Source organism: Homalodisca vitripennis, chromosome 6 (genome assembly GCF_021130785.1).
Source record: "Homalodisca vitripennis isolate AUS2020 chromosome 6, UT_GWSS_2.1, whole genome shotgun sequence".
NCBI classification, from domain to species: domain Eukaryota; kingdom Metazoa; phylum Arthropoda; class Insecta; order Hemiptera; family Cicadellidae; genus Homalodisca; species Homalodisca vitripennis.
In genome coordinates this window covers 118,792,289-118,864,377 of record NC_060212.1, presented here as the reverse complement: position 1 = coordinate 118,864,377, position 72,089 = coordinate 118,792,289, and the positions used below count along the sequence as shown (strand labels likewise).

The following is a 72,089-nucleotide window of genomic DNA, read 5'->3' as shown; positions in this document are numbered from 1 at the left end:
TAGGAAATGAGAGTTCTGACATTTCAACATATTGGACCAGCAGCACTATTAAGGAACATTTATTATTAGTTACAATTATAGTTACAGTATTATTGTATGTCTAAATCAATAATTATATTTTCTAATCTAATAAAGGTATTTTTGTTTAATAGGATAGGATAGCAAGGGTTGATTTTAATAAAAACAATTGTTTACTCTAACGGCTTTTCATTAAATAAATCATAACTATTTTGGGTATGAATTTTGATTTTTTTAAATACCAATTTTTAAATTAGTATGAGAATTAAATTCTATTTGGGAATAACTCAGTTTATTATATAGAATAAATAACTTTTTTTGTCATCAATTTAATAAAAACACTTTCAAGAGTTATAATTCACAATATTGCATTGAATGTAACTTGCAACAAATTTTAATGTATTTTGTATTTATGACTTTTTTATATTTAAATATTATGTAATAGAAATGTTAATCATTCCAAATTGAGAAAAACATTTTTTCGTGTAGTTGAAAAACACTGTTGTGTAATTCGAGGAAATTCTTCTCATTAATAAACTAATAAGTGTTCCTGGAAAATTGTTAATGATGCTAAATATCGTTAAAAAGTATTTTTATGTAACAGTACAATTAATAATTAATTGTTACCTCATTAGGAATCCCAAAATTTATGAAATAACGTGAACTTATATCTTATAAGAACTAAAAGATTTTTACTGTTCTGCAGTATGACTCCCAATGACAAATAGAAACATATTGGCCTGAATATGAAGAAATCAGTTGCAGGATGGAACATTGTTATTTATGTTATTGCACAGTAATATTTTGTGTGTAATTCCATATTAAAAAAAAAAACAATTAATTAACACCACTATACATGTATTTAAAATAAGGAAAACTGTCACGGCATCATAATTAAAAGTAGTTAATATGTATGACTCACCAATAGGTTCAACACTAGTGATATGATCCACAAAATCTCGTTTTCCGAGATACAGAGTGAGCTTCCCATTCGGAGAGACTTTCTTGAACACTTTGAAGTTGACCACCATGTTGTCAGCCACTGGCGAGGGGGAGGGGCCACCCTCCTATATAAGCTAGCAGTTCACCTGGCTTCCTAAGCAAGTTACCATAATAAGATCCGACTGCGTGGGCAGGTGGCAGTCACGTTGATAATCCCGTTCTGTGCCATATGCAATATTCGCCACTCTGTCGTCATTTCCGGCGACCTTCACAATTTGCGTCAAAGAATGTGGAAGTTAATTTTAGAAGTCCTTAACTATTTTGACTATGGAGAATTTTCTAAAGAAAGATATCAGAGAAATGCAATGTATTGAAGATAAAACTTACTGGGCTATAATCTTTTTGAAAGTCCAGGTGATCTTTTGATTATTTTAAAACACCTTTCTAAAGTTTTACTTTTACTTTTTTTATTAAAAGTAAAAGTTAGTTTAAATAATTTTAGAAGTCCTGAACTATTCTTTCAATTAGAAATTTCTAAAGAAAATTACCAGGGAAATACAATGTATTTGAGATAAAACTTACCAAGCTGTAATTTTTTGAAAGTCTTAGTCATCTTTTTATTTTGATTATTTCAAAACACTTTTATAACATTTTACAGTAAACGTTAGTTAAAATGATTTAGTATAGACAAATTAAGATAATAAATAAATATTTTTGAGTGATTGATTATATGGTACTCATTTTAGCCCATATAATAAAGTTCTTTAATGTCATTATAGTCCATATAATAAAGTTCTTTTAGTGTGCAGTTAAGCAATAATAATAAACTAATATTAAAAAATACAATATAAATATAATGCAATATGGGAGATGTCACATAAATGTTTATACATTAATTGAAGTTTATGGATATTGATAATCTATCTTTATTTGGACACTGACTAACTTTTGGATTTATTTCTCATAGAAAATATTCAATTTAGTCCAGGTTTTTAAATTATTAATTAATGTTTAAAACATCAAGTTTTTATGTATATGAAATCAGCTTGCACTGCCTAATTTTCACTAACAAATTTATATTTTCTCATGATTTCATATCAGTTTAATTGAAAGTTCTAAAATTTAACAACTTGCAATATATATTTAATTTATAATATCTATTTTGTGTTTATGTTTTCCTAGAGTTATACCAAAACAAAACTTAAAATTTCAAGTGTCTGTTTAATAACATATTATATATTATGTAATAAAACAACATACATTGGTAGTTCAGTCAATGTTATTCATGCAATTAAAGAATACTTTGTTATTAAAAATAAATGGGTTATGTAAACAAATGTGCTAGATTCCATAAATTTTAAATTGACTAGCCCTCTACCTATTAACCAGACTATCTGGATACCTGCATATTTTATTCAATTGATAACACAAATACCAACTTTCAATCAATTATCTAAGTAATTTTAATACTATTAACTTATTTTCCAATGTAAAATATTGCTCAGCCGGAAGAAGGTGGACTTTACTTATGGCCGTCATCTCTAAATATCAAACTGAACTTACATCATTAGTTTAGATGTTTAATTTGCACAACTCAATTCAATTCACAAAACAGCTTTATTCATTTAGCATACAGACAGATATACAGGAATAGTGACAGGATTCATGTCCATATTACATAGAAAAACAAGAATTCATACAGAAAAAACAAGATATATTACAGGAAATAGAGAATAGTACAGTTAAAACTCAACCAAGTTATGTGTACAAGCTATTTCTGTACCATGTTTAGTCAGAATCTATTAGGAACCATGGTAGTTATCGTGTTCACAATCATTCCCAAAATGTTGTATGGTGCTTAATACTTTGTACGTCAGCTATCTGGAAATCTTATGAGATATCACAAAATACGTAATAAGAAACATTATTGTAAATGATCTGAGAATTCTGAAATACTATTTTGTTTTGTGCTATAATATATATTAACAGATATAAAACCATTCCATTTCCAAACTTTGAATGACTGCCATCTAGATATCTTGGGAGATAGAAACAAGTGAAAGAATAAAAGTAGTTTATAATTATGTAATATATTGAAAAAAAATATTGTTTTAGATCTACGTTGGGAATTATTTGAGTTAAAACTTGTACTCAAATGTGAATGGAAGCCATTTTGATACTCTTCATTGGTTAAGACTTAAAAATGAACTCATCCAAGCTATGTGCAAATAGTACTTGTGTACTAAATTAAGTCTGGGTATTTTAAAAATTACTGTTCACAGGCTGCCTTTATGGCATAAACACACACACACACACACACACACACACATATATATATATATATATATATATATATATATATATATATATATATATATATGAAACATATCGTAGGTCACAATCAGAAAAAAATCTGAAAATTCCACCATAAGGGCAATTGCAATAGGCAATTTCTATGAATTCTACCTAAAATACAAGCTGTTATTAACAATAAATTAGAAAGTAGGTATTTTAATAAATGTCTAGTCGACAAGAAGATATCAAAGAAAATCTTATGTTTGAAGTTTATACTTGCATTGGCTGAGTTCAAGCTAATTTAAAAAAACATACAAGATGGCAGGTGTGTTAATTTCGGGCCAGTTTGATCTCAGCTGTTACACAACACTGTGAAAAATGTTATGTATATCTAAGAACTAAACAGTTTCTAACAACTTTTTAAAATGTTACATTATTTTATATCTCTAAGGTTTTATAAATGGCAGCCATTCAAATTATTTCCAAGAGGAAATAGTTTTACTTTAAATATTTTGCGTTGTAGAGCAACATCAAGTTTATATGAATTAATTAGACTGAGAAACCTGTGCAAAAAAAAAACCATTAAGGTTATTCATTTTTCATATATTCACTCAATGATATCAATGGAATCTTGCTTTACGGTCCTAGTGCTGTTAATAATCTAAATTCTATTCTAAAAATGCAGAAAAAAGCCATTAGAATTGTTTTTAATCTTCATAATAGAACATCTGTCAAGGAATACTTTAATTTAAATAGGAAAATATAATGGTTTATGGGATGTATAATTTTGAAACTATTTTGTCAGTTAAAAATAAACTTGGTAGAAGATAATCACAACCATTTCACAAGAAATCATAATAATGTAGCTATAAGCCCTCAGACCTTACACATTTTTAAAAAGAAACCTAAGTATACTGGATCAAAACTTTACAACAATCTTTCTATTGAAATAAAATTAGAGGCTATATTCAATAAATGTAAAATAAAACTAAAAACGTTTCTCATCAACAAGGCTACATATTCCTTTAATGAATTCCTGTGATTCTGGAGGTAGAGTACTCCATAATTAATAGTTTTATGCCAAAAGCTGTTTTTACTTGTAACTATTTTAATTTTAACTGGTTTAATTGTAACCTTTTAACAACTGTAATAATTGTATTTAACCATTTTTCCAGTTCCTATGATATATCTCTTATTTTCTGTTATGTACTCTTGTTTTGTTTTTGTTTTTAATCTAGTAAGAACATGAATTAAATCCTGACACTATTCTTGTATATATGCATACATGCCAAATGAATAAAGCTGTTTTTAATTTTGAATTGGAAAAGGTTCTTGAATTTTTAGGACATTTACAACTTTGGTTCTTTTAAGTTGTTGATATTTTGTAAAATTAATTACCTGTTGGCAACAGTACAAAGTTTTGAAAGAATGTGATATTAGTACAGAGATACAAGAGAATATGTCTGGAGGTTGATCATTTATAACATATTTCAATCAAACCTTAGATTCTTTGTTTAAAGTTTTGTATTAATGATGAATAATCTGAAATCGTTGTATGATTTCAGACATTTGCCATTTAACACACTTTTGTAACATATAACAATGGCAAATACCCAAAATCATATAGTAATCCTTTCAATCCTAGCAAGATTGTATTTAATGAACTTTGAAGGCTAACCATTCAATTAGTATGGAGGCTAGATGTATTAATTTGTGAAATATTTTCTTTGTTATTTCATTATATCATCTTATATACAGTTAATTTTAAATAATCTACAATGTTGAACATTTCAATTCACATATTTGTTGCAGCTTATGACCCATGTAAAAAAAATATTGTTTTAATAAACTCTACTTGTTTAGAAACCTCTTTAAATGCATTGAAACAAGTAAAGTTATTCCAATATTTAAAAAGTATTAAACTATAAACAACTTACCAATCCACTTAATGGTACTTGCTTTCAAAACAATACTTTTTATTAAATTTACTTTATTAAAGTAAAAACGTGAGGTCAGCATTAACCATTAACCTTTGAAACTATTAATGCAACTTTCAGTAGATAATTTTAAAGATGACCACTCACAACAATTCATTTCTTCTGACTGGCACTAGTACGGTATCTTTAACATGAAGGTAAAATAAAATAAGTTTTTAGAGAATGAGTTAACAGACTTACTACAGTGGCTCATGGCTATATTTAACCAAAATTAGGTTTAAGTGGACATTAGTTGAGTAAAATCTCTAAAACCCTAAGCACCCTAAATTAATTTTTTACACTAAATTTTTAGAAAATTAAAAATTAAATCTTTTATCAGTTTAGAAAAAGTATTTTAGAGAAAGGGTCATGTTTAGTTCTATTGGCTATAAATACACAATGAAGATGTAGTAAAATAAGTGTTATGAACCAAAACCATGGTTGCTAGCAAACACTAAAAACGTGGAATTCATAACCGTATTACTCTGATGCAAAGAGGGTCAAACAATATCAATATTTTTTATAAAACCCCAAAGCTCAACACAAGAAACTAAACCACATTGATTTGCTAAACCCACTTTTTTTCTCAGGGGCCCCAAAAAACATGTCAGTCAAATACTAAAATGTTGATGCTTTTTTACCTTAACAAAGTAATTTTCTTCTTTCATACTATGTATGATGGGAATCTGACATGGTCTACTGCAAAACTAGCCCTATTTTATTTTGAAGCAACACCTCAGATATGGCCGAGTGGAACCTCGGCAGGAAATTCATTTAGAGAATAGATATTGCAAAAAAACAGAATAAGGCCAAAGACCTATAGCTGAGTTAGGAATCAGAAAGTTGTAGAGAAGCTTTTCAGACCCTGAAGGAATTATCCAATAGCAAACATCTACGTAAAAGGAAGTAATCTGTATACTGATGGACAACCACTGCTGCAGAATAGACACTTCCATGACCACAATACTAGACATCACAGCACACTTACAACCTACTGGCTCATCATCTCTCCCAATACGACATGAACTCTTCCTACATGTGCATGACTGCACAACCTTCTGTCTGAAATTAGACACTTTCGTGACCACAATACAAACACAGCACACGTTACTTCACCTACTCTGGCTCAGCATCCTCTCCCAATACGAGAAGATACTCTCTTACATGGCATGAAGCGCAACAACCTTCTGTCAGACTATGACAACTTCCGTGACCACAATACTAACACAGCACTACGTTTCAAAACCTACTGGCTCATCATCGACGCCCAATACACATGATACTCCTCCTACATGGCATGAAGCTGCACAACCTTCTGTCAGAATAACACTTCCGGGACAACAATAACTAGACACAGACAGCACACGTTACAACAACCTACTGGCTCAATCTACTTCTCCCAAATAAACGGAAAAGATTAAACCCTCCTACAATGCAATGAAGCTGCACACCAACCTTCTGTCAGAATAGAACACTTCCGTGAGACCACAATACTAGAACACAAGGCACAAGACGTTACATCCTACGTAACTTCTAACTAGGCTCATCATCTCTCTATCTCTCCCAATAACAACATAAGATATAAAAAAAAATAAAACCTCCTACATGGCGTGATAGCGCACAACCTTTCTGGTCCAGAATAGACACTTTCCATACCACAATACTAGACACAGGGGTGCAAAAAGGGGGGGGGGGGGGGGGGGTGGGGGGGGGGGGGGGGGGGGGGGGGGGGGGGGGGGGTTGGGGGGTGTGAGGAGAGGGGGAGTTAGGGGGATAGGTTGGGTGGGCACTATGCCTGACAGAAGTTTGGGCAGCTGCATGCCATGTAGGAAATGACTACTTTTGTCTTTTATGTCTTGTGTCGTATATATTGATTGGGAGAGGAGCAGCAGCCATAGGTTGTAACGTGTGCTGTGTCTAGTATATGTGGCATGGAAGTGCCTATCTGACTAGAAGGTTGTGCAGCTTCCCACGCCATGTAGCGGGTATCTTATCGTATTGGGCAGCGATGTGGAGGGGGATGGGGGGTGGGGTGGCTGGGAGGACTTGTGGGGGAGGGTGGCTGGGCGTGACACGGCTTGACCCTCTCGCGCGCTCGTCGGTCTGCCGACGATTGTCATCTTCCACGACGGGGGGGTTGTGAGTGGGGGGGGTTAGAGGGTGGTGGGTGGGGGGGTGGGTGGGGGGACGTTATACGCACCTACTGTGACCTCATCATGGCTCTCCCAATACGGACAAGTAATCATCGCTACGCTCGAGGGCATGAAGGCTTGGCACACGCTTCTTGTCAGACATAGACACTTCCGTGGGACCACAATAGCGTGCGGACGACCTGGGTGCAGGGGGGCGGTTTGGCTGGTCGTTGATACTGTGTGGGTGAGGCGGAGTCGGGGGCTTTGTGGGTTAAATGGCTTGGTGCGGGTCATTGCGCGTGTCTAATGGCATGCGAGGGGACTTACGGGGGGGGGATACGGGTCTGGTAATAGTTGGAGGATGCTGTCAATGGGGGGGGGCAAGCTTTCTCTTGCGATTACAAGGACCCAAATGTAAGATAAACTCCAGTCTATGTCTGCGCACTATAGGCATTGTTAGAGTGCGTGCGTTACTGTATGCCAAATGATCCGTACTGCAGAATAGACCACTGTGTCTCGTGAACCGTGTAGACCTGTTAGCGTCTAATGTAGCTATTGGAGTATAGGTACGTCACAACGTTAGCGTACGGTGTTGCTAGCGTAGTATCTATACTCTCCTAGCTACCTGGATAGACCCCAGGTCCCCGTAGAAATCACACTACAGTCTCTCCTAAGCGAGGCGATGCATTCAAACGTTTAATGAGCTTAGGCCGTCGTCATGTTAGTTGTTTTCAGCTATAGATAAGGCTGTATCTGATAGTACCGTGTCAGCAACCTTGCTGTCAGATAGGGAGACATTGTAAGGTGATCGTCACATACGTTCCCAGCACGCATGGGAATCGGACGCGTTCGTAAACAGCCTACGCAGCTGTCTTAACGATGGGGACCTAGGCGGAGTACGACGCTACGGGGTCTTCAGGCGCATGCTGCGAACGTCCCCAATACGGAAAGATACCCTCCTACATGGCATGAAGCTGTCACAACCTTCTTTCAGAATAGACAACTTCCGTGACCACAATACGAACACAGCACCGTGTACATCTACTGGCTCATCATATCTCCCAATACGAAAAGATACCCGCCTCATGTCATGAAGCAGACAACCTTTCTGTTCAGAAGAGACCTTCCGTGACCACAATACTAGACACAGCACACGTTACAACCTACTGCTCATCACTATCCCAATAACGAAAAAGAACCCTCCTACATGGCATGAAAGCACACAACCTTCTGTCAGAAGACTTGAAGATTGAAGACTGCTGGTCAACCACGTGCTGCAGAATTGACACTTCCATGACCACAATACTAAACACTGCAACACATTACAACCGGCTGGCTCATTCATCTCTCCCTATAAGAAAAGATACCCTCCTACATGCATGAAGCTGTACAACCTTCTGTCAGAAGACTTGAGATTGAAGACTGCTGGTCAACAATCCTTTTTACACAATGAACAAGTTAATTGAAAGAAGACTTATAACTTGACAAACTTAAATATTTTGTACAATAATAAACACTTTTTGATATATTTTATTAGCTTATATTTTATTTATTGATATATACCAAAGCATAGAAGACATCATCAAATTCAAAATATGCAGACCATTTAAATAACATTGGCTATTCATGCACAAATATCGAAATAAATCTTGGAATTTTACACACATGCATAAAAATCACCTATTGTCAACTTTAAAACATTTTGAAATTTACAAAAGTGCCAAAACTAATCCTAATGTAGTATTAAATGATAGATTTACTAAAAAAAATTATTATTTGATAAAATTTTAAATGATATACATTGATCAAATATAAAATTAAACACAAAAATTTAGCCACCAAGGTAGTAAAAACATATTACAATTTAGTTTCAATTATTTATTTTCATTATTTACCTTAACCTACAAGTAAATGAAGTGATGATGAAATCCTTGAATTTAAATGTGCATTGTACAAAATAAAATATCGTATATCAAAAAGTGTTTTAAATTTTTATTATTTGTATCAAACACTTTTCAATTCTACATCTCTAATTAAATATTTTTATTTAATCCATATATCATCTTATCTAACTCTATTGCAGTACTTGATGTATTTGAAAATAAAGAATATTTGTAATTGTGTAACTGAAATAGCAAACGTATTAAAATCTTTTGAATTACATTATCTTATAAGATCAGATAATTTTAGAATTCGGCAAGATACACAGTGCTGAGTCTGTAATTGTTATTGATCACATATGTCTGACCTCACCCAGTTTAGTCTGGCTTCTCTGGGGTAATCCCATACTTCCGTGTACCATGGCCAAGCTGAACATGAGAAAAATCTCTTCATGTAAAAATTGCATTATTGAATTTAAACTCTAGTACTTCTATGATTGTTTAATTGTTTTCCTTATTAATTCTGTAGAATAAAAAATACTGCAGACTGAGTTGAAGCAGACATAAATTAAAAAAATAAATAAAAATTTGCTTCCATTAGGTACGTGTAAGGTAAGCAAAGCATATTTTTAATAGAGTGCTAATGTAATAGAATTAGACTTATCACTGTGATCCAATTATAGTCACCAGTACAGCAATGGCCATGGAGAAGCCATGTTCATGCGATGATTCATGAACTAAGATGGTAATCAATACGATTCCTGTTAGGCGTGTTGTATGCCAGCCAAATCAATGATTATAAGACTAAGACATCTAATATGAAGGTTGACATGCCTGTGACTTAATTAGAACAGCTTCTAAATATTATTGGAGTCACTGATATGGTGAAAATCGATTGTGCTTGTTCATTTTCAATTGCCATAGAGCAAAGGATTTTAAAATAAATTCTATGATATTTTACAACAGAAAAAATTGTCAATGTTCATAAATCAGTTGCAAGGAAAGAAAATAACTTTAAGAACTTAACACCTCAGTTGGGCTTACAACCATTTCTTAATAGCTATGTTGATAACTTGTTATCTCAGATTGGTGGCGGCAGGTTTATCTGATGCTGTCTGGATTGTTACAAAAGAATATTTATTTAATACTGATATGGTGTACCAAAGAAGTGATGACTTGTGTGTTACTCATGATAGTGAACCTGTACTGAGTGGTTTGTATACAATGCATGTGGCTAAGTATTGAGATCAGTGGTGTAACACAAAGGGGTGATGAGGGGGATATAATTCTCCCCCCCCCAAAAAAAATACATGTATAACAGCAATCAAACACTTTTGTAATACAGAAGTTGAATATTTAAACAATAGGCCTAATTTATTTAAATTTTGATTTATGCATTTTTATTCTATCCCCCTCCCAAAGTCCTCGTTACACCACTGATTGGGATGATCAGTTTTTAGGCTGGCTGCTTCAAGATTGTAATTTTGATGTTAAGAACGTGGTATTTTCATTTTTCAGGAACTTTGCCCAAGATATAAATGTTTATTGACTCCGAAAATTGGATATTTTTATTTCCTCAGTATCTAATGGATTATTTTTGCACTTTAAGATATTGCCAGAATTATGTTGTGCATAATAATACATGTTAGCACTCCACCACTATAGGAAAGGCATCTAGCAAATCACATAAAAGCAAAAATATTTACTAATCGCAAAATATCTGTTCTGATTCAGATGTATTCTAATTGTCATCTAGTAATCAATCCCAGATAATTTGTAGTATCTTAATTTATGAATCTTCTACTAAAATCACAGTAATTTTTTTATTACCTTGTTTTAAAATAATATCTGACAACACGAGTTTGGCAATAATGTTTCAGATTAAATTAAAACAGCTTATAAAGTTTCTTGGTTCACATCATGTTGAAATCTCTCATAATACAATGAAATTCATGGAATATTTCAGTCTTGCTGTGGGAAACTGTCTTCAGTCAACAGATATTCAACTGTATGTTTGATTGTCTTGTTAGTTGATGGAGTATGGAAAACGTAAATGTATGTTTTAGTTGTCATTGTTTGGGTTAAAAAATCTTTTAAGTTTTTAAACATAAAAAGGGTCAGAACAACGCTTCAATTAAAGTGCAATGAAACATGTAGAACTTTAAAACAACCCCCTAACTTTTAGAATGACTTTTATAAAATTTAATCCATGAAAGATATGCAATTATAAAAAAATAATATGTTTGTACAAAGTTACATAAAAGTTTTATTGAATAAAGGAAATATTTACTTCTATTATTACACTCGCATATTGCATTACTATTATTAGTACTTTGGTTTTGAAAAAGGAAATGATTCAAATCAATAAACGATAAGCCACTGTGAGCAGCTATAGCCACTTCGAGCAGCACTTATGCAATGTAATCTATATATATAAAAATGAATGTTTGTCCTTTATGGAATCGTGAACTATTGGACCGATCATGATGAAAATTTGTACGTATATGTATTTTTCCACGGAGAAGGTTTATAAGCTATGCCCATCCCTTTCCCAATTCAGGATTCCGCCCCACTGGTTACAGAAATACCCATAAGAAATGCATTGCAGCAAACATATGTTAACGTCTTTTCAAATTTTTAATCAGCTGTTCTTTGTAAACATATATTACACTTATAGTTTTAAAGCATAGAGTAAGCTTAAGAGAAACGACAAATTTTGTTTAAACTGTTTTTGCAATCACTGTTAAACATAGACTTTACTATCCAGATAATACAATTCAAATTTGACGTAAAAATTCACCTTTAACTGCAATATTTATTTAATATAAACCATGCTCATGCTTGATCAGAAGAGTAATGCAGATATCATAATTACTATCTTACGTTGGCTACAAATATAAAGAATGTTATAAAATCAACCTTAGTTGTTTTTTTTGACAGAAGTATGGTTCTCAAAACTCCGTGTGTACATATTCTCTCGATCGAGACAACAAAGCAAGCTCAATCGTGGCATCGGAGATATAACTAATTTAATCTAAAATTTATTATAGTAAAAAAAAAATTTACTAAGTAATATAAGGACTTCGGTTTCTTAAGATTTGCGTGCGAAGCCGTGGGTAACAGCTAGATAGAGGCAGGAATATGGTACATACCTTCATAATACGCCCAAGAGGCTCACGATGGAACGACTATCAATTATCTCAGCAATGTTTAGAATGTGATAGAAAAAGAATAAGTGAATATAGTGTACTGTTTTCAACGGGAAATTGCGTGCGAAGCCGCGGGCAACTTTTGCAAAAAATTATTGAAATGCGCAGCAAAGCGCGCCGGGCCCGCTAGTGCCTTATATTGAGCAACCAACTGCCTATCCCATGTCAATATATGTTGTCACTGAGTGGCCTTCTTGACACTGCACGTGGCCTGCTATATCGTAGGCTCATTTTTTTGGGAAATGCAAGCATTTTTTTCAAAAATTAGTAAAAAACATTTCTCATTTATATATTCACATACATAAGTTATAAATAAAAAAATGCCAATGTCTTGTTACTTTTAAATTTTACGAATATATTAAAAATATATATGAATAGCACAATTTTTAACAAGTTGCTATTCAAGTTTTACTTTTATATACATACATGTTTGGTATACGCCACACCATGGTTGCGTAACAGGCTTCACTGAGGTTGCATGCAAAATTTCAAGTCTATTGCTAATTTCATTAAGCTACGTGTGTTACTATGCCACATGGTAACATGTCTTAAGGTTTTATTCAATTTGTTTGCTAAATGTATTTATCCTACGATTTTCTCGTTCCCATCATGGTTACTCATAAGAGCAATGAAATTTACTGTTTAATAATTCAGAAATGATTTTTTATCACGAAAAATGACAAAACATACATTTATGTTTTCCATACCTCGTCAACTAACAAGACAATTCAATGTAGGGTCAAATACCCATTGTCTGAAGACAGATTTCCACAGCAAGACTGAAATATTCCATGAATTTCATTGTATTAAGAGAGATTTTAACATGATGTGAATCCAGAAACCTTTGTTTGTTTGATTAGAGCTACAAGGCTTCATTTCAAATTAATGTCAATAAACTGCTGTTTGTTTTAATTTGGATCTGAAACATTATTGCCAAACTCGTGTTGACAGATATTATTTTTTCGACCCATCAAGTGATATGCTTCGCTTACACTCAGCCAGTCAGGCCTTCCTGACCTGATTGCATTTAACAGCTCACGTATCCATAAGAAAAACGCAATGACCAAACTTCACTATAGAAAGTAGTTTTTCTCTAAAAAATACTAAAGCTTTAAATTCTATAAATCAATTACAATGTGAGGGATACACAAATTTAAACAAAATTTTAAATAACATTTATATTTACAACAGTATAAAAATACATATATTAACAACAAAACAGCATTGTATGAATAGTATCAATACACGAGTTTTATTAAATCAAGATTGATGAACAAAAAGTACTTAGTGAACTGTATTTGGTTTGTACATCCAAATAAATTTAAATTGAATGCAAGAGATCCAGGTTCAAGTCTCAGTGAAGTGAGTGCAATTTGCTTATCAATCTTCATTTAGAGAAAAACCAACATAATAGTACATATGTTATCTTCTTCTTTTCATCCCAGAAAAAAACTTCGATCGAGCCAGTCCCTTTGGAGGAGGCCTCATAAGCTGCTTACGCTCCTCGTGATGTTTGGCAATCGCTTCTGCATTCCTCACCCCCTTCTGGAAATAAGAAAACGTGGTTTAATTTATAGATAGCTTAATTTTAACACAACGCTTTGAACTGGATCTGATACAGCAATAATGGAAATTACTGACTTTTGATTTTTATCAAACTTAACTATCTCCCGGTTGAAGTATCATAACTTTGGAGGTACTGGGGAGGTAGCGGGCCAGTACTTTGTGGTTTTATTATTTTAACAACTCTAGTCAAACAAGTTTGTTACATACTATACATTGTTGTAAATATTATTTAATCCTCTGAAATATGGTGCTATTTGAAAAATTATTGAACTTATTCTAGTGAATACAAAGTGCCGTCTTGGAACCCGTAATCTTAGTAGTAAAGACTGAACAAGCTAATGGGAAAACAAGGTAACAATAATGATGTCAGTAAAACAGTTACATTACCTTTTTGACTGTGAAAGTCATTTCTCTGTTGCCTGTTGTAAGGACTCTGATGTTATTCTGATATTCCTGTTTCAGCCTTTCTTCAAGAGTTGCCCTGATAACAAAAAATTTAATTAATTTACAATCAGATTTATTTTATTTCCTTTTCATTTTATAAAATTTATTTACAAAGTCACTGTGAGCTATTAAACTCAGTCAACATTAAAAGTTGTTGTTGTATTTAAAAATAAATATTAAGTAAAATAATGCTACGTAATAATGGAGCTACTTACATTAACCAAACAACAACTAACAGTAACTCATGTTTATTGATCTATTTTGTCAGTGGCATATATAACTCTATTATTGGTTTTACTTAATGGACTTCTTTCATGCCACTTAATATAGTGTAGTAAGACCATACAAAATTAGAAGATTCTACACCAAATAATCTAAACAGTTGAATGCTTTACTTAGACTGAGAAAACGTAATTTGAAATGTTGTAGTTGAGGTTAACTAGAATTTTGATAAAAACTATGTTTTACCCAATTTTAAAACCGATATATCAAGATATGAGCCTGAAATTGAGGAACTGTTTTCCTCTTTTGTTTATGGAGCAAATAAACTTTGGGTGCTTTCTAGTTTTGTTAGCAAAAATCCCCTACATAAAGACTTACTGATCACTTGTGAGAGGTCCAGTCACTTCAGTGACGCAAAATTTGAGCAGCTCTAAACTCACATCAATTCAACATGAAGATGTTGATTTTAGCGAGGTTACAGTGTAAAAACCTTTCTTGTAAGATAAGACGATAGAACAATAGACCTAGAAAGGTGGCATTGTCAAAAATAATTGTTTTCAACAGGTTCTTTTAGAGTGGTTTGTCTAGCTATACACGGTGATTCACGAATATATGCAGACACTATGGGAATTCATCCTACATGTAAAAATAATGAAAAAAAGTTTATATAAACATGGGGCCGGAAATACTTTACTAGCGAGTTAAGGCTAGCAAAAGATTTCGCCCATATTTCAGCTTACCATGTAAAACAAGGTCTTCCTGAAATTCTGATAAGGTATATTAAAGGGCGAATCCAATAATTTCTTATAGGGTTTCCCCTGATAAATTGAATAAAACAGGTTCCAGAACTGTAAGTTAAGTAGTTTTTGAGAAAACCAATGTCAAATGCAAAAAATGGAATGAAAAAACCCATTTTTTTCATCTTTGAGCAACAATAACTTTGTTACTTCACCAAGAAACATATCAAAACTTTTAATGCAACTTGTAGAATATTTTATTCTGAACAGAACTGTGTAAATGAAGTACACAGAAAGCGAATAAAGAAGATATTGAAGACTTCACACTGTCTATCTGGGTCTTCTTCTATCTCTTCTGCAATATTCATCAACCACACAGTTAATATAATAACTTAAACTACTACATTGCAGAATATTCCACAATTTTGATCACCTAATTCTACTATGTTTAGAAGATCTATGACATTACACCTAATTTTCGGATACTACTTTTATTCTTTATATTGTGAAATAGACATTACCCAAATTCGAAAAATGATACATTACTTTTTCGTCTGTGTTTATAAGAATTTCTTTTTATACTTTAATCCAAAGCAGTGGGGGTTACTAGGGCTTCAGAGGAGATTAACTTGATTTAAGATCACTTCACACCGGAAGTTATTGAATAAAAATGAATAAGACAAAATTTAAATAAATTAGATATGCCTAATTCAAAGTAAAACATACAACTGCTGTATTTCACATAAGTTAAATTGCCATTAAACATATATTTTTTTAATTTTGGAGGAAGTGCTATCTCCCTTGCCCCCCTCCCCCCTAGTTACACCAATGATTCAAAGAACAAATCTAAAGTTTTGGAACATTCTCTGGAAACACTGTGTACATATAAGAAATTAAGATAACATGTTTTTAAGAATTTCTAATAACAATAACGTACCTTCATCAAACAGTTCAAAACTATAGTCATATTACTCGGCAATAATAAGGAAAATTAAAAACAGGACAAGTAGTTCATTTGCGTTGAGTATAGCCCAGCATTGCACTAAGACAGACCTTAAATCCCATGGCTTAGACCTAGTATTTAAGACAACAAACCACACGAGGAACATTTTGAGATGTAAAGAACTTGAACAAAAACGTTCAGACCGGCATTTATAAACTGACTTGATCCGATTGCCATAGTTTTTACATCAGACAGACAGGCAGGTCGTTTATCCAAAGATTTAAAGAGAATTGCCCGAAACCTAAATTACATAAACAGATTTCATCATTTGCTCAACACTTGATGGATGAGAACCACACAATAAACGGAATTCATAAAAATATGCTACTGTTACATCAGTGTCGCAAAGACAACAAATCAAACACGCTTGAAGATTATAAAATTTATAGATATTCTAAAAGGAATTTATTAGGTGAACTCATGTTAAATGAGAAGCTAAAATTCAGCTCACATTATTTGTGCAACACATTACTCCATCGCAACAGCGTCTCGCCAACCGATTGATCAGTTGATAACGTCGATGCACCGAGAACTGGAATCAACTAGTGTCAGTTGTCCTGTCTTCTGCTGGCCGCAATGTTCTATCATGTTTAATATTCGTGTGTTAAAGGCCTATCAAATGTTGAGTTTCTCGTACTATTTGTGGAGACAATAGTTTGTTGTGCTTGTACTAGGTTCGTGAATTTTAAACTTTGACAACTCCAGATGGATGATTCTCGCTTTTAATATTTATTGACACTAGACGATGACTTATTAAAAGCCGAAACTATAGTGGTGTATGACAACAGTTTGAACTCTTTGACGAAGGTACGTAGTTAATGTTATTAGTAAATCCACAGTTCAGGACTGTATAATATGGAAGTTAAAAAGAATTTCTTTTCACTAACTTGTTAATTTGATGCCTCTTAGGCGCACTAACTCCTCCAAATTCCTCTCCAGCTTTAAGTTCGTAAAATTTGGGTTGCCGATGTTTTCCCTCTTCTTGCCCTTCTTCCTCCACTTTTTTCCGCTCCTCCCATTCCTTCTGCCGCCTCTCCCTGGTGATCTGTCGGTGAGTTCTTCTAAGTTCTTTGGACAGCTCCTGGTCATCCTCTGAACTCGAGTCTTCCATACTCTCACCCTCTGAACTTGCCTTTCCTTCCTCTTCATCCTAAAATAGTCATCCACTTGTAGTAAATTTATGTTAGAAAAAAAAATCATGAAGTGGATAATAATAATTATAGAAAACAAATCGTGTAAAGATGTTATATAAGGTGACTCATAGGGTGCAACTTACCTCGACTGGTTCAAACTGCTCTGCTAGCTTCTTCTTCATCTCTTTAACTTTGGCTTTGTCCAAACGTGACAATACAGGATTTAGCAATCTGTGGACATAATATTGAGTTAATCCCTATAGAATAAAACTTCCACATGAAAAATGATGCACGTATGTTATCATATAAGTATAAATATGTATTCAATATAAAAATTATGAGAATAAAAAAATCATCTTAAATTAAGATGCTTGATTTTTGTATAAAGAAAGTATAAATTGTCCATATCATCAACATTCTAAGGTAGGCTTTGGGTAGAATCTGTAAAAATCTTATTGGCATTTTCATCATTGACATTGACAATAGAGAGATTTTCACAAAGAAAAACCCCTAAAAAAAGACTAAAACCCCTAACTTTCTAAACAATGCAAACAAATTAAAATTTTGGATTTACCTGTACTCCTCAGCATTTTTGTCAACTTGGAAGTCTGGATTTTCAAAAAGATCTTTAAATCTGTCGTCTGCTAAGAGATCTCCTGTATTTTTCTTCTTTTTCTTCTCATTTGACGCATCATTCATCAACTTCAGAGCAAGATCCTTGTTAACTTTAGGTAGTTTCTGAAATAAAATAATATTAATTACAAAAGTAATTAAAAATCTTAAGTAAGAATGTAGGGTTTGTCATATGTACCAAATGTTTACAAATTTTAACATATACATTCTTTAATCAGAAATTTAGTCCAATAAGTTTAAAAGTGTATGATACAATGGTACTAAATGCAAAACTAACCATGGATGGATATAATAAATAAATTTGCTGCATGAATTAATTAAATGCTCACTCAGAAAATATTAATTGGATGTAAAAATTGTAAAATTATTAACCTCTTCGTGTTGTAATAAACGGGGTTATTTTTATTTGAAAATGGCGGCTTAGCACGCAATTTCGTAGACTTTGCACCTAAATAAGCACTTCTGGTTCGATTGAATTATATTTCCAACGCCAATGTTGAGTTTGATTTCTTACCACAATCAAGGAAATATGTTAAAAAGTGTATATTTATGCCCATTGTAATTTACTCCGGTCTTAGTATTTTTGTTACATAGTTGGTTTTGCCTTGTTTCCGTATCAAGAAAAAAAAAAAAATATATATATATATATATATATATATATATATATATATATATATATATCACACATATATAGTGAACTAAGATGGGTTTTAACAGTCATTACATTTCTAGTAAAAGTTAGATTGTAACTTTTATATCTAATACTTAATATTTCTTAAAAATGTATAGTTAAAAGTACATTAACAATGACACTATTTATATGTTTGTTTCTTTATAATCTGAAACATATTTTAAATATTTTAGAACATTTTTAGATATGGAATTGGTACTTTAGTTCAAAAGAACAGTGCAGCAAACATTAATCGAGCATAGTTCTTGCCCACTGCTTAAGAGGGAGTCTTTAGAATCAAATTCTGACCATGTTTTAGGACATTTTCTAATGTAGATGAGTACTTATCTAATCACTGAAATCTAAAATGGCGTGAAAACTTATGGTTACTCCTTAGAGAACTTTACACTATAAATGTAAACAAATTGAAGATAGAGGTTATATTAAATAATCATGTGCTTATGCTGGCAGAACACAATGTTTACTCAGAACAGTTGATTATATTTAAAAGGCTTTTTTAAATAATGTTTTGCAACTTTAGAGACAAAGATAAGATTTTTCACTGCTTTAGAGACCACTGGGGCGTAACCCAGAGGGATTTTCAAAATAGGAATAGACCTTACGAATGTTCATGTAAAATGTCAGTACAATCGGTTGAATAGTTTTAGCGTGAAAGTTAAACAAACAAACCAAGGCACTTTCACATTTTTAGTTGACAAAAGCAATTAAAAGGTTAACCAACAATACAGATAAATAAGCACTAACCTGAATTTGAACTCTATTTTTACGCTCCTCTTCAATTTTCTCTCTGATCTTCCGTCGGCGATATTCTTCAAAAGCGAAAGGCTCTGCTACAGATTTAGCCTTACGATAGAGTCGGATGTCAATGAAGTAGCCATGCATGTAGCCTCTCAGCAAGTTCGTTCCTAACAAAAGTCAATTAAAATATTAAACAGTTAGTTCCAAACTTACTAAAGTGTTTAACCTACCCTGGAATGTTATATAAATTTCGTTAAATCCGTATTTATGCTTTCTTTTACTTTGTAAGGATCTATAAATAATTTAATGTAACAGTTTTGATAGGATAGGTATGTTTGGATTCACTGGGATTGGGTAGAGAAATTGTGGCATGAAATATTTCACTTCTAGGTGTGTTTTTAATATCTATGTATTGATAAGGAGAGGAACTACGTTACAATTTGATAAAGACTTCCTATCAAAACTCTTGGTTAGGTTAGTTGACAGAATTAGGGAGCAAGTCTGTTTGTCCAATCCAGGGAGAAAAGTACTGCCAAAATTAGTCATGCTACGCCTTTTTAACCTACTTTCAAATTCATGATCTCCCCCCCCAAAAAAAGTATATAAACATGGAATTTATAGAAATGAGAAATTGGTTATGCTTTTGCACTTGATTTGAAAAATTAAATCAATTAACCCTTTCCGAGCCAATGACGTTACTAGACGTCATGCCTAAACTAGCGCTAAAAGCCAATGACGTCCACTGACGCAAAATCAATTTAAAAAAAATTTTATTATTTAAAAGCATTTCTGGGTAACAAAATTAGTAAAAACTGTTAAACAAGGGAAAACGTTTGTGTCTATTTTTAAGGTCACGGCTCTTGTTCGAGCGACAAAATGGCAGGCGGCCGGATGTTCCTAGTCTCCCGCAGAGCCAACGACGTCTACTGACGCGCGCTCAGTCTGCCTGTAGACTTCCGTGAGGTAGATGTTTATTCGCCCTTCCATTTTCGATCCGTGTATTTATGTTTTCAATTTTGATGTTAATCAATATCTTTAATCAATGTACAGTGTAGTTTATGTATTACTATCGTGATGTAGGGCTTTATTGTGCGCAAGACGTGCGCGTCTAAGCCTGCCTTGTATCCTGACCTGTGTTTTGAGCTGTACCACACACAACAAACCTATGCATAAGGATCACATATATGTAGCTCATTTTCAATAATTATCATTTATAAGTTTTCTCATGTTATAATATTGTAAAATGTAGTGTGTTCTTAATTTTATACTTGGAAAATTAAAATTTTTTTAGTTTCATTGCTTTTATTTGTATATATAAATTTTTACTATATTCTTTATATTTTTTCTAAATAAAAATTACTATATGCTTGTTTTTTGTAAGATATTAAAATAATTGTGTTCAACTATTGTTAATTCTTTATATGAACACATAGAATGTCAAAATTAATTTTTTTCTGTGAAATTATGATTTTACCATTTTTTGGCTGTAAATTAACAATAAGGAGTAAACAAAAATATTTTGTCGTTTTTCTTACCTCTTATGTTATAAGAAATATTTAAAAAAAATTGGTTTTGGTATATCAGAATTTTTTTATTTTTAAGTTGTATGGCTCTTAGGAGTAGTTTTGGTTATTTATTTGTGGCTCGCTAAGGGTTAAATATAGAAGAAAGGCGGCTGTAGAAATTGCACAAATATTTTAAATAGCACTAAATCTCACATCCAATTAGCTTAGATAAGACTAGTAGTACAAGCAGCTGATTTTAAACTAGAAAATAAATATAGGATTTAATAGACCAGCAATTATAAATTCTTCTGCTAAAAGTAAAAACCATTAATTACACATCAAAATTACACAAGGATTGTACAAAAATGTATGAGAAGTAAAAGACAAATACAAGTGCAGAACTAAACAGGGTATTACCAATAAGATGTGAAAGACCAAGATCTTCCAGCTCGTTTTTGGTGACGAACTTGTAGTCATCGTATACTGTCTCCATCACGGTTTCCTCCAACTCCTCTGTCAGGTTGTCGAGGAAACCACACCACTTGGGTGCTGGGCCTAGACTCTGAACATAAAATATCTAAACTTAGAAAAAGAAGTGAACCTGATTGTGTTTTATAACTAATTTTGAAATAAGGAATCATCAATTATTTAGAGTTTAATTTCAGAATCACCTGCTTCTCAGCCCAAGGTGATCTTACAATATGTCAATTGAGTTTTGGTTCTATATAATCAATTCCATTACACAATGTAACCCTCCAAATGATGACCGACGGCACAGACGTTCATCAATACCGCTTGTGAACTAATAAAGACGGCACAGCCGTTGGTCAACTTTCCGCTATTATTGTGCAAAATCCATTTAAGTTATAAAGAGATAACTTGCACTAGTCGAATCCTCTACTCATAAATACCAATTAATTTTATATAGAAATATTTATATTTGTAATATTCCTCATTGTCAGCTGATATCAATCCAAATGCTGTAAAGCATACACCTGACGGACTATGCAGCTGGTGATGCGCTGCACAGCCTTGACATTCTTTGTTGCTAGGTTATTATGTAGGCTAGTTGTTTATAATTAAATGTTGTGTTGTGAAATGGGTGATCCTCGTTGTTTAAATTATATACGTGAACTATTGGATGATGAAAATATTAGTTCTGATGATGAACTATCAGCAAATAAAGTGCAAGGTCATATTTCTTTGTCAGATTTATTGTCCGGTAGTCTGGATGATTATAACCCTGTGGAATGTGAGTTGGGATGTGAACATTGATAGTGACAGTGAAAACAATTCATCATTATCTGATATTCCTCTTGCCCAAAGAATTCATCAAACACCAACATGGATGCATGCTGCCAAAAAAAGTAGTACATACTTTACACTTTTATCAAAAATCTTTTTTGTGTTGTAAATAAGTATATATGTTTTAATCTGTTTGTTCACTACAAAACTGTGTACATTTTTACATTTCCAGTATCTTCCTATGTCAAGTAATGTGAAAGTTACATGGAGTGAAACTTTGAAAACAAAAAATTTACAATATACATTTTTAAATTTATGTACAAATAAAAAACAATACTCTAGTAAGTGCATATTTGTATTATTTTACATTTGTCTCTGGTTTCTAACAAACAAATTGATATTTAACACCTATTACTTACCATTTAGCACATATTTTTTTTTAACCCTTTTAATGCTGACGTGCACCGCGAGCGCTCGTCACTGTTTATTCGAAAAATGCCGACGTGCGCTGGGGGCGCTCGTCCGGTTTTTGTTATATTGTAGTTTTAATTATTGACCAAATGCCACTAAACTTTGCATACTGTATCTAGACACTACTACTATTGATACAATAAAATCTTTTTTACTCTATGCTCAACATGTGATGACGTATATCAGCTGTTTTCAACCTCATTTACGTCCACTCATTCAGTGAGCGTCTTTGGTTGCTGTGGTAATACGTTGTTGCTAGGTTATGTTTTAATGGGAATTATTCGTGCTTTTCTTTTGTTTATTTCAGTTTGCTTATATTATTATTAGTTTTGTGATTATTGTTAATAGATTTGACCATGAGTAAAAGAGGGGGATTCATACTTTGTGCTTCTGCAAACACAAGTGTTAAAAAATTTTAAATTATGTACCCTATATTGTAAATAATTAATTTTAATTTTATGTAACCTACTTTCTTTATGATTTCAACAAACAGTTTTATACATTGGGCTAAACAACACGTGTAAATAAACTGATTTTGAATGAAACTGACCAAAATATATCTTATTGAATTTTACTGTAAAATGTGGACTTTACAAGGTTTTCGATAAAATGCTGTAGCTTCTCTATTTTTCAAGATAAGTTCTTCAAATTTGGTGTGTGTGTTAACAATTAAATATAGTACAATTGTCAGTAACTACTTTCTAGTTAAGGCTAATAATAAAGGCACTTTTATATGTTCAAACTCATTTTTTTTAAGTTTTTATTTTTGTTTTTTACAAATATAAATTTGTAAAAATTTTAATACTCATTTGTTTTAAACACTCCACATATTACATAAAAAACAACACCTCAATGGATAAATTCCTTCAATAAATAAAAAAGTTATACATTTTTAAAAAATAGTTGTCAAATTATGGAAAAAGGGCATTCTTCGCATGTACTTTTTGAAAACAGGCTGGCATTTTTCGCATGGTCACTGAAAAAATGTCTGGCATTAAAAGGGTTAATATCGGAAAATTATGTTGCACAAAGACAAAAACCAGTGTATCATTCTGGTAGTTTTTTCACCATCAATCAGAGGGTTTAATTAATTCCTGAGGTAAATACCAACCTTACAGATCGCCATCCTAACACAATTATTGTGTGGTTTAATATCTGCTAATTTATCAATCAACACTTCTCACTTTATAGTGATATTGTTGTGAATTCGCAAGTGTTTGAAAGAGGATTGAGAATTTAGTAAAGTACTAAAAGTATTGCTCTTTTGTCCAAACAGAATAAACCCAATTGAAAAGCCATAACAACTAAAAAAATGTTACACAAATGAGATGGTTTAGTACTCACAGGAATATAGTAGGTGAGCAGTTTGGGGGCTTCGTTGGCTATGAACATGAGACCAGAGTTGGGTACCGAACACAAGTTGTTGAACTGAGTAATGTTTCCCGCCTCTATAGATGTGAACAGAGTTCCCTGTAGCAGATAACAATTGTTTAATACTGATATTGCACTATTCTTCACTTATACATAGTGTAATCCTAACCTTGAAAATAGTATTAATCTTATAGAAATTCATCTTCAGCTTGTGTTATGACAGAAGTTGAAATGTTTTAGAATCAGTAATCTAGCAATTACAAGCATAGACATACCCAGTAAGGGCAGCTGCTCCCCCCCCCCTTAGGAGCAAAACAAATAAGTAAATGGTTATAATAAAATGATGATACAATATTATACAGAGTGATGATGAATAATGAGTTGTTTACAATACTGAAATGGCGTAAAAATCTAAAATTATCTAGAGCCATATTTTCTCGGTATTTTGAAGCAGACCTCGGTTTCTGGCTAAATTTCAATAAATCATCACACAACGCTAAGAAATCGGAATAATTTTAAAATATTTCATTATAAGACATTATACAGCTGGAATTCCATTTCATATGGAATCTAATTGTTACAAGACATGTTCAAAATTTTGGGCAATAATATTTAACTTGCATCCTTTACAAATTTTCAAATTATTATTTCTTATTGTTGATTCATTTGGATGGTTTTAAATCATAAGAGAAAACTAGATATTTGATTTACAATCCAGAAACATCTTGTAATTTGGTTGCAAGCACAATAAACCAATATATCTTGTATGATAAGTTAAATAATTATTTCACACTACATGTTGGTTGTTACCAAATATGCATGAATGGTATTCTTCAAGTTCAATGCTGGTTTTCAGACTGAGCATGGTGATTTTCAACTTTGTGTATTAGGAAGAAAACTTTGATGAGGATGCTTGTGTCTTCAAGGGAGGATCAACGTTATGCTTGTCTTATGGAAAACCACAACATTTTCTGGCTTTCAGAAATGCTGCTGAGAAAATAATTAGAGTAAAAACACATGTGCTACTGAACTTATTTATTACACTGAGTTTAAGGATACGTACAGAATCCTTGTTCCATATCTTGATGACAGAAGAATCCATGCTGAGAACATGATCCTGACAATAAGCAATGTCTCGGATGGGCAAACCGTACATATGATCCTTGACACGTAAAGGCTTGTCTGAACGCACATCGTACAGCAGGACCTGACCTGACGCTGTGCCCACACTCAGGTTCAATGCTCCGTGAAATTCCAGGGCAGTTACCGATGGAAACCCAGACATACTGTCAACAGCACGGTTACCAATCAAGAAATTTCCAAAATCAATAATTTGAAAACAGATCATACATATGTTAGTTTTAAATAACAAAATTTTATTTTAATGTTTTATAATTCAATAGTGAAGTATTAATTAACATAAATATTTCTATTTAAGAATTTACTAATACTAGCATAAATAGTTCTTTTTCTCAAGAAAACTGAAAAAATGTTTTTACAAATTTTATTTGGATAAAATCTTTATTTGTTTTATCGCTCCCAAAAACAAGGAACTTACATATTAAGTACAAAATTTCAAAAGTATCAGCAAAAGTGGTGTGGCAAAAATGAGCAAAATTGAGGCAATGATAGTTGTATTATCTAAGATTAAATAGTATAACTTGGTGTATTGAGGTTTGTGGAGATGGTGAGGGTAGAAGTATGAAAGTTTTATATCTAAAACTGTCATTGTTTTGTTTGCTAAATCAGGCTTATTACTACTGTACAAAATTATTTATATAAAGTTTATTACATATTTTACGTACAACAAGACATAAGATTTCCATGGGGTATTGAAATTAACTTTTATTATTTAAAAACATATGAAGGAAATTTGGGCATTAGGAAAGTAGTACTTTCAAAAAATTAATGAATATGGCATAAATTCCTATTAAAAAGAGAATAATATGTGAAATTTGGTATTTAAATTTAACAGAATTATATTCTATGATGCCATATTTTGAACAATGTCTCCAGAAATGTTAACAACATACTGAAAGAGAATTATAGTATTATTTTGCGGACCATTGAAAAAAATGTTTTTTCAACAAATTTTTCTCTTTTTACTTCTCATGTAAAATATAATAAATTATTATAATATATTTTTGTATAAATATACACATTATAAATATAAACTTATATAAAAAAATGTTTTTCAATAATATTACATGTTTTGACTTTATCTTCTAAAAAGATATATAGAAAAATAGCACTCATCAGATCACTTTATATGTACAGCTAAAAATGAGTAACCAAACCAACTTGATTTAATTTATCATACTAAAGAAATAAAATATACGATTTTTTACAATTTCATATTTTTTTCGGAAATTGCATGTTTACTCAGTGTTACTTGTGAAATCAAATTATATAGGCTTATCGTTAAATAGAAGAGTAGTGATATAAAAGGAAATATAAACATATAAGGAATAATACAAAAAATAACTAACAAGTAATAAAGTCAAACAACGTACCACACACTTAACAATAATAGCGACATACATAGAAGCATATCAAGTTATAATGCAACAAATTATACTTTCAATACTGTAAGTAAAATACTGTCAATAATACAGTTCACTATTGTATTAAAATTAATTTTTTCTTGATGATCATTTTGGTATAGCATAAATAAAAGTTTTGCTCTATTTTATACTTGAAATCAATCAATTTGTGAATGTCCATATAATCGAACACTGAGAGTTTATGTCGATACCATAGACACTCATACAATTGGATGCTGGGATTTTACACTGATTGTCTAATGATAAAGGTGTTGGGAGCAAAAGGGTTAACAGAAAATGTTTCAAAAACTGTATCCAAACAAATAGAAGATCGTACAGTCAAGTTCTCAAGTACTACTCACTCAGGGTTAGTGTCGGGGGTGATGGCACTAAGGGCACAGTCCAGGAGCCCTACTCTACCCCTACTGCGAGGATCCCAGGCCTCCACCTTGCCCTCCCTAGTCCCTACAGCCACTAGCCTGTGGACAGGGTTGATGGCCACTTTGTTGATCTCGGAAGCTTCACTCATGAATGGATTGAGAAACTGTCCCAACTCCAGGTTCAGTCGGTAGATGTCACTTCTGCACAAAGTTTAGCAAGATAATTAAACAATTATAACAGATAGATCCCAGACCATCACTCTTAAAGTGGTTTGACAAAGAACAAGAAAAACTACTTATAATGATCACTTGTGATTTACAAATTTTTGATTTCCTTTTAGAGTACTAATTTAGTGGTTGGTTCCAAATAGTTCTTACAGTTCAGATGGAAGAAGTAATAGATTATATGACAACTGAAATATTATTAATTTATTCTCATAGGATTTTAATGTACTCAATATTTAAAAAAACTGTTAGAGATACAAACACGTTTTTTTAGACAAGTTTAGAAAAAGTTATAAGCATTTCAGAACAGTTTTTGATTTTTTTCTCTATGTTCAGAAATAATGGAGTTCTGAATTGTTTAAAGTTTGAATGTCTACTATTAATTGAACAAAATGGTGTACCAAGCTAGCCAACAAACTTATTTAAGATATTTATAAAATCAATATTTTTAAGTAAGTTTCAACTAGTTTGGAATATTTATTGTTTCTACAAGCTATGTTTTATAGCATATAAAATAATATGGGAATGGGATAATGAACTTTTACTTTGCAGACTGGCAATACTGCAGCTGGGAAAGGTAATAACAGACGATTAGCTCAGTGACAGAAGACTTAAGTTTAAACAGAGTTATGTGCAAAATGGTATTAATACTGTGTACATAATGTTTTGAGCAGAAGATATTTTAGACACTCCTTTGAGAGTAAAAGGGTATTTTAATATGGTAATGGCAAACATGTAAAAATACCGATTCTCAACGGTAAAAAGAGCATTTTACTTAAAGATTAATCCTTAAGGTGTTAAAAAACAGTGCAACATACTATAAGCATTAAATGTTAAAAATACAAAATATGATAATTTTTTTTGTCTTTGTTAGACAATGAGTAAAGAAGTGTAAAATCTAAAACATACTCAATTTTTACCTTAATTTTCAACAACTCCAATACAATTAATAAATATCACATTATGCCATAAATTCTCTTTGTTCATATAAATCTTTTTCTGTTGCAAAAAATAATTTTCTTTGAATAAAACTTAAGCTGTAATAACTTATTTTGCTAAAATTCAATATTAATACTTGAGACGGATTCTTGTACTTTTCAACTCATTACTTAACATCACCATGATGTGGACCTCATCGGGTACACAACTGGCTTTTAAAAAGCATGTAGTGCACCTGATGGGGTACACGTTGCCATGAATTTCCTTATTGCGTTTTTATTGTTAGCCTGTCTTGGTGGTTTGTTGAATGTGATCCTGTGCTTAAACTCCTCAGACTCTTGTGTACCCAGTCGGAGCCCGAATGCTAAATTTTTAAGGTATCCCTTGGGGTACACAGACAAAAATTTAAAAAACATATTAAAATATTTTTTTTTGCAAAATTTCGAAGTCTACATGCATTTCTCGTTACACTTAGATAAAAAAACCATCTAGGATTTTTACCATTATTATTGAAAAATTTGACGGCAAATAAAAAAGTCCGGAAATAAGCCTTTTCGAGAACATGTTAAACTAATATTATAACATTATTATATTTGTTGAGGTATTACAACTAAATTTGTACTATTTTAAAACTATAAAAACCTAATTTTTGTAAAACAGTGTTTATATTTTTACACTCGACTTACTCACCCTGAGCCCACCAGGTAAAGATCACAGGTTGATAGGTGATATCGCATGTCTCTGCCAAACTTGGGGATTCGCAGACGGAAGTAACGGCCACCAGCACTGTGGAACTCTACATATCTATCGCATTGCAGAAATACCAACTGCAAACATCCAATACAAAAAATTTACCCAAAATTCAAAACTAAAGATTTAAACAATTTGGAATTCATTAAATACATACTGACCAAAACTAAACTTTTTAATTCAGCATACGAAAACTACAATTTACTACCAAGAAAATACACTTCATTGCCACTTATTACAACCGGTACTCATTTGATTTGTTTGTTTGCTTTTGCAGATTAAAAATGTATTATTTATACATTTCTGAGATTTATTAAATAAAACACTAATTTGAAACTCATAATAATACTGTACAGTACAACCTCAATTGTCCAGATCTCTGGTTTATCCAGATCACTTTTACATAGTAGAGAGAGTTCAATTTTTATAAGAATAAACAATTATTTTTGAAGTCACAACATACTTTGTTTTAACGTTAACATAGGTTCAGAGTTCAGAATAATGCGTAACAACACACGTACATCAGACAGAAGGATTCGGAGTCCTGACATTGAACTCTGCGAAGGGTCGATCCCAGTTAGGCCGTGTGCTGGTAAGGGCATGATCACAATCTTCTTGTGGTTTTTGCCAAAGACCATGAGTGACGGCATGGCCTCGTATACAGTAGAACCCCTCATATCCGGCCTCGGTTTTACCGCAACTCGGTTTATCCGGCCACTTCCCGGAAGGCAATATCGAAATTTATTTACCACGGCTTGCAGACGCGCAGCTGCACGCACTAGTCTCCCACGACTCTTGCGTTATTTTGGTGGATCTATTTGTTTACATTTTCCTGTGTTGTCCTCAGTTGAGCTAATAGGTTTAACCTGTAAACAGTTCGTTGATTATTTCCAGTGCGGTTAGTACAGTACAGCACAATTGTTTTGTTTCGTCAAGTGCTGTGTACTGTAGGTTGGTTTATCCGGCCGAATCGTTATCCGGCCAGGGGCTCGGTCCCGTGGTGGCCGGATATGAGGGGTTCTACTGTACTCATTTTTGTTTTTGAGTCTTTGCTCACAAGACATAAAATAGATGTTGGCACGCACTTGGGACATTCACCTTAAAGGCAGTTAGGATAATCTCACAGATAGTAGCTTCTCACCACTGGTCACATTACCAAGTAAGTGCATGAACCAAATGTAAGAGCCTGCAATTCTTCTCACAATAAGAGATATATAGAAGAGCTTTTGTGCTAGCCTTACCAAATCTTAGGTGTGTTCATACTAATTCTCTCTTCATATTGAAGAATAGCTAGAAGTCGCACATAGCTAGATCAGGTGAGTAAGAAGGGTGCTCTATCATTTTGATACATTTTTAACAGAATACTCCAGTTTTTATTGGAGTGTGAGAAGAGGCATTATCGTGGTGCAAAATTCTAAATGCTGAAGAACTTCTGGCAAGTATTGTTCAGTGTACCAACTTGCTCTGATAGTCCATTGTGCCTCTAGCTTAATAGCCTTCAACAGGCCCTTACTCCTGGAGAAAACAGAGTACATTACTTTTATTCACCGATTTTTGTTTCTTGACAGTTACGGGTGATGACTCGTCTTCAAACTGTATACGTGATTCTCTCCTCGAGTTGGAACGTCATAAAATGGTATGTGCGTCTCATCACCAGCGATAATTTAGAAAATAATCCAATGACCACCATTATTAAGCAGTTAGAGGGTTAACTGGCTTATTCTCACACACTCAGCTTTTTGTGTATCTCTCAAATCATGAGGTACTCGTTTCCTGATTTTTAAAAACTTATGCAATATTATTCGCACTGCTGTGGATTTAAGCCCAAGAAAAGCTTCAATCATTAAATAAGTGGCGTGTCTGTCCTGTTGGATCATAGTGTGCACTCAATCAACAATTTTCTTACGTGACAGTGGAAAGTGGTCTTCCTGAACGTTCAAAGTCTTGGAGGAAACTAGGACACCTTCAAAATTCCAAATACCACTTAAAAACAGTAGCAAGAGACGGTGCTTCAGAACCAAAGCCAGTTTTTAGACGTTCAACGCGCTCCTCTTGAGACTCACAAGTGACAGTCCGAAAATTTTCTCTCGATAACACCATGACTTCACAAACATTTACCTTTCTGAACAAACAACACAAGTATAATGATGAACCCAACATAATATCAGGCATTGATAGGCATTAGGAAAATCAGATAAGAATGACAATTTTATTGCTGTATGGACTGTCAGTCGGTAACTCGTATTTGAGTAATTTTTGTATTACTATTGCAAAACTCATCATCAGAAAGGTAAAACTAACCTGCCTCATGACAGTCTAAATTAAGCCCATTCAGACCGCATTACGCAACCAACCACCACTTTGTTACATTATTAACAATGTTGTACTGTGGTAGGCCTTCAAATAGTTGATAACTGTAAATTTGGGGAATGTAAATGGTTGAATTCACATCAACAATAAGATTGGTGCGATGATGACCTACATAGAAATTATATCACTTCTTGTCCCTCAGCGATCAGTAAAAATTCCTCTGATGCCTTGAAAGATCTTCAATATTGCTACCAAATGTAATCAAAATTCAAGCAAATGTAAACAGTTTCAAAAGTTATTTAAAGGCTTACTGATCGGAAAGGCTTTCAACAGTCTCCACGAGTCTGTCGTGATACCCATGTCTTGATTAGACCGATTTTTTTTGTAGTGGAATAACTTAAAATTGTTAAAAGAATTTATTGTGTTTTACTTTTAAATTGTATGCTCTATTGTAAATAGTTGTTCTGTTGCTTTTTTATAATTACTTTTGACAATGATGTTTTGACTTACACAGAAAACCTTAGAGTTCTATTGAGTGAATAAATAATTCTTAATCTTATTAATTCTACGTTACTACCTCACCTTAGAGTAGTCATCTGACAGAACCTGGAAGGTGACCACTTCAGAGTCAAAACACCGCTCAAACTTCATGGACAAATTGTTGACGTCGTAACATCGTACTCTGGGCTTGTAGATACCAGTTGTGAGAATGTAATTGTTGTCTGGAGACAGTTTCACTGACGTACTGAGACCAGGCATGCTGAAGTCCTGTATCAGCTCTATCCTGCGTCTAACATCTGTGCCAAGCCATCAAACTGTTACTTAGATTCAAAAACTTATTCATTAATAAATTAATAAACCAGTATATAATGTAAAACATAATAGTAACTATACACAAGGACATTAACTCTTTGGCTGTTTTTCAACGATATATTGTTGTGTGTCTTTTTCCAGAAAACTGTTCCACAACGATATATCGTTATGTGTCTTTTTTCTGAAAACAGTTTTCCAATGATATTTCATTTTTGTTAACATTATTTTTTTCATTAAATTAGCGTATCTACAGGGTGTTCAGTAAAAGTTTTCCAATACTTTAGGATTTTGTTCTACACATAAAAACGAGCAATAAAGTTAATATGAAGTTATGTTTTTTTATGACAACACTACAATATGTTTAATTAATTTAACCACTATTTTAATTTTGTTTACATTTTAGTATGAAAATATAGAGTAAGCTTGATAGTAACAACACTTCTTATTTCAACCTTTTCTGTGACCACTGTTAAGCACAGAATAAGAAAATTAAAAGTATTTGAAAAAGTATACTTTTAACTGTACATTTTAGCAAATATTAAGTGAGCAGTGCTTGATGAGTACTGTAATGCAGATATAAAAGGCAAAGTAACTATCTAACTTTTACTATAAATTTAAACCCATCTTAGTTGTCTTTGGACAGAAGTAGGCTTCTCAGACTGTATATGTATACATATTTTCTTGATCGGGAAACAAGGCAAAATCAACTATGGAAGAAAAATACAAAGACCGGAGTAAACTATAATGACCATAAATATACACTTTTCGAAAGATTTTCTTGATCGTGGCAATCAGGCAAACTCAACATTGGCGTTGTAAATATAATTTAATTGAACCAAAAGTACTCAAGAAATTGTGTGCTAAGCCATGGGTAACTGCTAGTATTATAATAAAGCTGAATGGTTTGACTGATTTACTGAAGAATTGGACACTTCATAATTAAATAGGGCTATGAAACAAAACCAATCTTCTATCTTTTGTATTTTACAAACATTTTTGAAGAGCAGTCACAATGTAACTAAAAGAATGGGAAAGTATTTTTTAACCAACCTCAGTCTCAGTACTTCAAAAAGCCTTAAACTTTAAGAAATTGGGCTCCTTTGTCAGCATTATAATAAACAAGCAATATGTAATTTGTTTTCCACATTCCTAATTAGAAACCCGCATACTATGGTAACAAATTTTGAAAAAATTTAAACTGTTTATTCAAGTTGTTAACAGGGTTCAAAAGTGCAATTATATAACTCAATAATTCTTTAAGAATTTAAAGTTTTTGAAGCACTCTTGGGATATAAGAGAGCCAACTAACTTTTAGATTTAAACCTGTGACTGCTAGGAATATCAATACTGTATTAAGCTTATTGAAAAATAATTATTCAAGTGGAATTGATGAAATATCAGTTATACTTTTGAAATCTGCTAGAGAACATTTGTGTGAAATACTGGCACATTTAGTAAATTCATCATTTATATCTGGCATCTTCCCTGATAAATTAAAAATAGCCAACATTTTTCCGATACATAGAAAGGATGACAAAAAAGAAATGTCAAATTACTGTCCTGTATATCTACTTCCCTCAACATGAAAAGTTTATGAAAGAATCGTTCACTCTCAGCTAATGGCGTTTTTAGAGGTACATAATCTATTAGACGATAACCGCATGAATTCCGTACTGGTAGATCGACAATAAGTGCTGCAGTACAATATTTAGAGTCGATAATAGATTCTGTTGGTAAAGGGGAACATGCGCTAGGTATTTTTATGGACCTTTCAAAGGCTTTCGATAGCGCAGACCACTCAATTTTAATTAAGAAATTAAATTGTTTAGGAATAAATTCAACAAATTTAAAATGGTTTCAATCTTACCTTACTAATAGATTTCAATATGTAGAAATTCCTTCGATATCCTTACCAAATAAAATCTCGAAAGTATCCTCCAAACTCAAAAAAATAGTTTTTGGAGTTCTGCAAGGTTCAATTTTAGGACCATTGCTATTCTTGTGTTACTTGAAAGATGTGCGCCTTAGTTTAAAACACATTCCCCAGGAAAACCTTTGTTTATATGAAGATGATGCAAATCTCAAACTATCATCTAATTCAGTAAATGAGATAGAGAGGCTTTCATATTTGGAATTGAATAACATTAATTCTTTTTAAATGAAAATAATTTAAAATTAAATATAAATTAAACAAATTATATATTTGTTAAAACCCAACAAAAAAAGGAAATAATTGAGCCAATGATCATAATAAATAACCAACCAGTAACAAAAAATCAGAGTACCAAATTCTTAGGTCTGACTAGTGAAGAAAATCTCAATTGGGATCAACACATACAGTTGTTGATTACAAAATCAAACTCAGGAATTTATGCTTTGACGAAGCTGTCTTTTATCTGTAGCACTGATACATTGAGGACAATCTATTTCTTTATATGTGACCAAATCTTGATGAAAAGCTCCGGACACAGAAAAAATTTCTAAGAATTATGTTAGGACTAAAAATAAATGATTCTGTGAAAGAGTATTTTAAGGAATTGAAATTTTAACTGTCTATGGTCAATATATAATGGGTACAATTATGTGTTCTAAAATTAAAAACTTAAATACTGATATGACCAACGTAATTCATTTGTATAATACACGTAATAAAAATGATATTTTAATACCTCACCATAGACTAAATTTTTTCACAAAAAACCAACATACACAGGATACAAATTTCTTAAATCCATTCCACTTGCTATCAAACAAGAAACAGAACATAAAATATTTAAAAGAAAGCTTAAAGCATACTTGATGGACTAGGCTTTATATTCATTAGATGAATATTTTGATTTACAAATCAGGTAGTTTTACTATAGGCTTATTTTATATTAGTTTTTAGCTAGTTTAAACTGGCACTATTCAAATGTTACATCATTGTAACTAAAACTAATAAAGATTTTTTTTACTTTGACTTATCAAATTAAAGACTTTTTTCTAGGTAAAAAAAGCATTCATAAATGTTCACACCACCCAAGATGTGCAGATAACAGACCTATAATGAAAAATTTACCCAGTATTTTGTAAAGGAAAATGTTTAAAAAAATACTTGAAAGAATTACTATAAATTTTTATGTATTTCACAGGGTATCAAATCCCGTGACCGTGGAGCCCAGGTGAGACATGCTAAGTTGCCAGCTCCTTGACGAAAAATCCCAGTTCAGTAGAGATTCATTCAGATAATCACATACTTGGTGACACCAGTGTAGGGGTGCCCTGTCAATAAAGTTGTCTTCGTGCAGCCTCGGAAAACAACTAGTTTTGTAACATACCAAGATACTGCTGACCATTAACCGAGTTTCTATCAAAGAAGAATGTGCCGTCAACAGATAATCAGAATACCACATAAAACACATTGACTTTGGGTAAATGTGGTACATGTCGAATCACTGCATGTGGGTTCTATAGGCCCCAAATTTGAACATTGTGTTGTTCACCTGACTACCAACATGGAAATTCGCTTCATCACTAAACACAACGTGTTGTGTGAAGTGTCATCATTGTCAGTAGCATCAAGAATCTCGTTACAAAGTGCCACATGTTTGCGTTTGTCATCAGGACACAGAGCTTGTAACAGCTGTAACTTGTACAGTTTCATAACTAAACACGATGCAATTGTGCAAGTGTTATCATTGTCAGTAGCATCAAGAATCTAGTTGTGCCACATGTTTGCATCAGGACACAGAGCTTGTAACAGCTGTAACTTTTACAGTCATAACTAAACACATGCATTGTGCGAAGTGTAATCATTGTCAGTAACATCAAGAATCTCGTTACAAGTGCCACATGTTTGCAGTTTGTTACATCAGGACACAGAGCTTGTAACAGCTGTAACTTGTACAGCTTTCATAACTAAACACAACGTGCTTTGTGTGAAGTGTTATCATTGTCCGTAACATCAAGAAATCTCGTTACAAAGTGCCACATGTTTGCGTTTGTCATCAGGAACACAGAGCTTGTAACAGCTGTAACTTGTACAGTTTCATAACTAACTGATGTCTCAAAATATGCCAAATTGTTGTAACTCCCAACTGACAACACAAGTTGATTTTGAAGGACAATCTTGGAAAGCAGTTTGTATTTGTGCAATGTACAAACTGGAACACGAGGGTGGCCAGGACTCTTTCCTTTACATACGCAAACTGTCGATACAATCTGCGAATGTTCCAGCCAATTGGAGGAACAATTTGGTTCTTCAACCTTAAATGTCTTTGTACTGTAATCTCAGAATTGCACTTTGCAAACTTGAGAACATAAAATTATATTTAATGCGGAGTAGCCACTTTAAATATAACAGTTACCAAGCAAAACAGAAGACATCTGACATCCAGTGGCTTTTAATATACACTAGACTAAGTATTCGTTTCTCCAATAGTAAAACCGAGGCACAGCGATCGATAGTTTGGACAAAATAGTACTCTGTAATTCGTATATTCTTTTTGAAACACCCTGTATTTCCCTGTGATTACCAAGGCTTTATATTGTAATTGTTTCACTTGATTCTTTTTTAAATAGTGAAATTCAAGCCAATGAAGGAATTTATTATTTAGTACCATTTATCTTTACTGTCACAATTATGAAGACTTACAAATAGTGCCTCTTCGAAGCACATTTATGAACTTAGTTCTGAAACTTGTACCAGCAGAGTTTGTTAAACTACATACTTATTTCAAATCTTCAATCGTTACTTATAAATTTTAATACAGGCAGTGTGGGTGATGTCTTTAGTCATTATGTTGACCTGATGAGTCATGTTTGCAGCTGCAGCTGTTTGGTTGCAAAGAGCAACGTTTGGTGCTTTCGTTATCTACCAATTCCTGTCATAGCTTACTGTCAATTAATCAGATACACTGTTTTTGTTATAAAAAATGAAAAGAAAACCCATTACAAATTTTAATATACAAGATAAATATTTTGAAACATATTATTTTTTTTTGCATTTGGGTGGTTTTTATTGATTATTGATTAGCAGTGAACGTGTTATACAACAAAGTTAAATTACACTTATTTAAAAAAATGTTAAGTTGAATTAAAAACTTACCAATATCTTTATTTTGAAGAGCCCTCCTTTTGCGATCTGATAGCCACTGGAAAAACAAGATAATTTATCACTTAAATTATGTAAATGACAAATTACAAACTTTTAAACATTTTTTAAAGCTAACAGTTTCTATTTCTCATTTGATTTAGGAATGATGTGCAGACTAGTTTGTTCATGTAAGGGAGTTATACACTGTCCTGAGACAACAACCATTTCAGAACTTTTTGCTCTAAAGATTTGACAAGTCATGAATGTTTGTGTAAGATAAGGAGTTATACTCTTTCCTGAGAGAACAATCATTTCATATCTTTTTACTCTGAAGATATGTGCTTTTGAAAGGGATTAGACCCTTCTACTCAGGAGATACTAGAAGCTGCAACAACAACATCCGAGCAATATACATCTAAAGATTTTAGAGAAGCAGGTAGCAATACTGGACATATAGTGCCGCAAGAACATGACGAGTTACATATGACGGACTCAGTGGACGGTACCTTCCCATCTTTATTAAACTAGGCCTATGTCTAAAACTGTTTTTAATAATCATAGTAACTTATTTTCTAATTCTTGTATAGCTTCAGGATATCTCATGTTCCAAACTGATGAAAATGTAATCCCCTTAAACCAAGATAATGATGTAACACCGGATGCCCTGCCTTTAAACTCCCCACAGGATCTGGTTCTACACCCCACATAAAATAACCAATAAAAAACATAAAAGCTTAAACATTTTTCATCAAAATATTAGAGGCTTAGACTCCTGTAAAGAATCATTACAAATAACTTTGTCTGAATTAGATGCTCAAAAAGTTGTTCTAACAGAACACAATATGTCATCAACTATAACTTAATTTCACAATATTCCCGTACTACAACTTCTGGAGGGGGTGTAGTGATTCTGTCAAAGGAGGGTTTGAAGGGGAGGCAGCTGGTGCTCCCTGCCGTTGTAGAATTGTGCCAAGATAAATTATTTGAATGTTGTGTCGCTAAATTTAAAACAGAACAGTTTAGTTTTATATTGGCAGGAGTATATAGAAACACCCCAATTTAAAAATAACGAATTTTTTAGAGAGATTAAACTTTCTTATAGAATTTTCTTGTAGGGAAGGACAAATATATCTAACCATTACAGGAGATTTTACCATTAACATGTTAGATGAATCTAAGGAGGACAAGAGATCTTAAGAACATTCTAAATCGACATGGAATGAATTTTTTTAGTTGACTTTCCAACCAGAGTGACACAAACATCTGAATCTTGTATTGGACAATTTTCTGACAAATTTTAATAATAAAAATGAAATTAAAGTCTCTGGAATTATAAAAGCCTTGTCTGATCACGATGCGCAAATGCTCGAAAACTTTTACAAATTCAAGTAAAATCTGAACCAAATTTAACCTTTGTAGGAAGAAAATTTTCAATTGACAATATGACATTATTCAAATCTCTATTAGAAAAAGAAGATTGGCTTCCAATCTTTTGTTTCTCGATAGATGAAAAGTATGATTGTTTTGATAGTATCTTTAGGTACTATTTTGATCTCTGCTTTCCTCTTGTGCAAATTAAAAAAAGGAAATAAAAAACAGACATGGATTACGGACGAACTGAAAAGATGAAAAAAATGAAATTATACACCTCAATAAGTTGTCAAGGTTGAAAAAAATCAGAAAAGAAAACCTTAAAAAATGAAGTTAAGAATAAAACTAGGCAATACAACTCAAAATTAATAAAATGTAAACAAAATTATTTCGACACTAAAATAAAAAATTCAGAAAATATTAGCAAGGACAACATGGCAAATTATAAATAATGAAACAAAAAAGAATGGATATAAATGTGAAGGCAATCTTGTAATTAAATCAAAAGATTCATCTATTACTGAACCATCTCTAATTGCAAAGTCCTTTAATGATATTTTATAAATGTAACAGATGCACTGTTAAAAATTTCAATGCCCGCCCTTGAGTGTAGAAGAACTGAATCAAAATTATTGACTCACTCAAAAATAAATCTTGTAGCGGGTATGATGGAGTGCCTATGAAATTGATAAAATTTGCAAAAAATTTCTTTAATTAAACCATTAATGCATTTGGTAAATTCTTCTCTCATTACTGGCATATTTCCTAGTAAGTTAAAATTGTCTAAGGTTGTACCTATCTACAAAAAAGGTATTGTAACAGACATTCAAAAATTATCGTCCGATTTCAATTTTACATCAATTTCAAAATTTTTTGAAAGAACCATGTACAAATAGATTGGTCAAACATTTAGAAATAAATAATCTTTATGACAAGGAACAACACGGTTTTAGAAAAAATTAAATCTACTATAAACTGCATTGGTGACAGATGTAATCCGGATAACTATAGAGGTATATCACTCCTCGATTGTACTTATAAGATTTTTTCAAAGATTCTCTACAACAGGATTAAGGACCAACTAGATCAAGAACTTGGAGAATACCAAGGAGGATTCAGGCCTTGGAGAAGTTGTGTACAAAGCAAATAATTACACTAAAGTTAATTATGGCATATTATAGAAAACAAAATAAACAACTCTCGATAACATTTGTTGATTTCAAGAAAGCCTATGATTCCATTCATAGAATATCACTATTAAAAATACTGAGACATTTTGGACTTCACCCCAAATTAACTAAATTAATAGAACTAACATTAAACTAATTACAAAGTCTAAAATAAAGTTTAGAGGAGAACTTTCAGAACCATTTCAGATTAAAGACTGGCTTAAGACAAGGTGATGGATTATCACCGCTTCTTTTTAACTGTGCAATAGAGTACGTCATGAAGGGAATGGGAAAGAAATAACCAAAAAAAACATAAAGATTGGATATCAAAAAGGGACAACATTAATCTGAACTGTCTGGGGTTTGCTGATGACTTAGCTCTTTTTGGCCAATGACATTCAGGAAACAAAACAGCAAATTAAATCTTTACAAGATATAGCTCAGAAAATTGGTTTAAAGATATCGTTTGAAAAAACAGAAGTTTTATTAACGCAGCCTCCACTTGGAAATAAAATAAGGTTGGACAACCACAATATAAAAATTGTGCAGAAATTTAAATACTTAGGAGAAGTAATCACTTATAACCTGAATGAAAAACCATCTTGGCAAAGTAAAATAGACAACTAACTAAGATTAAACATGCTAACTAAGAATACGTATAATAAAAAATGTCTTTCAATAAATACAAAATTAAGACACTACAAAACAGTTGCTCTGCCACAAAATTACATACGCAAGTGAAACAATATTTAAAAACAACAAATACTATTGCAATAGATAAGGTTCTTAAGATGGAGAGAAGAATAGTCAGAAAGAAACTTGCTTAAACAAAAACTATCAAGTAGACGGAGTTTGGAGGGACTAGCTTCCAATGAAACAGTCTACAAAAATATAGAACCCATTACAAGTATAATTAAAAAGAAACGAATATCATTCCTGGGGCATTTATTAAGAACACCTGAAAATAGAATTAGCAGGAAAATAGTAGAAAAACTGTGGTTATAGTAAAAAGTGACATTAAATGGATCACAGAATTAAAAGAAAATATGAGAGAGTTACAAATTACAGTAGAGGATTTAAAACACCAAGACAAACACATTGAAGATATTGAATGACAAATACTCTATACTACAGCTGAAAAGAAACAAACAAAAACGAATAGGAAGAGTGGTTCCAGAGGAGGAAAGGAAATTATGCTCGGAAAGGATGAAGAAATATTGGGTGGATAAAAGAAGAAAGACTAGAAAATATAAAGTGACTAAAGTGGTCCAATGTAGGCCATAAAAATTATAAATAAATAACTGCATTGATAGAATTCACTGAGTCTGTAATAGAGTCAGTCGACAAAAATGATAATGTAACAGGGAATATTCAATAGACCTATCAAAGGCTTTGATTAGCATATCTCATGAAATTTTACTTAACAAATTGCAAAATTTAGGTATCCATAATATTCATTTAAAGTGGAGTTCGAGTCATATCTATCTAAAAAGAGAACAATACATTGAAATAACTCACATAAACAATAACAAATTACTAAAATTTCAATCCAACACCCAATTAGTAAAAATGGAGTACCCCAGGGGTCTATTTTTAGGTCCTATATTATTTATATGTTATATAAAGGATATGCCCAAACTGCCTTAGTAATCTTGAAAGTTCAAAAAAACCAGCTGTGCCTATTTGCAGATGACTCAAATCTCATTATATCTGCAAAAAACAGAAGTCGAATTGGAGATATCTGCACATCTGCAACTCTCAAATGTACAAAAATTTTTTCATTGACAACAAATTTAGTTTTTAAATACCGATAAAACTAATTTTATTTCTTTTAATACAAAACAAGACAGAAAACGTTTAAATCCTAACATATTGATAAACGATTCCAGTTTGGATCAAGTTTCCTACAAAATTTCTCGGTCTAACAATAGACAAAACCTTAGCTGGAATCTACATATTGAACAGATAATTAAGTGGATAAATTCTGGGTTATATGCTATCAAAAGACTTTCTTATTCTATGCAGTTTGTCAGTACTAAAGATGGTTTTCCATGCACATATTCAATCCCACATTGCATATGGGATAGGAGTGTATGGAGGAACCACAAAACCAAAAACCTAAATAAAATTCTAATTTTGCAAAAAAAAAAAGCCCTACGAATAATGTTGAAAATGAAGAAGGATGAGTCAGTGAAAAATAATTTCACTGAACTTATTTTAACAGTGCATAGCCTTTATATTTTATAATGTGTTATGTATGTTAAGACCTATCAATCTAAATTTAAAATTCATTGTGAAAACCCATACTTACAATACTAGGAATAAGAATGACATTAGTAATACCACGACACAATTTAGAATTTTATACAAAAAAAACTTCTTATGCAGGAATAAAATTTTTTAAGTCAATTCCAAAAACAATAACAAGAGTTGAAGATATTAAGAAATTTAAATCAATGTTAAAAGATTATTTAGTTAAAAAGCATTTTATTCATTTGAAGAATTTTTATTCAACATGATCTACTATAATCATCCAATTATGTAACTTAGTTGTAGTGACACTATTTATTGTACCCATGTACATAATGTAAATAAAGACATTTTGACTTTGGACTTTGACCCAAATTTAGTGAAGAATTCCCGGCACTTCTGAACTTTTCCTTGGAATAAAAGAGTAGTCAAGAGTGATCTTGTAACAATAATGTTAAAGGACAAATATCAGGGTTATTTAAAAATCCATAGTGGCTACAAGAAAAGGTTTTTTGTTAAAAATTTTCAAAGTGAACATGTTCTTTGACCTAATTTGAAATAGTAATTACTTAAATACATACATCTAGAAAATAATATATTAAAAAAGACTAAAAACATAACAACTCTTTTTGTTTCTACTCCAAACAAATTTAAAAAAAAAGGCTAAATGTAAAGTAGATCTACACCATATAACTGCTCAGTAATCTGGACAGCCTTAAGCCCTCTTCAGCACTAGTGACTGCTAGACAAAGTAGACTAATGGCCAGTGTCAGTGATCCCAAGTAGAGCAAGAGGAGAACTACCAGTGACAAGCAGTAAATTCTCATGTACAGGGTAAAAGAATTCTCGGCAGATGCGACGAAGGTGCGAAAGTACCGAACTTACATGGTGGCAGTACAGCGCCAGTGGAGCACTTCACATTACAAGTGTATACCACACAGTACTTGAGTCACCCACATTGTTGGTGGCATGAGTTCTTCCAAATGACTTTCTGGCACAGGAGGGCAAGATTATCATCACTTTCCAAGAGCTGATAGTCACTGGAATTAGCTTGTGTTGTTTTCAGTGTCTGCCTGACAGAATAACTGGAAATGACCAACTGTATTGAGACCAATAGGATAAAACTGCCCGAAACACTTGCTCTTTGATTGTCCTTCAATAGCAAGGGAGCGGTATATCTATGCCATGTTTGATAGTTTGGGCAGGGGTGATGAATTTCCCCAGGAGGGACTTGATAGGTTGTTTTTCGGTGGTTTGTGGAACTGCTGAAATCATGGTAGAACTTATGGTGTGCTTCCAGGGTGTGCAAAAGGCCCTTGAGGCTTAAGTGCATGGCAGTAGGCCACTGCATAGAAGAAGAAAAAGAAGGAATATTGGACTGAGAGGCACAGTCAGTGTCTGAAACTTGTTTTTTATCGAAGTACAGATACTGTGATGCTGAGGTAAATGGTATGCTATTCAAATTATTAGTTTGTTCTCAGTCTCAATCTGTTAGTGTCATTACCAAGACGATTGAGAGTGAAAAGTGGAAAGCAGTTTCTGCATTCAAAATTCAGATTCTAAAACTATAGGAGAGGAGGGTTGTTTTTCATACACTTAATGTATTAAATGTGGAGTGCTGAGGCAAAGGAGCAAAACTGGCTCAGAGTAACATTCCAGCATTTCTGCACTCAAGAAGAGCCTCCTCTCTGCAGTAAAACATCTGCTGAAGAATCATTTTGTGATGAGTTCTTCAACTCTACTCACTCTAGGGACCTTCAAGGACGCTATGTCATCCACTTCCCCTTTAAAACCCGAATCTCTCTTGGAACTTCTAAAAACCGTTGCTCAGCATAGTTTCCTCAGTCCCTTGAAGTCAAACAAAACAATTCAGACTTCAAACTCTCTATCTCAACTTCACATCCGAGTACCTTGCTCTAGGTCACATGGTTGACAGTCCTGATTCTGACTGGTTGTCTGGTTACTATGTACTGCCCATCATGGCGTGTTTAAGGCTTATAGTACCACCCTTAAAACTCTGCACGGTTTTTTATGCCTGTTGCAAAACCAGTTCAGGCCTCTCTCTCAATGATATCCTGGTGGCAGGAGCTTGATTTTAGATACTCCTATCTAAAAGGATGTTTTCTTTTTCTGCTAACGATATGGCAAAAAATAGTAAGGTATAAGCACATACAGTTTCAATGCACAATGCACAGTTAAAAAAAGTTGTTTTGCAAATATGCCAAATTTTTTAATGTAACTCAATGTATAAACAAAATATGGGATTTTTGTACAAAAGTTTTTTTCAAGAAATTGAAAGTTTACTCAAAATTACTAAATAGTAAGTCAGATATAAATAAGGCTAGTATTAATTAAAACAACACTGATATAAAAAAAAATACAAACATCTAAAGAATTTTATGACATTGTAAAATACTGTGGATAATGTTTACTTTAGCCACGTAACCTAAAACTATGTTAAAAACACTTTTAACAATTTTGGTACTTTCTGATTAAACAGAGGCCACCGATAATACACACGATTTACCAAATTTTGGGTGGGCAAATTACACAATTAAATTGTTATCATGAATAGATTGTTCAATAATTGTTATCTTGTTATTTTGTTTTCGTACTGTACACTTGTTCTAGTGATTTGTAGAAAGCACAATGAGTGATGTTATGTTGATTTGTGATTTGCCAAAGAGCGAGGAAGAAAATATACTGTTTTTACAGGGACGTAAAGGATGTTTGCCGTTGCTAAAACAATGTGTGAATGGTCATAACATGAAATAAATTGTATTTTACTGCTAATAATCCATTTTGGCAATGTAACACTAGACCGTGCCAAAAAAATTGGACTTGTGTGGATACATGGTTTTCTCACAGTAGGGTGCCATTTGTCACAATTGTCCGATTTCTATATTGTTACTACGAGCAACAGCGCTTTCGTCACACTTTTCACCGATCTCGTCGAGCTTTTGAATACTCAAATATAAATGTGTGTTTATAATTTTACTTAATGAAGTTTTTGTGTTCATAATCCAATTTTATTTATATACCTACTTTTTTAATCGTTAAACGGGTGGCCTTCGTTTAATCAGAAAGTACCCAATTTTTTTAGGTATAGTAGGCCAACACTTCCATTTCCCGATTGTTAGGTGGTTACAAACCATATATTGCACTTAAATTATTAAAGTGTTTTACTTTTAGGTTATACAGGGGGGTGCAAAAGTAGGTATACAGTAATTAAATATGTTAAAGAATAAGTAGGTTTATTTCTACAAAAACTAAACTTTTACAATCTATTTTAAAAGCGTTAAGAAACAGAAATTAACTCTTAAAAGTGTTGTACTTCACCAATACACTTACTTCCTTTTGTGTTCAAATTGTTTGCCTTCACAGTCAACACACTGCTGTAACCTTGAAGTTACGCTTAAACACACTTTTCGGCAAAGTTCTTTATTTTCATCTATGTCTTGGCAAGCTTGGCGAATGAATTCAACCATCTGATTAAGATCACGAGGTTTTTTTTCGAAAAAACCTTGTCTTTGACAACTCCCCAAAAGAAAAAATCCATCGGTGTCAGATCGGGAGATCTTGCTGGCCATTCAACCGATCCTCTTCGACCAATCCACGAGTTAGGAAACTCCCGATTTAGTAGGTCACGCACGATTGTCGCATAGTGGGCAGGAGCTCCATCTTGTTGGAAGTAGAATTCCTCATTACCCTGCTGGATTTTGATTTGTGGTATAACGTCAGTCAGCATGTTCCTGTATGCATGTTGGTCTACAGTGTTATGAAAAATGACAGGTCCAATGACACCTTTACATGAAATGCTAGCCCAAACTGTTACTCCAGGTTGATTCAGCTGTTCTTCGAATGTCAAGTGTGGATTATCAAAACAGTAATAGACACAGTTGTGTCTATTGACTGCACCTGAAAGCTTAAAATTAGCCTCATCGCTCCAAACAATTTTTTGAATAATTCCCGCACCTTGAAGTTCCTCGTTTAACATTATCTCGCAAAACTGCAGTCGACGATCAGGGTCGTCCTCTATTAGCCCATGAATAAGTCTTGGAATGTACATTTTCAAACCTAACCGTTTCATTAGGCGTCCTAAAGATCTGCGTTCAATGCCCAGTTCAATTGATGCCCTTTTTCTTGACTTTTTTGGGCTTTGAACATAGGTCTGCGCGACAATCATTTCGTTTTCAGGAGTAGTGACAGTGATTGGTCGTCTAGCCTTTGGATCATTGCAGATAGATCCTGTAAGGTTAAACTTATCTCTTAGTCTATAAATACTTAATCTGGTTGGTGGTGGTGTATCAAACTCTTCTCTCCATCTCTCTCGAACTCTTTCACAGTTTTCTGTCTTCCAATATTCTTTCAAAACCCACTTTCGTTGATCGTTGGTCATGTAACCAGCCATGATGACAGAAGTGTAATAATAACAACAGTAACAATGAGAAAACATTGCCAGCTGTTAGTAGCAAATGTATTACACAGCTGATCAGGTGGCTAACTTGGGTATTACCAACCAACTAAAACTGTATACCTACTTTTGCACCCCTCTGTATTTATTAGGCCATCAATCTAGGGGACCGAGAGGAATCAGAGGGTTAATGAGTAGGGGAGAGTAACAAACTAAGGAGGGATAGGTGTAAGAGGAGAGGATATTAAGGTTGTCAACTTCGCATGAGAATTTGAGCTGGAACAATAAGTGTACCAACTGCATAATTTGAAAATACCGGTAATTTAAGTTTTTCACTATTTATTCCTGTTTTTTGTCTTTTCTTTTCGGTTACAGTTTTGATCTCCATGAAGTTTATTGACGTTTTTCTTTTGTTATTTCAGTTCTATATACTGTTGCACAACTTCTTTGGGCATCTCAATTTTGCTTATTTTCCTCATTTATTAGATTTGGTTGCATAGTCATTCACAAAAAAAACTCATTGTTATTCTCGTTTGTGAAGCTAGTAACTGATGTTTATCTGCATAGGTATTCAATGTAAACGTTAGGTGCACTTTTAAAGTATATCAATCCAATTCAATGTTTTATCACATAATAGACCATATAAACTGTATTGCAATCGTCATAGTTTTTAAAAGCTAAAAGTTTTGCATTTGTTCATTACAAGTGGATCTCATTCAGACTTACAATTTTTCTTTCACCCACATTGTCATTCATTTTATAATTTTCCCATTCTAATCACATGGTCAGTAAGCCACTTATGTGATCCCCTAATTATGTGCTACAACTCGTCTGTACTATAGAATGCTTTTCAACACGGTTTTCAGACTAGTTTTAAAATGTCAGGCATTGTGGCATTTTTGATCAAATTTGGCAATTTCTTGACGAACTGAACTCCTACCTGCGAAGACAATCATTCATAAGCCATCGTCCTGTGTCAAAGGGTAGTTATTTCTGCTTCTGGTGTCATAAGAATGTTACATCACTAACTCTTATGACCTTGCATTTTGATTTGTTAAAAGAGATGTTGGTAGCTATAAGATAAAAGGCCGGGGCGGCAAATCACGAATTTGACATTATCAACGTATTCTGCTCACCCTCCTGAACAAAAAATATATATAGTACTAGGGGGTGCAAATGACAAATAACATGATTTTAGGGGGTATATTCATAAGCTTCACAAGATATTGTGTTCAGTAGATTGGATTGAGTGAGTGCGTTACAATCATGAATCAACCATCCACTAGTTCGACCAACCCTAGTGAATTGTGTGTGTCGGAGTGTTTAGTTGGGCACGTAAAGAGTTTACGTTTTAACCAAAACGAAATTATTTCCTTTTTAATTGAACATGAAATTTTTAATAATGAGTGTATTTGTTCGTCGTGTGGTCGCGTGTTGATTTTTAACCAGGAGACTTTATTGTTTCGTTGCGATAGGAAAATTAGAATAATTAGTAAAAAAAGAAGTTTTAAATGTTGCAATTTTTAAAAATCCACTTTTTTGTTGCTGCTGTTCAGCTATATCCGCCAACACACTAATGGTAAGTGTTCTCTGTTAATATCCATCTATATATTTATATTTGAGTTTTTCATGATTTATTAAGTTTTTTAACTTTACATAATGGGGTTTTTGCATTACATTTCAATTTATATTTCTGATCAGCCCCTCTAGAATTTTATATTTTACTGATAGGTACTATCTCGAGGGATGTTTTTCTTTAATTAACATCAGCGCGGGGCAGCACCGAAGCCGAAGCCCGCGCTGATGGCCGGAGGCACTCGTCTCATTTTGATCACAAGTAATTAATTTGTTGCTCGAAATTAAGAAAAACATTGTTCATTTTGATCAAAATTCTGCTCATTTCAGTATTGTTTTTCATTTACGTTTGCAAAGATGGCGACCCATCCGATGACGTCATCACGAGGTTGAATCATGGTCACAAAAGGTCATGTGACGCTCGACAACAATGTACAACATGGAAATATTACTCCGCGCGTTAAAAATTGTTCCATTTTTTATGTTCTAGAACTTCGTTATTACTAATTTCCACCCCATCAAACCTTATATTTTTTTGTTCTATAGGACAATTCCAATAAGTTATTAACGCAAAACTCGTATTTTGCCACTCCGGCCATTTATATGATAATTACCGAGATGTTTCCAGATTATAGACAAGGAAGCATCAACAATTTAAGATTTTTTAATATTGGTCTGCACGGCTCTCTCCATTGAAGTTTCGCAATTGTTCTGACTGTTTTTCAGGGTGAACATTCTACGAAAATGAATAAAAGTTCCAAATGAGTTTTAAAACATGTCTAGTGATATGACATTATCTGACTAAATCAAATGTTTGCTGGTGACACATGTTAACATAACTATAGATATTATACTTAAGTATATAATAGGTCTGGAATGTAATTGAAGCTTACATATAATAAAACTAAACTATCCTAGTTTCATTTCGAACTTTTCTAGCCTAATTACAAAAATGTATTCTATTAGAAAAATATGCAACTAAGAACACAACTTTGAAAATAAAACACTAAACAATTGTACTTACATCAGGCAGAGATTTTCCTGCACTAAGATTGTATATTTTAACATTATTCGGATCTGAAACCTGCATTATTTGTCTTTTAATAAAATTTCAATCACTCAAAAAATTGTAAACATAACCTATTCAAAATCAGTACACCTATGCTCACCGACCGACACCAATTCAACCACACGAGCTCCTCCCGTTTGTGTTCAATGGGGTGATCGTGACAGGCGGAGAGAAAAAGTGGGGATGGAGGGGCCCCTCCTGCCAACTAGAGATAGCCCGCGTATTAGAATAGTGGAATAAGCAGTCCGCGCGTTCTCGCTCTGTACTCCTCTGAATTTAATAGAGCCTGGTGGTGTAATATGTATATGTATGTATATGTATAAATGTAATATATATATTACATTTTCAAAGCTGGATGCTGCAGGATGCAGCGCAATTAAATTTATTTCATTGAACCGTGATTTTACAACGTAATTAATGGCAGGCAATTACTCTTGTCTACATACAAATAAACCAATACAACGGAGTATCGAAATACCAAAAAAGACGTAAGGAAGTCTAATGTAACAAAGTAACTTCGTTACATTCAGTGGCGTAGCTATAAAACATTCGAGGGTGGATTAAAACATCCAGGAGGATTAAAAAGAGCCCTACTTAGCATAGTAGTTAAAGAATTTATCTTCAGGGTCTCCAAACACAAAATCAACAATTATGTTGAGTTTGTTAATTGCATCTTTCGTATTAAAATGTAAACCAATAAAATTGTTTCGTAACATTATATTTGGTTCATTGCATTTTCCAACTGCCTTAATCAAATAAATATAATTTGTAGGTTACATTACTATTAGTTAGAAATTATTCGATAATTTTCCATGTACTATAGATCAGATCAGCATTATAATCGCGTACGCCAGACGACACAAAATGACACTTATCAGGCTTGGTCGAAGTTGCATGCACAATTTCAAGTCTATAGCTTATTTCTCATTCTCTATATATCCAACAAACAGACAGAGAAATATATTGCTATTGCTATAAGCTATATTGCTATATTGAATGTGTTTTTTATTCAAATTTGTTTTATTAAAGCTTAGTTTAAATGGGTAGATTTATCGTATTTGAATTTATTTGTTAATTTCATTTGCTTGAGTGTTGTTTTCTTTTGTTTTTCTAAGAAAGTTGGAGCCTCTACACAGGCAGTTCCTTGCCTTTTGAGGTCCTATTTTGTTTTCTTGAATTTTGTTTATTGATGTACCCTAGCTGTATTAAAATAAAAAAAAGACATGTTCATATTTCTTTAATAAAAAGTAACATTGTTTTATTTTTATTCTCATGTCAATTGTGTCTACAACTAAGGAGCAATGTTTGTGTTTGTGCTTAAGGTATAAATGATGTTTATATAATTTTACTATTGTACATATTTTCAAGAAAATAAATAATTTTTCTATTCTATTCTAGATTATGATATTTTATTCGTTGTGCACCATCTCACATTTTGTAAAGTATCTTTGGAGTTATAAAGAAAGTTCAATATTAATATAATTAATTCGATATAATTTCTATGTTTTGCAGATATGTTCGGATATAAAACGACTCATTAATTCGGATATAAAACGACTCATTAATTCGGATATAAAACGACTCATTAATTCGTAAGATAATAGAAATCAGAACCGTTCCGAACTGAGGTCGCTATCAGCCGCATGTACAGGGTTTGTCAGGAATGTTCGGGATTTATCGGTACTGCTCGGCTCTGCCCCCACTCTTTCTCTCCGCCTGTCACGATCACCCCATTGAACACAAACGGGAGGAGCTCGTATTCAACCACATGGCTCTACGGTAAACATAGAGAAACGAAATTGAGATTGAAATGCGGTAGCCAACAAAAGATATACAGTAAACAAGGCAACGGTGCGAAACTATGAGAGTAGTGAAGGAACGTGGTGGTTGGTTAAAGTTTGGTTTTAACGATGGCAGGATTATGAAATAAACAGAATGTTTCACTGGAAGCAATTACAACCAAAAATTTTAGAAACAGTGTGAACAGAGTTGACAAACAATTTGTTTATTGTGGTTCCTGACATGAATTTCACAACACTACGCTCAGTTTGTTATATGCCTAGATTGTAATTACGCAGATTGCAAAATTTAATACTTTCTGGTATTTTGTTATAAAACATAATTCCTGTATATTAAGTTCTTTTTTCTAAAAAAGTATCAATTGATGAGAAGGGGTTGTCAATTCATTCCGTTGTTAGGAGTTATATTGATGGTAGGTAGGTATCGATGAATATTTGAATTTACTGATATAACTTCATAAATATACATACCGTAGACTGTAAAAATACTCTGCAAACTGTACTTTCACTGATGTGAGATTTTTAAATTCAGTATTTTCTTATTGTTTTTTTTTCTGCATTTATAATATATAGCGCTTTTGGGGGTTGTTGCGCCCAATGAGGAGATTTTTAATATATTAACATCACAAAGATATTTAATTTTCCTAAAAAAAAAAAAAATAAACCGTATGATAGTTTTGACCGGTTGTTTACGGCAAGATCTCACTTTAAATTTTTGTTAACTAATAGACTTAAAAAGTTGAAAACTTCCACTTAGGATATTTGAAACTAGAGAAAAAAATTGTTCAGCATTTCCAATTTTTCGTATAAAATATCACACAGTATTTTATCTAAATTTAAAAGTATATTATTTTGAGCAAATATTGCGAAAGATGCACCAAATTATTATTTTGTTTCTTCCTGGGGGAAAAGGACAGTTTATCATAGCGCTTTGTCCTAAAATGACTTTTGCACCTCCCTTACTTTAATTTTGTGTCCTCAAAAGCTTTTGCAAAAACCAATCAGATTTGAGGGCTCCTGTTCTCTGATACCCCTGGGGCTGAGGAGGTATGCTCCCAGGTATCTTTTCCGAGTTTCTAAAATGGCAGGACAATCTAACCAAATGTGCTCTGCTGATTCCTCGTCTTCTCCACAGAGTCCACACTCGTTAGTCTGACTAAGGCCTACCTTCATAAGATGCTTCCTTAGGGGATTATGGCCTGTCAACATTCCTAATATTAGTCTTATATCCTCCTTATTCTGATCTAAGAGAGCTATCCACACTTTAACGTAATGAGAGATAAACAATTTGGATAGTCTTAATCCTGAGGCTCTACTCCAATTATTGTGTCTTATCCTCTTTTCTCAATCTTTGACCAGAGCTTTAATGTTGGAGAAGGCTATCTCGCAACCTGGCTTAGGTCCCACCATTGTGGATTCCGCCCCCTTTTTGGCGAGGATGTCTGCTTTTTCATTTCCATGAGTGCCTTCATGACCCGGTACCCAACCGAGTGTTACTCTGTTATTCATTGCCAGCTCTGCTAGAGCATTCTTACATTCCCAGACCGCTTTCGAATCAAACGAACAGATAGCAAGTGCCTTCAATGCAGCCTGACTATCAGAAAGTATTAGGTATTTTAATCCTTTTGTTCTAATTTGTATGAGTCTTCTGGAACAGGAGTCTATTCCCATGACCTCCGCCTGAAAACCCGTGGCATGTCTTCCTAGGGGCACAACCATATCGACTTCTGGTCGGTGTATTCCGTATCCTACCCTAGAGTCAAGGCGTGAACCATCTGTGTAAAACTTCTGGACTCCTTTTGTAGGGAAGGCCTCCTTTTTAATCCATTTCTCCCTACTTCCGATAGAGACCATATATGGGTTGTCAAGGGAGTATTTCTTAACCATTGCGTCTGATAATTTGGTTAGCATTTCAGCCTCAGGAAATACTTGCAATATTTTCATGTGGCCCTCTAAGGAGGTAGCATTTATTACCTTTGTTCCTAGAAGCTTCATTGCACTCAGAGCAGCTATTCTCACCACCTCCTGCCCCAGAGGAGTGTATCCCAGGACCGCTTCAATTGCTAGTGTTGGGCAGGAGCTCATAGCTCCTCTTAAGCAAGCTAGCCTTTGAAGACTCTGTAGCCTTTTAGCAGCTGTTGTTTGTTCTACTTTCGGCCACCACACTAAGGCAGCATATGTGACCATTGGTTTTATTATGGTTTAGTAAATCCAATATATAATTTTGGGTTTAATTCCCCATTTAAATAAAAAAAAGTCTCTTACAGGACCCAAGGGCCATTGTCGCTTTGGATATCCTGGTTTCAATGTGGGAGTTCCAAGTGAGCTTTTCATCCAGGATTAAACCCAGGTATTTCACTTCTTTTGTTAGGTTTATGCTGATTCCCTCCAGAACAGGTTGTGTAAGCTGGAACTTTCTCTTCGTAGTGAAGGTAATCATATTTGTTTTAGATTGGTTGATCTGTAGACCTTCCCCATGACACCAGTTGCTTATGAGGTTTAGTTCTTTTTGAATTGGGCGTTCTAGCGTGCCTTTGTTTTTTTCCTTTGATCATAAGCACTAGGTCGTCCGCATAACATAGTAGAATTGTTCCCCTCTTCTCTGCTTTGATAAAAAAGATCATCCACCACCATCGCCCACAGGAGAGGAGACAGAACTCCCCCCTGGGGGCAGCCTTTCTGGGCCGTGATTGCGGCAGATTTTGTACTTTGCTTTTACTTGTCTGCTTTTTAGGAGGGCTACTATCCATTTGACTACATCTGAGGGAATTCCAAAACGTTCCATCGCAGTCTCCATGGATTGATATGCTACTCGGTCGAAAACCCTTCAATGTCCATAAAGACGCTGACTAGGGCTTCCTTTTTTTCGAAGGCGTTTTTCACCTCTCCCACTAGGCTGTGGAGAGCGATGGTAGTTGATTTTCCTTCTATGTAAGCGTGTTGTGTGGGACTAAGTGGGTGATCGGGTAATGTTACGTCCCTTATGTGTCTGTTTATTATTCTTCCATAGTTTTCACCATGAAGGAGGTTAGGCTTATGGGTCTGTACGAGTTGGGATTAGTCGGATCAATGACTTTTTCAGTACAAACACCACCAGTGCTGCCCTCCAGTTTTTTGGCATGTATCCTAAGGCGAAACTGCTTCTAAACAGAATGAAAAGATTATTTAATAGTTTGTCTAGCCCCTCTTAAAGAAGGGCTGGGAAAACTCCATCTGCCCCAGGAGATTTAAATGGCTTGAACGATCTTATTGCCCATTTAATTCTTTCATGTGTAAATAGTCTGTTAGACCGCTGTCTGGGCTTAGCAACCTGTCGACCTTTTTGCCCATTTTGGTAGTTCCCTAGTTTGATTTATTAGTGTCTCAAACCTCCCAGTCCACCATGGAACGTCTTTCTTCAGCCTGTTTTGGCTGAGAAGGCAGTTTTTCTCGTAGGCCTTTATTATAGTTTGTTCTACTAATTGTGCAGACCCTTCTAAGTCAAATTCATTTTTCTGGAAAGGTTCTATTTCTTCCAACTCTTCTACTAGGGAAACTCGGTATCCCTTCCAGTTTGTAGATTTAGGAACCCTGTGGGTCACGTTTTTCCCCCTATCTCCTCTATGTCGAACCTAATAGGGCAGTGGTCCGATAGTGAGTCCTCCTCTGAGACGTGCCACCTTACAATGATAATGTTTTTGAGTCCTATGGATAGGGTTATGTCTAGGACTTCTTTCCTAGTTCTAGTAATGAAGGTTGGACTTGATCCCCTATTTTCTAAAACTAAATCATTGCTAAACATAAACTGTAGAGGTTCCTCACCTCTTTGGTTTATGTTTGTGCTTCCCCAGTATGTATTGTGAGCATTGCAGTCGCAACTGAGAATGAGGGCCGAACCTCTATCTCTGCAGCTCTGCAATAGTCTTTCTATCTCTTTTGGTGGGCAGCTTGTTGACGGGTTGGGGAGATAGGTTGAGGCTATATTAATCTCTTTCACCCCTTGCAGTGATGCTACTTTCACTGTAGCCGCCACCAGATCTCTTGTTATAAGATCTGTAATAGGAAAGGCTGTTTTGTTTTCAAATTAGAATACATGTTTCTGGGGTTTTCAATTGATCGATCATATATGAGATTACCTACCTGAGTCGTCAATCATCTGATGCAACCTCTATTGATCCAAGGTTACTGGATTAGGGCGATATCCAGCCCTGTTGAGATAAACCTCCTTCCCAAGATGTCGGTTGCGCCCTTAGCATGGTGAAGGTTTATCTGTATTAGGCGCATACTTACGCCTTTTTTCCACCTCCCCCTGGTGGTCCATCCCCGTCCCTCCTTTTGGATTGTTTGGAGACGCTGTCCCCTTTTCTTCCTCGGGCCGAGACGGATGGTCGTTTTAGATAGGGTCCCCTCTTCAAGAAGAGGGAACAGGTTGGTTTTCGACCTCTGCACTGGTTTGTGGGGTAGACCTTACAGGTAAGGTATCTACAGATTGCTCTGATACCTTCATGGCATCATTCACTTCTATCTCTTCAGCGGTGCTTTTTCCGTGGTGACTGTCTCAGATTTATCTGAAGTCTCCTCTACCTTTTTAGGTTTTTCCGTGTTTCCTTTGTGTTTCTTTTTCAGTCTGAGCTGAATTTTTCCAAACTTGTAGCCGATCCATGGACCCTACTTCTCAAGTTTGATTGCTGTGGCGCAGTTGACTGCCAGGGTAAGTAGTACTGACTTTCCCTCGTCGCTTCTACGCAGAACGTTCCATTCTCCGACAGAGAGCTCTTTGTTTTGTACTTTCAAGAACTTAATAATCTCGTCGGTGGTTTCATGTATACTCTTAGGAAGATAGACAGTCGCAATTCTTGCACGTGGTATTTCTTCCTCTGGTACAATCCTCAGACTGGCTTCCCAAAGCTTAAGGGAACCTTGCTTTCCCTTAAGCCATTCAGCGGTATTGGTGTTTTCACAGTTGAAGATCAGAACTCCTTGTCTCCTTTTGATATGTGGGGGGGGGGGGGGGTGGGGGGGGGGGGGGGTGGGGGGGGGGGGGGGTGGGGGGGGGGGGGGGTGGGGGGGGGGGGGGGTGGGGGGGGGGGGGGGTGGGTGCCTAGGTTCTGTTGTCCCCAGGTTTAAATGTAGAATGTTTACATTTTGGTTTACTTATGGATTAGCAACTAAATTTTTGGCAGTATGTATTGGCATTTAACTTCTGTATTTTCTAACTATTGGCTAGATATTATGCAATTTTTTTACTTCTGGGGTTATGATATCCCCCAACAGCGGCTGTTTGTTTCGTACTAGCATTTTCACACCTTGAGTCATCTGTGTTTGTCATCCCCATATTTACTACAAAATCAGTTTACTGAACGTTATTCTGTTCAATTAATTATCAGATCTTAAGATATTATTACCAATAGTTCTTTGTAGTATCACTAGATAAAGAAATACAACATTTTCCCAATATATAATTAAAAAAAAATTATATATTGGAAAATGTTGTATTTCTTTATCTAGTGATACTACAATAAACCGTTTTTCCAATGCTCCAAGTTCTCTACACCAATAGTTCTGTTAAAACTTCACCATGTAGACAACACAGCTCTCTTTGATAGGATAACACCAGCTCTCTATATTCCTTTTAACCTCACAGTTTCATTGTTCATGTTCAATATGGCAAAGTATGGATAATCGTTTATGAACTGAATAGAAGGCTCAAACTTAAAATGGGACTGATTTACATGAATCGTTTCATGCAGCAAGGGTGTAGCAGCTAAATTTATTGATAATTTCCATTAATTTCAGGCATCAAGATAAATTAGTACTCACCTTGACACTATATTCTGCTATATGGTAACTTAAAACTGTGTTTCTGATTTCAGCTGAATCAAGATGGCAGATGTCAATGGAAGTACAGAAGAAACTTCTGTAAAAGAAACACAGGAGTTACAGACTAAGGTAATAGTAATATACAGATCTTGATTTCTCAAGTGAAGTTTTAACTCAGACTCTTAACTGTCCTTTTTACATTATTAAAGATAATTTTTTGGAATTGTTTTTTAAGAATGAATTTACAATGTAAAATTAGTTGTTTGTGTTACAGGAATGTAAAAATATTTGTTAAATCCTGTTTATTTTCATATAAGCAAACTGAAGTTTATAAGTTAATCTCTGTTGTCTTAACTGGGTATGGTATACTTACTGTTAAAGAATAAAACCACAAATTTTCACGATTTACATGTGTTAGTGTGTTGCCTGTAATCCATAAATCTGATTATGAATTCTAAATACAGCTAAATGAAACCCAAAATGTTTTCTTAGAATTTGAATATTATAAATGAAAAAGATAAATGAAATTTGCAGAGCATGTTCAAATTAAACATAATGCTAATCACAAATGTTTCTGTTTGAATTTAGTTTTTTAGAGTAATGCTTTTGTTCAGGGAACTGGTAACTTAATTATTTTTAATACACTTTTATGATTTTGGTTTCTCACTTTTGTTTTAAAGTGTATAATAAAATAAACATATGAATCAAGCCATAAAGAAGTTATTCTATAACTGTTTTATACCTGTGTACATACTAGTTGTATTTTATTAATAGAAATAGTGTATTAGTTGAGTATCTGTATATAGACCAACAATCAAAACATTCTCCGTGTGTTTAGGTTGACGTGAATGGAGGTGGAGACAACAAAGATGAACAGGTCACAGAAGAGAAGAGTGAGCCTAAGGTTGAGTTGGACCCTGAACAAAGGGCAAAGAAAATCAAAAGGCAAATAGAGGTAATATATTTGAAATAATGAATCTTTTAATGTTACATACTGGTTAGAAGTGTTTTAAAAACACCTCCTCATATCAATTCAGGTCTCCGTTTCAAATTTGTTACTTTTATCACAGCTTAATTAGATTGAATAATTGAAATGATAAACGACCTCCAGTACTTTCAATGATCATATTATAAAAGAATGATGCTCTCACTTCTATGTGTCTCGACATTATTGTATAAATCAGACATTGGAATTTATGAATAGGAAACAATTGTAAATGGACGAGGTTTTCTCAATTAAATAAATGGAATTATTTTTTAAATTGTGTTTTAAAATTTTAAAAATATTTAATTTGTTGTCATTTTCAGTATTTTAAATTAAATTTATATTTCTTCGATTCACATATATAATTTGAGTAGTATTTCATTATATTAGTATTTCAGTGAAAGACATACAGTACTGTACATTTGTAGGCTATTTATATATTATTCCATGTTATTCAACAAATCCATCAGAGTTGCTAGTCAATTTTCATGGGCTTGTGAGTGCTAGGGTTTCTAATTGTTACCTCCAGAAGTGTCTAAGATATATATGGCAATTCTGTTGATATTTACGTTTAAATTTCAAAAATAAATTAAATTCCAAGATGTGTCATGATGAGGGACATTGAATACTTATGTTTACTCTTGTATTAAAAGTAGAGACAGTGCAGCACCGAACCACTGTGAATTAACAAAACCTGCTCAACTAAATCTGTGTTTTTTAACAGGGAATACAAAAAAATTGCACACGCCTACAATAATATAGCAATAAGATGACCAATTGCAGAGGTTTTTTAACAGCCTAGTCATGAATTTAAGTTAAGGTTGTAATTTCATACATACAAATATTAGGTTTCCGACTGGATCATGGAGCTCCAAAGAAGTGAAACTGATCCTGTGGAACTAGTTCCAGGTCTTTATAAACAACACTGAAATTTTTGTTTCACTTCTTGAATACCTGGGATGTGATTAAATAAAGTTAACACTCTGTTTAGTCCCTCAAAATAATAATCAAGGCATTGGGTTGTGGTATTGTCAATAATATATTTCAACTGTTAAATCTCAGTAGGAACTATTTAAGAAAAAATCTATCTGTTGTATTTTTCCAATGAAACAATGTTTTTACAGTATTACTTTGGTGACTACAATCTTCCTACGGACAAGTTTCTGCGAGAGCAGGTCAAGCTGAAGGATGGTTGGGTGCCAATCGAAACTCTTCTCAAATTCAAGCGACTAGCTGCACTGACACAGGATCCAGAAGTGATCGTAGAGGCGTTGACTGGCTCTGAAAGTAATCCAGGTAACTGGCGTGAGTCAATAATCTGACCGGTGTTCTGTTATTCACATACTCAGAGTAACCTCAGAGTCATTTAAAGAAAAAGTTTATTCTAAGGATTGTATTTATTTTGCTCTGAGTGTAAAAATTGTACCAACATCTTACTAAATCACTTTTTTCAAATGTATTTAACCTAACGTTATATTTATGACATTTCTATCTCAGTTAAAAAATCTAAATAAAACGTAAATATAAAGATAATTAATGAGAGGTTAACCATGCAGTCATTACGGATATGAAATGTGTATCACGAAAAAAAATTGAATAAATAATAATCATAAATGAAGACAAAAATTCATTTAACTCTTTGATTGCATCAACAATTTTTTTATTTTTTTTCCAAAATTTATATGATTTTTAACAGGGGGTTATCCCTTGATTGATAGGCTAAAATTAGCTTTTTTGTTGTGTTTTAACTAGATAATTTGTAGCTTTATTATGTAATATAATAGAAACTTGAAAGTAGTTTTGTTCTTTAGACATTTAAATGGCCTATTAGGAAAAAATTTAAAAAAGCCAAAAATTACTTAACAATATTTTTTTTTTTATTTATAAAAATAAATTTTTTTTTTTCTTACTTTGCCAGTAGTACACTAAAATAATTTTTTTGAAATTTCTTATTGACAGTAATTTATTCTAAAAGTACGTATTATTGTCAACAAATTCAGAGAATTTGAAGCATATAAGTTAAAAAATGCATGACTTATTGGTAAAATAATAAAAATTTACTTACGTGAATTTGAGTCAATCTGTTTTGGAAATCTGGAGTCAAACACATTGAATGTTCTATATTTAATTAAATTTGTTTGTGAATCCTGTCTTAAAAAATACACTTAATTGTCAAAACACAACACTAATAAAAAAGTTATTATTTACAATATTTACAGTTTTTTAGTTTTTATAATTTCAGTGGCAAACATGCTTGCCGAGGCATTCAGCATGTACACCAAGACCACACCTTACACACACTGTCCGAGACCTCCGCTTCTTTCCTTCAGGATGATTGTCACCTGAACAGGTTCGGCACAGTTTTTCCTTCTTCTCAGGTAATTTCCTGAGTCCGAACCCAACTGATGGACCATCACCACCACCCCGGAGATTTTGCGGGATTTGCTTACTTGCAAGCCATTCCGAAGAAAGATCTCCTATCACTTCTTTCATGAACTCAGCCCTCTTCAGTTGGCCTTGTGTGTTGTATTTAACTTGTACAACACATATGCATTCAGCACCATGCGTCCAAAAACATTAAATATTACTTTTTTGGCAATATAGTAAGATTTATTTGGCAAAGCAATAACGCTGAAATAAATTTATGATGCAACAAAGATATATCGTTGCATATCAATTTTCGCCCAAAACATCAACAACGATATATCGTTTGTGTATCACTTTTCGGTAAATTCACTCACAACGATATATCGTTGCGTATCAGTCAAAGGGTTAATATATAATAAAAACATTTTATAAGAAAACTTCCTCTATTGAATTCAATAAAAAGCAGATGTTCTTATACGATGAAAAATTAGCTTTCGGGTCCTTATACGATGAAAATTAGCTTTCGGGTACGGGGCTAATAAGCTTGGTTGGTAGGTTCTGTACATGTTGGATTCAAAAAGTTGTGTGATTATTTTAAATTAGCATATGAGATTAGGATCTGTTGGCAGAGTTATATGGCCCAGTTATTAACTTTACAACTGTATATGTTGTTAAATATTATTTAGAGATTATATCTTTGACAGTACCTAATATAATTTTTTTGAATACCACTAATTTGTATTTTGTACAACAAAACAAATAAATGAATTAAAAATGTTTATGATCAAGTCTTTTCTTGCCTTTCAGCTTTTTCTTTGAAAAATTGATGTAAACCTGTATGAAGCTCTTAGACAATGTTTGATGTAAACCTGTATGACACTCTTAGACAATGATATTTGATAATGCTTTATACTTAGTTATTGAAAACCCATTTTAAAAATGAATATGTTTAAACAGATAAATGAGGAAAAGACAGAGCTGCGCCGCAACCCAGAGAAACCACTGCCAGAGGAGAGCGAAGCCAGAAGGAAAGAGATTCTCAAAACGCTCTGTCTATGTCAAAGGCTTCCCCCAGGAAGGTTTTACTATCGACAATGCGTTGGATTTCTTCGAAGAATATGGTTCCCACCGATGATGTTGTCGTGAGTTTATATAGTTTGAATTTTTTATTTTGATGCCCTTATAAGTTGTTTTTATGATCATCTACAATTTTTAATTTTTATTGTTTTGTTTACAGATGAGGTTTTACCAAGACAAAGCAACGAAGACATGGCACTTCAAGGGTTCGGTGTTCATCAAATACCCAACACAAAGGACGCTGCTGCTGCTTTCCTGGCTTTGGAAGAGGTCAAGTACAAAGACACACCTCTCACAAGGCTCTGGCAGTGAGTATGATAATATTCTCAGTCTGGAATTTAAGTAATCGTTTAACTGTGTGTTGACAGACTAAACAGTTGTTCTTTGCTAAAATTAAATGTTTAATTTGTTTTCAGAAGTTATTTATACCAATATTTTTAAAAATACATTACAAGTCAGTTATGCCCCAGTGCACTAAAAATAACAATATTGTACCTGTACATGTGATGAGTGTCTCATTGCAATCATCACAGTTGTAATTGTAACACACATCAAGTTAAATATTTATGCCACAGTTATTTGCTTGTATCATAGTTACTTGTCCTTTATCAAATTGTATCTTGTTGGTTTTGTTAATGTTGTGTCTGAGATGTGTTATAAAGGGTTTATTTGAATCTCATCATATTTGTACCACATTAGACCACATAAACAATAAGAATTGGGACTGGGGTAAAACTATTTTGGCCACTTGATTTTCATGAATTGGGGATTATTATAATAATTTTATCCAATCCTAAAAATATGTGTTAACTGTAATTGACAACAAAATTTATTAACTGATTATGTAACCTCTCCCATGAAGCTCCTATCTGGAGATTACTGCCTGTCTGCGGAGGAGAAAAATAATTCGAGATACAACACATATTTTCAAGACTTGTATAATACATTCAATACAATACATTTTTTTTTACTTATTTGTATATCGAATAGCAAGTTAAACAAAACATCAAAATTAATTAAAGCAATAAAATAAAATTCAATAATTTTTTCTTGTTTTTAGGGAAGATTTATTTAGAGCAGAAGCGTAAAGAACGCTTAGACCAGAAACTACAGAATCGCAAGAGACCGGGAAGAGATGATGAGGTAAATGACGTCTCTAAAGTTTTTTATGAATATAATATAAGAATAAACTTCATGGATATTAAGTATGTTGTTTAATTTATTTTTTACTTTATTTTACTTAGGAAAAATTTATGTGTAATAGTGAGACCCTAGTTTTAAAAGTAAATAGCATATAAAAATAAATCTACAAATACGCAAGAGTAGCAAAAAAAGTTCAGCACTGAGAAAAGTTTAGTAAGCATTTGGAGGGTTAATAACTTAGGAGTTAAATTACAATTGGTTGAAAGTGAAATATTCAAATACAGTTTTTATTTCTGTTAGATTTTATGGAGATTATATAAGAAGTCTTGTTTTGGACATTCACATTTTCGCAACACTAAGTAATTTCCTTTGGACTTATATATTCTTTCTTTCTTATTTTACAATTCTCATTAGTTTTTCTTGTCAACACATAAAGAGAGAAAAAATAACTGTGACCTGAAGTCTAATGCCAAGTAATATAATAATTATACAGAAAAAATAATCAATCAAATTCATTTTTCATTACACCTGAAAATATATAGAATGCAAAATGTCAACATTTCATTATCCAAGCACTATATATGTACAAGTTCAAAATAGAAACTGTAAACATACCATTTGTTATTGTATGTAAACTCAATTGATTAATAATGGGTGGAACTGACTGATGTATTTTCTTCCAGGTTATCGAACGCTGATGAGGACAAGGGCCTGCCGAAGGACGCCACTCTGCACATGACGAAGTGTCCTGAGGGTCTGACGAGGGAACAGGTGAAGGAGAAGGTAAGAGGCACTGGGAGTCACTGTGGCCTTCATTGACTTCAACAAAGGCGATGACGAGGGCTGGATCAGGCTTCATGAGGCTGGTACAGCTGCCACAGTGAGTGTATTGGATTAACGTTTCCTAACTTATAGTTTTGTAATCTTGTAAGGGCAAGTAAGTCATAAACTCTACAAGTGCAGAGTCATGATTACGTGTGCATTAAAGCGCTGCCATAACGCTAGAGTCATGTTGCATTAACGAGAATCATGGGCATCATTATTAAAGCATTTATTTAGCGTTACAAACTAAAGAAAAAGTGTTGTTTTACATAAACATTAAAAATATTTTTTGTTTCTAAAATGTTATGTTGGCAATTCTGCAAAATCATACGATGTACAGCTATAATCTGAAAAAATTTAAACAGTACAATATATATATATATATATTTTAATTTGTATTTTGAAGCAATTATGCAACTATTTTATATACTTTTGTTCAGTATTAAATTATGCATCTTATATATGTAATAAATTTTAAATTCTTTGAAATGTGTTTGTGGACTAAAACAAAAATTGTTAGTAAAAACATTTCATTTTATTTTCTTCCAGTTTTTCAAGAGTAGATGTGATAAAAATTATGATGTTATTAATACTTTTGTAGTATTATTTAAATTCATTCTTAAAAAGACAAATAATACTTCAAATTTAATTAATTTGTTTATTATCACAAATAAAAAGAAATGCTTGCTGTAACTATATTATTAGACTAGAGTTTTAGAAAAAATTATAAACAGTTAAAGGGTTTTGATTGTTAAGTGTTATCGATGTCTCAACAAGTTTTGTAGCTTCAAGAAACCCATGGCATGCCCGAAAATATATTATTATATTATAAGGTTTGATGGATAGATAGTGTCCCATTATTTTTATATGATATAGTAAGTATAAAATTTCCATCCACCATTTAATAATGCATCAAGTCCATTCCAATAGTTAGAGGTATTATTAAGTTAGGGTCATCATTATTCAAATGGTTATAATTTATCTTCAATATCATAAATACCTGTATCTAGAAATTAAATGTATAAGGTATCTACATAGGAAAAATAAGAGCAGAAAGAGAATCATTGTTAATTCTTGATTTAAAACACTAGTCAGACAGACATACATGAAAACATACATTATCAGAAATTAATTATTTGTAGTTGGAATAAACTTCTTAGGTTAGTAATTAAGGAAGGTTAGAAGGATACCAAAATATACAGTGCATTACATTTTGGGGGGGGGTGGGGGGGGGGGGGGGTGGGGGGGGGGGGGGGTGGGGGGGGGGGGGGGTGGGGGGGGGGGGGGGTGGGGGGGGGGGGGGGTGGGGGGGGGATAGGCCTAAGAACCACTATTAGTTACAGACACAACATAATATCATCATTTCATGCATAACCAACATTTCCAACAACAATATTTAATAAAAAACATATTAGGGAAAAACATGTACTCTAAAATAAGAAGAATTCAAAAATAAAATTATAATATTATTACTAGTCCTATCCAATTTTCAAAACAATGGCCTAACCATAATTGAATTTTTAAACCCACTAGACCTGACACCAAGTGACCAAACTAGATTAGATTTATTTTTAGTTTTTCTTATTAAGTATTTATGGTAATATAGCTCTGAACATGCACCAAGAATATGTTTGTAATAAATCACTTATTAGATTATTATAATACCATTATCCTGTAGTTAAATTATAAACAAACATAATTGTTAGGAATCCTTAGCATAAAGTATTATTTAAGCACTTGTACGACAGGAGAAGTCCATTTAACTATTTACACCAATACCAATGCTTATATATTAAAAAAAAAAACCTTGTCCGAATACCTAAAGATCGTTTCTTTTAATATAATCCGATATATTTCTAAATCATTATTTTTAATTATAAAGCAATAAAGGAACATTTAAATCAAATTCTCAAACCCAAAACCCTTCTTCCTCACTCTGACCAATAAGAAAAATTCCTCAGTTCGCCATTGTTAACTGACCACTCTGATTGGCCAGCAGTGATCTAAACAGCTTCACACAGACCCAAGCCATCTTGTTAGCATCTTTAACCAGTCTCCTCGAGGTCTTGAGACAAGACAGATCTCCGTGTACTGACTACTACATTTTTTTTTTCATTAATTTAGCATAAAAACCTTCAATTTAACCAGTAAAATATCAAATTACACAGTGCACTTACCTGAGCTTCGAGAATATTCCTTTTATACTTGACAAAGGGAATTAGTTGAGTGAGAACATTGAACTTATCATAATTGACACCAAGCAGTGTATTATACTTGGTACTTTTTCACTCTCATATTCGTCGCTTCATCTACCAGAACTGACATCCAGCATCAAGAGAAGTATTTCAAATAGAACTTTCAAGAACTTCAGCACATAGAACATCCAGATCTTCAACTCTCATCATTTCACCAAACTACCCACCAGGATGGAGCCCGTCTTCTAGACATTCGTCAAGGATACCCTTCATCACAACCCAGCTATCCAATCGCTCAATAAAGGAGAAAACTGGTCAGAGATTTAATTTATATTCCAATATAAACATTTATTTCAAAGATCACTGTCCAAACCCAATCAAATGAACTTAAAATTGTACTAAATTTCCTTTAAAAGCTCATAAAATACTTTAAATATCAATTTTCTGTCATAATATTTTTTTTAACTTACAATTAATATCAATTTCTTTATTTCAATATTTTAATCTTCCAAACAATAATTGTCATGATAAATAATTTAATATATGGCTGTCTTTTCTTTTAAATTGTCTTTGTTCAGGTGAAAGAACCTACCCCTAGATAAGAGCAGAACAATTGTATTTAATAGAGCATTCATTATATTTTTTAAAGAACCCTGAGAATTATTAATAAAAGAATTGTAAAAAATTTAATAATTATAGTTCATTAAAAGTTTGTAATACAGATTGTAAACAAGAATTTATTTATTTTCTCAACCACCTTTTCTTTTTATTTAAGATATAATAATAAATTGACAACACAACGTGAGAGAGAGTATTTTAATAATAATTTGGCGCCACAACCTGGAGGGCATCCTTTTTAAGACAAAGAAATTTAAAATTAAAACAGCCATCGGGGAATCAAACAAAATATATAAGCATAACCTAGCCTATCAGAAATATTTAGTATTAGCCTAAGTTAAGAAATTTGATTAATTTTAAGAATTGTACTAGCATAAGAACACTTAATTTTAAGAGAACATTATTTACACTTAGCCTAATTAAGACAATTTAATTGTAAACACACCTAACAAACATGGCACAACAACCTAAGATCCAACCCAAAACGCAATCCTAGGTACACAAATGACAACCTTGAACTTTCACCCAACACAAAAGAAGCTGACACACAACCTAAGGACAAGATATCCAACCAACTAGGGACAGAGAAGACAACACACACTAAACCATCACAAGAACACCAAAATGAAGGGGAATTACTCACCACATGAAGAACATCAGACCAAACAACCTGAAGGAGAAGAACTTTCACCCTAAGCCTATCCAAATGGACACTACTCCAACTACAATCCCCACTACATCTACACCACCTATTGACCTAACTACACTAATGACATTTCTGAATTCAAAATTTTGACAACAATAGGCCATAAGATTGAAACCACTAACCAAAAAATTGAAGACAACAACCAAGAAATGACACATATCAGACAAACCATCGAGGACAATAACCAAAAAATCGAAGATAACAGTCAAAAAATGGAACAACAATTTACTGAACATAGGCTCCTCATCACTAATACTAAACAAGAAATAACCCAGTCACTCAAGACATACATCGATGAACAGTGTAATAACCAAAATTACCTCACCGATGTTAACCAAAGATTCACTGTACATGACACTAAAATGGAATCAGGACAAAAGGCCTTAAAAGAGGAACTAATAAATAAATTTGAATCTCAACTAACCTCTTTAACAAAAAACACCGATTTAAAAATCGAAAATTTAGCCCATGAACTACCATTAACAATCAAACACCAAACAGAAGCAGACTATCAAACACAATAATGAGGAACTCGAAGATTTATTTAATAGCAAAATACAAAGCCTATGACAAAACAAATAAATCAGACACAAGACCGAATGGATAAAACCCACAAAATTACAGAACAACATTCCCTAAGTTTAAAAGAAAATACCACTCAATTAGGCCAATATACATGAGAGCCTAACCCAACTAAAGAATAACACCTAGCCTACAGAACCAAAACAAAGCTAATGTTAACATAACAGGGACACCTGAGGTAATTATTCATTATGAGGGCAACTACCAAAACGAGCTTAATTCATCCTTACCTAAATTCAACGGAAAACACAAGAATCCTTTAGTTTTCCTCGAACAATTTGAAAAGTACTATGAGACCTATTTAAAACGAAGGGCAGGGGCAATAAAAATCCACTATCATACTTAGAAAACGATCGAAATCAGCTTAGAAAAATTCTAGTGCTAGTTGGTACCAAAATAATTAAAGATGACATTTTAGATTGGGAAGACTTTAAAAAGAAAATGTTATCAAACCAATACTGGTCACAATCGATACAGGAGAGCTTGGCGCAAAAAGATAGAATCCGAAACATACAACGAGAAAAGTAGGCTATCACGAAGTGAATATCTAATTGACCGCTCACTAATCCTAAAATCAATCACACCAGCATTCACGGAGACCGACATTGTAAATTATTTTGTCTGACAATTTTAACAACAGAATTAGAGACTCAATCAAAGTACAGAATGTCACGACTCTCCAACATTTTATTGATATTTTAAATAAAGAAGACTTGGAAGACAAAACAGACCGGACCAAGAAAAATAATGATGATAGGCCTAATCAATTCACCAACCGTCGGAATCAACAAAGTTAACCAAGACACTAGAAACCAACATCGAAATTTTAACCCTAATATTCAAGACACCTATGACAAATACAACAATTATATACCACGACCACACTACAATAATTATAATACCAGGGGACAGACAATCATATAAACCATAATCAGAATCACCCTCAGTACCAACGAAACCCACCACAATATCGACCAAACGACAATAGCCAACGGTACTACGACCGAAATAATCGACAGATGCAGAACACCCCAAGACACCACAAACGTGAGAGAGTATTTTAATAAGCAACCCACCTACTAATGGTTTAAAACTTGTTTAAATAAATATATCTAAAATACTATTTGGCAGAATGAGACCCCAATTGTATCTTAGGTCCGGGTTTGTTTATGTACATTTGCTACAACCAAGGACGAAATATGTTATCGTTACTTCAAATTAAGTCATATTTTCTCAAAAACTTCTTATTGTAATTTCAGAATAAATTTTGTTGAATATAAAAATAAAAGGGGGTTTCCTGTTTCCTTGGTAGCTAAGTTACATAACTCAAAATAAAAATTATAAAGTGCCATAAATTGGAAAAATAAAACCATTCTTGATTTTAGTGATTTACTCATTAGTATGGACTAAGATCCAACACATGAATCCTCTATTATTGCTCTTTAAAAATTATATTTTAAACCACCTTTGCATCTTGTTACCTTTAATTAGTTACAATGAGTTAGTTTATTGTAATTTTTTATTTTTTAAATATTTCTAACAGAGGGGTAACTTCTTGGTTCGGCTTGTTTCTATGTCCTCTTTTACTTTTGAGAGTGATTATTCAAAAACTACTCGATCATTATAAGAATTATTTTTAACTATCAGTTACCCGCGGCCATCGCACGACAATTTCGAAAGTGTTGTACCTGCGAGCACTTCTGGTTCGAGTAAAATATATTTCCTACGCCCAAAGTTGACTGTACCTTCTTCCCCGATCAAGAAAAAGAACTATGGTAATTTTAATTTACTCTGGTCTTAGTATTGTTTTGTTTCAAAGCTGATTTTGTGTTGTTTCCCAATCAAGAAAATATATAACGCTGATCAGAGAAGCCTACTTCTATCAAAAAAGAACTAACGTGGGTTTTATACCATCTAAAGTTATTTAAAAAAAGTTTTTTTTTTTATATTTTATGACATTTAGAGCTGGAATTGTTACATTAGCTTAAAAGAACAGTCCAGTGAAATTTCATCTAGCATAGTTCTTGTCGACTGTTTCAAAGGGGGGAGTCTTCGGAGTCAAATTCTGACCTTATATTTTAGGACATTTTATAAGGTAAGCTTAGTACTTACCTAATCGCTGAAATCTAAAACTGCGTTGAAAATTATGGCTACTTAATAGAACATTATTTTATTCACTATAAATGTAAACAAACTGAAAATAATAAACAATGTTTACATAGAGCAGTTAATTAAATTTGACAGGCACATTGAATATTACACAACTTATTATTAATTAATAATTACAAAAATACCCAAGATGAGACTTTCCCCTACTTTAAATACTAGTGGAGCGTAGTCCGGGGGGATTTTTGAAATATGAATAGGCTTATATTCATCCCAGGAACCGCAAGAACGTTCATGTAAAATTTCAGTACAATCGGGTGAGTAGTTTACGCATGAAAACAAAACAAACAAACAAAGGCACTTTCACATTTACAATATTATTAGGATGAATAAGGGCCACTCCACGTTTAGTAAAGGTGACTAGTTCTTGACCGGTGAATTCGTTTTGGAAGCGCACATAACCCGTCTTTGTAAAGTCTGTTAAAAAGGTTGCAGAGATGTGGTTTTCTTCAACTTATTACAATTAATTCTCAGTAATGCCACAAAAAATGTAAATTTTCGTGTTTGGCTTCGGTATGACGTCCCTGTTAGATGTAGCCTACTGTGAAATGTACTTCTCGGAGTATCGAGAAATGATTGTATAGGCAGAGATTGTACTAGATAAACATAACTTACCTCAGGGAAACTTAGGAGATTTTCTTGTTTACGCCAAAGTTTCACGGGAGGTTCTAGGTATGAAAACACATAGAACAAGTAGACATGATATAGCGCAGAGATGGGGGGTTTCATACATGACAGCCTTTACTGATGATACGAAACCTTCTGCAATTTATTATTATTCAGGATGATGTCACTATTGGGAAGCGACACATGTTTTATTTACGAAAAGCTGCATGGGAAGATCGTGGTGGGAGGCATCCATCAATGACTCAGATAGGAGTCCATAGTTAATAGCGAAGGAAAATTTCATATTTGTTCTTTAGTTTCGGAGTGATTCCAAATTTGGGGTTCATAAATATGTAATATTTCCCTTTTGAAACAGGATAGAGTGCAGGGAATGCAACTTTTATAAGTGACCGTGACCTCACCTAAGACAAGGCACGAGAAGTCATTCTATATTATGTCAGGGATTCAGGTGAAGGTCCACAATGAACCCTGTGGGACATGACTTTCTACATGACAACGATACAGGATAGCAATGAATACTGCCTTTTACCTGAGGGATGTGAGGGAATATTTTGCTGTTTCATGTTAGGGTTCGTTACTATTGAAGACCATGTGGAATCCGTCCTGGATCAGCGAGATGAGAGAGTGCGACTGATGTTACTCTTTCAATGATAGTGAACAAAGTTTTCTTTTCGTGTTACACTTTCAGTGATGATAGGGCACAGTTTGTAACTTATGTTACTCTTTCAGTGATGGTGTAGCAGAGTTTGCTGTTCCTATTACACTATCAGTGATGATAGGGCACAGTTTGTAACTCTCGTTACTCTTTCAGTGATGGTGTACAGAGTTTGCTGTTCCTATTACACTTTCAGTTATGATAGGGAACAGTTTGTAACTCATGTTACTCTTTCAGTGATGGTGTACAGAGTTTGCTGTTTCCTATTACACTTTCAGTGATGATAGGGAAACAGTTTGTAACTCGCGTTACTCTTTCAAGTGATAGTGTATAGATTTTGCTGTTCCTATTACACTTTCAGTGATGATAGGGCACAGTTTGTAACTCACGTTACTCTTTCAGCGATGTAGTACAATGTTTTGCTGTTCCTATTACACTTTCAGTGATGATAGGGCACAGTTTGTAACTCACGTTACTCTTTCAGCGATTTAGTACAATGTTCGCTGTTCCTATTACACTTTCAGTGATGATAGGGCACAGTTTGTAACTCACGTTACTCTTTCAGCGATGGAGTACAAATTATGCTGTTCCTATTACACTTTCAGTGATAATAGGGCACAGTTTGTAACTCACGTTACTCTTTCAGTGATGATAAGTACAAAGTTTGCTGTTCCTATTACACTTTCAGTGATGATAGGGCACAGTTTTTAACTCACGTTAATCTTTCAGTCATGGTGTACAAAGTTTGCTGTTCGTGTTGGAATTGTATTTACCCAAAATTTAAATTTAATTCCTCACATCTTTCGAACGCAAACTTTTCTTGGATATGTGGTTCCTAGAATTATCTTTCTTATTCATCTTGTTAGAAATAACAAATAACAGTTATTTAAAATTTTGGAACACGCGCACAGCCATTTTCAGCTACCTCTAAAATAAATTTCCATAAAAATCTCAAAATCGATTTTCTGGGACATTTACATACCAGTGTTTTATTAGTACATTTTATAATAAAGGGGAAAATATTAATTATTTTACTCCATCTTAAATTATCGCAATATAATGGAATTGATGTGGAATAGTATGAAAATGCTATTCTCCTAGCGCTAGTCAAGGACAAACAAAATACACACAGATTTTTCGCTATCCTATGGTGACATGTTAGTATCCAGTGATAAGAGAAGATAATGACAGTAACAAGGTAGTAATGAGCTACTATCTTGAAAGTGACGAATGAGTTGAGTAGACTTTTTTGCAAGTTACTTGCAAGTTGAATAAACAAATCTGTAGTAGCATACTACTGTCGGTAAAACAAAAAAGCTTCTTGTGTTCACCGTATTTTCTAACACACCAGAAAGGAGTTATGGATGAACAAACGTGAGCGCTAGCTATACTAGCGGATGATGGCTGCTAAAAAAATTCAAACTTTTGAGGCTACTATTTCAGTTATAACATATT

At 33.4% G+C, this 72,089-nt stretch overlaps 3 protein-coding genes across 3 annotated transcripts in view; 1 reads left to right on the top strand and 2 right to left on the bottom strand.

Moving 5' to 3' along the window:
• Positions 1-1,098, bottom strand: part of LOC124364823 (arrestin homolog) — a 10,157-nt gene extending 9,059 nt beyond the window's left edge. The window contains exon 1 of the mRNA XM_046820599.1: positions 941-1,098. Within this exon, the coding sequence (XP_046676555.1) occupies positions 941-1,049 (109 nt within the window). The 5' untranslated portion in view covers positions 1,050-1,098. The remainder of the gene's footprint in view (positions 1-940) is intronic.
• A 12,517-nt stretch (positions 1,099-13,615) lies between these two features.
• Positions 13,616-49,205, bottom strand: LOC124364822 (nucleolar protein 10). The gene is made up of 14 exons (XM_046820598.1): positions 49,049-49,205; positions 37,258-37,303; positions 31,941-32,155; positions 28,989-29,125; positions 27,117-27,335; positions 25,275-25,497; positions 24,185-24,310; positions 21,542-21,686; positions 19,626-19,786; positions 18,132-18,295; positions 17,701-17,788; positions 17,312-17,574; positions 14,406-14,499; positions 13,616-13,997 (listed from the first exon to the last, which is right to left on the bottom strand). The coding sequence occupies exons 1-14, from the start codon at positions 49,112-49,114 to the stop codon at positions 13,875-13,877; spliced, it is 2,070 nt and encodes a 689-aa protein (XP_046676554.1). The 5' UTR covers positions 49,115-49,205; the 3' UTR covers positions 13,616-13,874.
• A 7,481-nt stretch (positions 49,206-56,686) lies between these two features.
• On the top strand, positions 56,687-63,084 carry LOC124365539 (la protein homolog). The gene is given in 11 exon segments (XM_046821528.1): positions 56,687-56,820; positions 57,530-57,646; positions 58,801-58,972; positions 59,939-60,054; positions 61,001-61,084; positions 61,086-61,169; positions 61,171-61,185; positions 61,281-61,349; positions 61,352-61,428; positions 62,181-62,264; positions 62,949-63,084. Coding segments are annotated over 10 exon segments (828 nt in total). The 5' UTR covers positions 56,687-56,754; the 3' UTR covers positions 62,209-62,264; positions 62,949-63,084.
• The last annotated feature ends 9,005 nt before the right edge of the window (positions 63,085-72,089 follow it).

What these genes read in the sequence shown, in the direction of transcription:
- LOC124364822 (XM_046820598.1), bottom strand. Translation starts at nt 49,114, where the DNA reads ATGCAGGTTTCAGATCCGAATAATGTTAAAATATACAATCTTAGTGCA. An exon ending in CAGGAAAATCTCTGCCTGAT is followed by an intron (nt 37,304 to 49,048) that starts GTAAGTACAATT and finishes TTGTTTTTCCAG; the next exon opens with TGGCTATCAGATCGCAAAAG. An exon ending in AAAAATGCTGAGGAGTACAG is followed by an intron (nt 17,789 to 18,131) that starts GTAAATCCAAAA and finishes TTATGTCCACAG; the next exon opens with ATTGCTAAATCCTGTATTGT.